At 40.9% G+C, this 72,089-nt stretch overlaps 1 protein-coding gene across 2 annotated transcripts; it reads left to right on the plus strand.

Moving 5' to 3' along the window:
* The first annotated feature begins 19,168 nt into the window (after positions 1-19,168).
* COL1A2 (collagen type I alpha 2 chain) lies at positions 19,169-55,910 on the plus strand. Of its 2 annotated transcripts, none has more exons than XM_032180715.1 (52): positions 19,169-19,368; positions 21,189-21,199; positions 21,818-21,835; positions 22,490-22,528; positions 24,063-24,146; positions 25,473-25,529; positions 27,665-27,709; positions 27,802-27,855; positions 28,170-28,223; positions 28,596-28,649; positions 29,201-29,254; positions 29,533-29,586; positions 31,193-31,237; positions 31,465-31,518; positions 31,630-31,674; positions 33,840-33,893; positions 35,532-35,630; positions 35,713-35,757; positions 35,874-35,972; positions 36,491-36,544; positions 36,646-36,753; positions 37,597-37,650; positions 37,752-37,850; positions 38,672-38,725; positions 39,118-39,216; positions 39,955-40,008; positions 40,699-40,752; positions 40,882-40,935; positions 41,045-41,098; positions 41,895-41,939; positions 42,908-43,006; positions 43,725-43,832; positions 44,730-44,783; positions 45,331-45,384; positions 45,902-45,955; positions 46,046-46,099; positions 46,196-46,303; positions 47,050-47,103; positions 47,198-47,251; positions 48,127-48,288; positions 49,204-49,311; positions 49,737-49,844; positions 50,489-50,542; positions 50,646-50,753; positions 50,943-50,996; positions 51,347-51,454; positions 52,056-52,109; positions 52,238-52,345; positions 52,767-53,013; positions 53,437-53,627; positions 54,687-54,929; positions 55,490-55,910. In XM_032180715.1, exons 1-52 carry the CDS (start codon positions 19,299-19,301, stop codon positions 55,634-55,636), a joined length of 4,095 nt encoding a protein of 1,364 aa, XP_032036606.1. In that variant the 5' UTR covers positions 19,169-19,298; the 3' UTR covers positions 55,637-55,910. The 2 variants fall into 2 exon arrangements, with proteins under 2 accessions (XP_032036606.1, XP_032036607.1); XM_032180716.1 differs by having other exon boundaries at positions 22,493-22,528.
* Positions 55,911-72,089: the final 16,179 nt, after the last annotated feature.

Here is a 72,089-nt window from a genome sequence, read left to right on the forward strand (position 1 = left end):
CTTAGAAAAATGTAACAGGAGCTGTTTCTGCTAGAATTCTGCATCTTTTTGCAGTGAATTTAAAGTAATGTGTGAAAGGAACATTTTTAAACCAAGTACGGTGGGATTTATCTGAGCAAATGTAGACCTAAAGTAGCTGAACTAACCACTCCCACAGCAACCCCCCATCATGTTCCCTTTAAGGTCAAGAACAAAAATACATACTTTCAGCATGCAGTTCATCACATCCAAAAAATAAGAGTCTAAAATAGGCCAGATTCTATGATTCTATGAGATGAGCTGTATCCTTAGATCCTATGTTTATCTAAATGAATCTCATAGGACTACTGCTAATGCAGATATCTGTAGTGCAGATTTATAAGCTGGCAATCTGAACCTCAGACTTAGTGCTCACCTTGTATCTTCAACAGGATAGATACTTGCATCTATAAAAAGTATAGTTCTATCTGTTAGAGCATGTGATCTGTGATGACGCAGTTCACATAGATACCTTATTGCATGAAGAGTTCAGGGAAGCCTTGAAACAAAATTTGGATTATATTGTAAGAGCACAGAGTTCTATTTAATCAATAGTCTAAAGGCTTTCTAGATCTTTGTTCCTGCATCTCTGCTTAATCTGGCCTCATATAAACCTCATAGTACAATCACTGAATAGTAAGAGGCCGAAGAGTAGGATAGATGTACTACTGAGAAAAAGATAGATGAGGATTCATACCTGCAGTATAATGGGCACTTCACTTGAGCACTGGTGATTTTACTATTTAGCAGCCATGTCATTTTCCAGCACCTAATGGATGAGCCAGCAGCAGCTAATAAACTCAGGGACTGCCTAGCTCCTGAACAGTAGGAACCCAGGCAGAAAAGAGTGTTTTGGCTTCCTTCTGTGCTAGCATTTTTGCATTCAAAGTGAAGCTGAAGGTGCAATAAGTAAAAATCAGAGCTATGGAAACTTGCTTAAGAAACTCTTAGACAAACGGTAACCTGTTTCATTCAAAGTCCACCACAAAATAACGTATGTCATTGGTTAATTTGCTTCCTTGCAACTGGCTGTCTATGTGTATGAGAATTTGAAAGAAAACCAGACTGAAACCTGGTGAACAATGAGCAAGAGAAATTTTCCAATGACCTGGAAAGAATGGATGAGAGATGCCATGTTTGGAGAGAATGAAATGGAAAATTGCTTGATAACTTTTTTTCTTATTACTTTATAGTATAGGTCAGCTGTGGTAAATTTTAATACAACAGAAGTAGCAATGGGATAGAAAGGTGACAAATTCAGTAGCAGATTTGGATATGTGAAATAAAATGGAGAAAGTTTGTAAGGAAGTAGTGGTACTAATAAGAGATCCCAGACTATGGTTTAGTAACTTGTTAGTCCAATTTTTGTAAGTGCAAATTAGGCAATGTGAAAAGGATGCACATTTACATGATGGACTGATTGAAGTTGAGAACTTAGAGCTTGAAAGGGACAGTTTTTCAGTTCAAAGCTTGTCTGACTTCCTTCTGAGTTAATTCAGCTTATTAAACTTCCAGAAAACAAAACAAATTATATACATATATATACACATACAGTGTGTTTCAGCTGGTTTAGTAAACTGGGTTGGTTCACCAAAGACTTAGAGGAGAGCTCAGACTAGGAAAAGTAGGACTATGCAGACAGGACTATGTGGGGATGGAAACGGCTTTTGGGACAGTTGTTGAGATGTCAGACCAGTTCAGTCTGATGTGATGTAACTGTACCATAAGTAGGAAGAGCATTTGTCCTTCAGAGAGTAGCGGATCTTTAAAATTCACAAAACCTGCAATACTTAACGCTGTAAATACAGAGATACGGATACCACCTGGAAAGGAACAGGATCAGATAGAGAGCAGGATATTTAGATATTGAAGAAATGGTAAGGTTCTTGTTTTTCCCCCAAAGATTGATATTTATTTAAACTGGTTTACCTATCCTCATAACAGAGAACCTCCATACTGACTAGCTGACAAAAAGCAGTAATATTCATAACACTTATACAGCTAGCTTAGATGGATACCTACAGTAATAACATGTTCTGCCAATTATTCCTATTGTCATGCATAAATCTAACATATTTTGGAAAAATCATTTTAAAATCCACTTTTTTAGATGAATTGAATAAACTTTAGATCTTAATTGGTTTAAGAACCTAAGATTTTTAATTTGGTCACCTGCAAAGACTTTCTGTAGCCTGTTTTTTATTATCTTAGAATCTTCCGGCTGTGTTTAAGTAGCTAAGTGCAAAGCAAACACATAACCATCAGTCATTAATGAGCTAATGCTAGTGAATGTTTAATTCACTAAATTAAGAGGAATAGAAAAATCTTAGGAAGACAGCTGCTCCACATGTATGTCACTGCTGTATGAAAAATTGTCGTCTGCTTGTTCATGATACAGCTAATTCTGAACATGTTCATTAAAGATTTTTATCAAGCTGTATTACATAGAGAAACAATACATTTTTCACTGCTTTATTGTTTGTGAATAGCTTGTCTTGCATATGCACAGATTAAGGCATGGCCTTGCTTGTAGTCCTGTGACGTGACACAGGATGAAGCACAGGCTGGCCCTTCTCAGACATCACCACAGCCCCAGGAATGAGCAGGAATGGCTGGGGTCAACCTGCATGCCCACCAGCAACTCTTATGTCAGCAAAGGACAAGCCAGCCATTCCCACCCACGGAGACAGCACAGGAGGTTTTCAGGATGTGATTTCTGTCCACAAATCCTCCTACCACATGGAAGAGGAAAAAAAAAATAAAAAAAAAAATAAAAAAAAAAATCATATGAGATTTCCTCCAGCTTTTCCCCTATTAGCCAGCATGGAAATCCCAGAGACTGCTCGTAGGTTAATTTAAAGCAACACTCTCAGCTTCTCAATGGGAAGTGAAGCTACTGCCACATATTATTTCATATTTCATGTTCAGACTACTGGGAGGAGGGCAGAAGGAGGCTTTTCTCTCTCTCTCTCTCTCTTTTTTTTTTTTCTCTTTTTTTTTTTTTTCTGAGAGCTAACTTTCTGAGAGCTGAACCGTCCGTGGAGCCCCAGAGAAGAAACGTAATGATGAAAGAATCCTATTGCAGCAAGAGCAGCGGTGCCACATGGATAGCTGGCTGGAACAGAGCACGCTACTGCTCTCCAGCCCCCTCCTAAAGACACAAGTAAACGTGGCTCAGCAGTAACTTCTCCAAACCAGGCCTCCGGTTCTCCGACAGAGAAATTTCAAGGAAACTTTGCCGCACTCCTTTCAGGATTGGTAGACTTTATCCTAAAACTACTTCCTACTCATTTCTCTCCCCTTTCCTTATACTTCCCTGTCTTTTTTTCTGAGGCACTGCCTGCCAAATCACTTCAAGATCATGCTGATAGAAACCAGAAAAATCTTTTAAAGACTCTGTACCACCAGGTCCATTGGCCATGGACAGGTGTTTCTGACCCTGCTCTTCTTTAGAAATTGATGTCTTAGTGAGTTTTTCAGCCTGTTTTGCAGCAGTTACAATCCACCTGTATTTATTCCAGATTAATAAGAAATGAAAAGGAAAAAGTGTATCCAATATGCAATATAGTGAAAAGAGGAGGCACTGTCAATTCCATTTTCCAAGCAATTTCCAAAAACTCATATCTCAGCAATAAATCCTCAGCTGCATTAAAAGCCAGTCTTCATGAAGTAAAATTATGTCCGGCCCTAGAAAAGTGCTATTTTCCTATTTTTCCATATTTTCCTGAGAATTTCTGTTATTTTCCTGGTATTTTCATATTTCTGATATTTTTGTCAAAAGGATTTCCAGAGAAAGATCATCACTTTTCTGATATTTTGCTAGACAAAGTATATGTTATTTTTTTTTTCACATATACAGGAGGATTGAGGTGGTCAAAAATGGGATATATACCTTTTTTAAATGTGTTTGTAATCAGTTGAGCTCATATGAGCTATGCCTGACTGGCACACAGAGAACTTTCTGAGAACAGCAAGTCAGGGAGGTTAAAAACTTGAAACACAATCTATCTGGGAGTGACCCTACCCCAAGCTATAGGAACAGAACTAATCCGAACTGCCACTGCTTTTCAGTCAGACTGATTGCTGTTACTGCACATGCACAGAGGCACTTTACACTTTCATCATATAATCCAAATTCTAAAAGTGTTTTGTATTTCTCTTTAGCTGTAGGTCCTGGGGTAAGGTGACTAAATGTGGATGTACATGTAAGCTTTACATTTGAACAAAATCATGTTCAGCTCTAATTTATATTCACAAAAAATCAGAGAATGAGTGTAGGGAATGCCAAGTGTGCACCTTGCATTTCACATGCCATGATTTTTAAATCAATCTCATAATGAGGAAGGGATGGAAGACACTGAGCCAAAGGTCACTTGTGTTATCAGAACCGAGATCCTAAACCATCTTTCCACTGTGCAGTCCACAGCATCTCACCCTAAACCAGGAGCCCTGGCAGTCTTTCATTAACACAACCAGTGGGATAGCTTTAAAATATATTCTAAAATATCAGGATTTGGGAGCAGAAAATATATCTGTTGGGGAGCTTTGGGACATATACAGAGAATATAAAATAATTTTTTAAAAGATTGGCTGTCAACAGGAAGTTTCACTTAACTACGAGAAGAGATAATATGGTCCAAGATGTGCAGTGCCCACACTGCGATTGAATTGAATGAATTACCACTGAAGTCTAAAACGAGTTTCACTGGACATTGTGTTTAAATGAGAGAGGGCTGCTAGACTGCTAGATGCCACAGGCAGATAGAAACTATGGTTCAACCAGTCCTTCCCAGCTGCCTTTCATACATATCTCAGTGTCATAGATATATTTAGTTCTTTAATGTGCCTGGTTAAAAAAAAAAAAAAAAAAAAAAATGAGTCATGGATTTCACTGAAAGGTAAATGGTCATTATGCTGACCAAAGGGTGTGCCTTTCTCTGAGCTTTCAATTTTGGGGTCCACGCTTATACACTGCAAGCTAACTGCCTATGAAATGCTGCATGGCGCTGATGAGAAATAGAAAGCAGGAAAACAGAAAGGTTTCATTATCAAAAATGGGTTCTAACAAAGCAGGTAACTCATCACTGTTTTATTTGAAGCCCTTTGCTTTTCAGGTGAACCAAAGCATACTGCTGACCATTTCTGCTGAGACTTCCATCTAAGATTAATGCCCCTTCTCTTCTTCTGATGGGCTGCATGAAAGAGAAAAGTGGCTTAAATATGGTTATTTGTAGTCAACAATGACTGCGCCTTACTTTTGTATAACAGCCAGAGGCTCATAGTGGCTCCTCTCCCCCTCCCTTCCTACTGCACTCCAGAATAAGGAACACAATCAGAATGAACTTGATCTCCCTGAGTACTGAAAGCAGGGAGTTGCAAGCAGTTTTAGTGAAAAGAAGGAGGGGGAAACAGCTGCAGCTATACAGAGCTTTCAGAGGGCTGGAAGGTACTGTACTTCCCAACAGCTGCACTGCATCAAGGCAAACCACAAAATAGTTTTGCAGCAGCTCCCTAGAGCACAGTGGAAACAAAAGCCAGACAAGGCTGCTTTGGGTGGTATTTTTTTAATGGTGGAGGACAGGAGAGAGAAAGTACGGAAGGACAAAACACTGTGGCAATAAACAACTGTGTATAGGCTGCTGTATATATAGGTAGCTGGCAGTAATGCAGATGATCAGATGTTACCTGTTTGCTGTGATTGCAGAGTTTATAGGTTGGAATATGTGAAATAGTCAATCTACTACTACTAATAGCATTAATCTACTAATATAGACATCAGTAAATGCAAAGGTATATATGAAGGTATAAATAATATTGATTACTCATACTAGTGACACTCTGAAAAAAATTGAATTTACTAGTTACTCCAGATTAAAATTAGTGTACATGAGGAAAGCTCTTCTGTTCCCTTTAAGAAAAGTGATGGCAGTCATTTTGTTTGTCTTTATTCTCCTTCTCTTACTCTTCATGAAAATATAGCTTTTCTTGTTGAAGTAAGAAAAAATATGCATAGATTGTCTGTGCCTTTAGCTATTCAGATGCTCAAGTACAAATGAGAGGGTTAAGAAAAATAACTCCTCCCAATAACCCAAAAAACTGCAGCTGAAATTGTAAGAATGTCTGATCTGGTCCCGTCTCCCTCCCAGCCCCCATTCCTCAGACTGTACTTTGCTTAAATAAACTATTTGGGTTGGAAAACATTCCTTAGGTCTATTCTGAGTCATGATTTAGAATCTTTCAAATGCTAGGCAAATTGTCAAAAGTTTTGTTCTACCTAATCTGCTGGAAGAAAAAAAAAACAGGCAGCTCCTCGGGGTCTTGAGCAGAGGGAGCTCAATCCAACAAGACAAAATCACCATGTCGGGTGATGGCTGTTGCATTACACATGAGGAGGGAACATGGGCTCATTCCTAGATTTCCTGATTGCAGCCTCAGAGAGACACAGCTTGACGTGGGACCAACTATGCGGAACTCCCACTTCCCATTCCAGCTTTTTTTTTTCCTTTCATTTTTTTTAACAGATTTTGGAATCAGTCCATGCAAATGTAGCCTTGACCATTTCAGAAAAACAAACAAACAAACAAACAAACAAAAAAAAAACGGACTGGCCATTCTGTATAAATACCAAATGAAAATTTGTGGTGTAACAGAAAAAGTATTGCCTGTACTGATAGTACGGCAAAACCCTAATCTCGTTAGGATTAACATACATTTACTTACCAAACAGTTACGTAAGGAACAGATGTAGGGCCTCCTTATAATGAACACAATGAACCTCCGCAGTTACACGATTTCAGATGGAAGCAGGTATAGACCCATAGGCACAACCAAATTTGTATTTTAAGGTATGGTTGCATATCAACTATTTATGGTATTGTCTACATGCACACACTCAGTTCCTGTAAAAAACAAACTAATACAATTTACCTTATCCCTTAAGGGAAAAGGGACAAAGTAAACTCATTTTCTCTTGTTTGTCACAGATTTCTGAGTCTCGCTCAGAGACACTGCTCAGACAGTGCCAGACCATTTGTTAAAGCACCTATATTAATTAGTTCACTCGTGGTTGTGTTGTATAGAGAGACTTGTGAAAACTGATAGGGTTCCATGTTTCATTTACTAATTAGAGTGACCACAGACTATTTTAGCTAAAGGGCGGTGTGTACTATCAAAGGGCGGTGTGTACTATCAAAGGGCACACAGTGTGGCAAAGAAACTATTCTAATAGATCATAGCAGTGGTGCACAAGAGCTCATAGAAACGAAGGAGAAGAATCTTCTCCACAGGGTGAAATACCTCAAGCCACTTCATATCCAGGACTTGTTAGCTGCATGATCCAGCTGCATGAGCAGCTCGTAAAGGCCAACCCAGAAATCAGGTGGAAAGTGATTTCCATTTCACTGCCACACTTGTATCCATGACCTCCAAAGCCAGCTGCCTGCTAGCACAGCTCCTCTCACGCCTTGCTGCAGTCTTTCCCACACAGCACAGTGCTCCTGCTTCTCTCACAGCTGGCACACAGCTGCAGCTCCTGGCCCATCAGGAGAGAGGCAGATGTTTGGTGCAGGACAAACGGCAGCCATTTCACAAAGCTCTTCACCTTCCCTCTGTCCCCTTTCCATGCTACCTGAGCACTACCTGAGTGAGCCCACACAGCACCCAGCTTAATACACACTCATGAGCAGGGCAGAAAGGATACAAGAAACCAGGTCAGCTAAAAAAGTAAGAATTATGGGACAAATCCTGAAACACCTCTTCATTGTGAGGGAAGCCCAGGAACTCTGAGTGCTGCTAACACACTGCTTTCTTTGAAAGGTGGTAATCTGTAGGACTTAAATTTAAGAACAGCTGATATCATATCTACATATTTGCAGGTATACTTGGAACACTAAAAGGTTGCCTCAAGCCATCTCCTGATCTCAGTCACAACCCCTCTGCATTTTTTCCTGCACTTTGTCTTCTATCCCTGCACTGAAATACAGGATGTGTTTGCATTCTGCCTGCCTAATCAGCTTCTGCAAATCTCTGATCAGCATGATCATATAGCAAAATAGTTGTTAGCTGGCTGTGTGGAACCACACATACTGTTCAAATTAAGGTTTAAGGACACGGCTTCCTGTTTATTTTGGTTCTGTTACAGCTTTATTTGACAGGTAAAGTTTCTGCAAATGACAATATAAATAGTCTATTTCTGGCCAACTCATTAAGCAACATGTGTAAGAAATATATGCATGCATAGCTCCATTGTTGTTATTCAAAGCTAGTGTCTCAGGCTGTCAGAACCACAATCAGCCACAAATTTTCCCCTAAAATTTCTTTAGAATTGACAACTGTAGAGCCGGCCTTCAAGGCAGAGTCTTCCAGTGGGCATTTTAATGGGCAGACACCCTCTGCACACACCTTCCCAGTGTGAAGAACGCTGAAAAGCTGAATTATATCCACAGTTGAATTCAGGCAGTGAGAATGCCATTTCCCAACCATACTCATATTATGCCAACTCATGATAAATAAGACCTAATATTCTGCTTAAAAATAGATTTAAAGATTAGATTCAAGGATCACATGCAGCAATGGTAAGCAGTCCAACAGAAGTGTGCAGGTGATGACTGAAGGATTTTTCTTGTATTAGTTACTTGGTGAGAGGTAATACCCAGGTGTAGTTAGAGCTGAGTGAATAAACTCAACACTAAAGGTTCAGACGAGCATTAGAGCTCAGCCAAAACATTAACATTTCTGTGTCAGTTGAAATTAAGGTAGGGTTGACTAAAGGAAGAATATTTAGCACCATTGTTGAACTTCCTATCTTCAAAGACCTGTGCCAGCATGAAACTCTTAGTATGCATCACACGTCTGTAAGTCATGTAAATGAAGGCTCTTACAAACATTATGCACAGTAAGAAACAAAGACCCAGGAGGTAAATTGCCAGAGGTTTAATAGTAAATTGGTGGCTTCACATGAAGCTAAATGCTTGACTGCTGGTCTTATGGCCAATACCATCATGCTGCCTTTTTATATAACTTGTTTGCAAATACTCCATTTGTTGCATGAAATTAAGAAATTATCTGAAAGCTTAATGGGCCTTTGCAATAACAAGATTATAAATTCTCTTAAATTAGCAAACAGGGGCTGTAGCTAACTAATCTGTTTGAGTCCCTTGGCTACATTAAAGACCTGAAAACTGAATATTGGTGTATGTGACATGTTTATCATGCAAATTGTTAATCACATTTCTGAACAAAATTTGATTAACTGCTAAGATGAGGTGTGGAAAGTGAAACAGCAAAATGAGTTGAAAACTAGAAACGGAAACTAATACGGCAGGAAGTGAATGTAAAGGTGCTCATTGCTTTAATCCGTCTAATTTTGGCAAGGATGTTAACAATGAGAACCAAAGTCCTGTCATTTTAGTAGTGTGGAGCTTGCACCAATGAAACTCTCTGGTGTGCAGTGATAGACTCCCCCAGACATAAATGCGATTGTTATTTAGTTCTGGATCTGTAATAAGTGAGCTTCTTCTCCTGCTCTTACCTTAGCAGCAATTGTTACTTTGGTGAAATAAGAACTGAGTACCTGAACCCTGTACAAATTGATATGCTTTCATATTTAATGAGTAACTTTGCAACTGTCAAATGCCATTCTGTATACAAACCAGTAATTAATGTAGAAGCCCTATATAGATATATATTTACCTAGAGAAAAAAGAATTGAGAAAATCATGTTGTTGGAAGGAGGATTGTGGGTGTAGGAAAAGTGACTGGGGAGGGAAACAATTAAGCTATTAGGAGTAAAGATTATATATAAAAATAATTTCAATCATCAGTCTTAGAAAAAGAAATTAGACTAGGTAGTCAGAGATAGTTATTTATTATAGCATATTCCTGGTTTTCTAACAGATAAGGAAAACTACGTGCTACCTCCTTTCAGTGTCCTGATAGTTTTCATAGGCAAGTTAATGGTTTTCTGGCATCTTCACTGCCAGTCTTGGAAGAAAGGGTTTCCCACCTCACCACCTTTGAGCTACCCCCATCAGTCAATACAGGAACAAAGACAGACAATTGCAGGACAGAATTGGACACTGAATATGTGATATACCTTGAACGGTGCTCCACATTTCGGCAGTTTCTTAACTTCTTAGAGTTTGCTATGAAGTTTTTGATCCATAACTCATTGGAATTCGGAATGTTTGAGGTCTGTCTAAGTATGTTACTCCCCCTATTCTTGAGATACTATTCCTGATAAAATAAGTAAATAAATAAATAGATCTTAGTTAGAAGAGAAAAAGCAAATTTAAATGTTATGGACTTAAGAATAACAGTGAAAGGATGGATTTACAACAGGATTTTTTCTTTACCAAACAAAACATCAATGTCTTAATTCTTCCCAGACATTCCCCCTGTATTTTGGACTAGAATATGAAAGGCTAGCTGCTCACCAAATTATGATGTCAAATCTTTTATGCTAGTTCATGGACAAATTTTCCTTGTAAAAGCCTAAAGCATTGCCCATGACCTCCTCCGATTCCCTTTTCCCCCAACTTCCCTAGTTGTCACTGGAAGAAGTCCACCGAGTGCACGGAGGCTGCAGGCACAGAGGTTCACAAGGGAAGGAAGACTCAAACTCATCTTTTGTAATTCTCATGAATGTACCAACAGATCAGACCTGGATCAGTATAGCTCAGTGTCCTTATCCAAAGTCAGTTTACTGGGGAGAAGTCTATAATCTAATCCCATGAATCTGGCCATGTGGTCTCTATCCCATAATACTAAACAAGAATGGCTTACATTTTCACTCTGTATGCTTACAAGTTAATACATTACCTGATACATGATGGATTTGTTAGTTATGTATTACATAAAGTTTATCCCTAATTCAGCGTATCTCCTATAGTAGACAAGAAATATTGTTGTTCTTGATACCATCAGCAAACGTCAATCAAAACCTCCTCCTAGAATAAATAAGCATACTATTTTTAACTAACCAAATATTTTTTTGTTTCTCTGTGTGTGTTTTATATCTAATAGTGAGTTGTCTTATGTTTCTGTATAACTCTTTCCTGCTGTGTTTCCTCAAATAGGAACGAGAGGAAACATTACACTGTTCTTTAAATCATCCCATTTTTAAGTCAAACTTGTGAACCATGATAATTTCTCATGAGCAAAATTAAACCATGAGCAAATTAACCCTTGCTAATCAAGCAGAAAGGTTTGGTTTCCACAAAGTTTTGCTGTGGAGTTAAAATAGAAGCAAGCTTACTTCTTTCCTATTTCTGATTAAGGAAATCCTGAGATACTATGAGTTCTGTGACAAAACTCACAGTCTTCACAGCTGATAATGCATAAACATCAAGGCTATGAGACTTTTCTGGGTACAAAAAATTTAAGAGAACATTCTTGTTTTCGGTTTGGATAATCTCTGATGTGATTGCAGCCTGTAGTCCCAGTCCTGTGACCAGCTGCAGGAGAGGTTGCGCAGCTGCTGAATCACACCTCTTGAGGCTATCCAGGCTACTCAGTTTGCAATCCCAAATTATTCCAGGAAACATGCAGGGGCTGCTTAGGGAAACCATGCAGCTCATGCCCTTGAGCCTCGCACCATAGCATTCCCAACACATGCTCTTCTGTATGTTAGCTGTGGCCACCTCAGAGCAGGGCAGACTGCTCACTGGTGATTTATCCCCACTCGTCACCACCTGTCCTACAGAGCAGCATGGCATCAAGTCCACCATGCCAGTTTTTCAACACCATGCCTATGACAAAACCTGTTGGCTTCCTGAGGTGAATACACTGAGATTTCCCAGTGTTTTAGGACTGCCAGTTTGCCCTTTTAAGAGATTCAGTAAGTCTGGTGATCTATTGCTTAACGTGTCAAATATCTTATTAAAATTTCATACATGAAGGTATCACCCTGTGAAAAGAGTTGAGTACACTGTTACAACAAGGGTGCCTATATCTCACAAGGTTATGTATGACTATAACAACCCAAGGATTAACAACCATTTCAAGCAGGAGAAAGCCATATAGGAGAGAGAATGGAGAGTTACCACTCTTTCCCCATTAGCACTATTTAGTAGGAAGGACAGGTAATACTAAGAAGGTGTTATGTGCTGAATAGTGTCAGAAACATTGGAACAGATACTAAAATTCTGCAAGTTTCATGAAACTGGTGGTAGGTTCATGGAATCGCCTGATTGTTTTGTGTTCTTTTTTGTTCTTTTTTTTTTCATTGCTATTACAATGAATGATGCCATTAATGCATTATATAAGCTTTTAACAAAGTACAAGCAGCTTTAAAAAGTCTTGTAGGGTGAGATGCCGTGCTGTATGCCACTCATTGATTCTACCACTTAAAAAAGGGAACACTGTGGTATACAAGAAAGATGGGATGTAGCAAGATACTGTGCTCAGATGAGGCTCACATGAGTGATTGCGTCTGCAGAGGTTTTATATTTGCCACTGTGACATGAGCATATGCCATCAGCCCTTGTATTCAGATGGTCTAAGATTTCTTCCTAGTCTGCAGCAAGAAATCTTGTTTGTGTTTTTTCATTGAATGGGGACTAGAAAGCTGTGGGAAGAACATCCGAAAGTGATCAGCACACCGATGATTTCCCCTGAATCTCTACTCTGGAATGAGTGTTTCTAACCCCACAAAAAGCAGAACTGACATCAGCCCATAGCTTTTGTAGGGTATGAAAGCATTTCAGGCCTCTGCAGGATTAAAATAAAAATAATTTATTTATTTATTTATTTTTTCTGTGGGATGACAAGGAGTAAAATGTTTTAAAGTCAAGAAAAAGCCTGGACTGACGGGGCAATTTTGTTTCTGAGTCTTACTAATATCTGGATGCTTCCTCATCTTTCAAAGTGGGATTTAACTGTCTTTGAAAACTACACCCACTGCCTGTGGGAATTTAGCTGCTTCAGAAGCTAGCTTTAGTGATGCGCGCTGTCTGAAGCAAGCCTTCACTTGCACTGTTGCTTATGTTAGACTGTCAGCACGCATACCAAATGGTATCCATATAATGAAGGATCAGTTTGGAAGTGCTTCCTTCAGAGACATATTTCTTTCCTTTAAATCATCAGTTATGTATGCTTTCTTGTAGTGAGAATTTATTGCCTGCTACGGAAAACTAACATCTATTCATGTTCATTGAAACTCAGAATCTGAAAACAACAAAAAGACTGATTATTTTTTGACCAGCTATAAACAGTTCTGGTTGTATTTTTATTATTATTTATTTCCTTAACTGTGCAGTGAACTTTTTCAGTAGTTAATTTCAAGGCAAAGTACCATTATATGGCAGTCTCCTGTAATGTTGCATGTGTGATTTTGATTGCTGTAAAAAGCACATCAAGTAATAACTAGAGCTTTATATGATATTATCCAGAACTTTTTATGCAAATACATTTTCATAAAACCAAATACAGCCCATGATCATGTTTGCTTATGCTCAGTCACTCCACAGATACCTCTCTCTTACATTTACCAGTGCTCATTTTATTTGTGTACTTCTGTGTCCTTGACCGTATCACTTCCAAGCCTGTCAAGTATTTGAAGTCTCACACACATCTGCTACAAGCGATTTATTGCATTTTCTTTTTCTTTTCTCTGTCTATAATGAAAGTGAAATTCTGAAAGTCCCCACAAGTTGAGGTCTTTGTAGCTGTCACTACAGGGCTATGCCTCAAAGATGCAATAGAACTTTTACATTCTCTTATTTGATCTCCATTTCAACAATGTGCTGATTAACAGTGGTATAAGCTTTATTTTAGCATTATTTTAGGTTGCTTTTACTAGAATTCACTGAGGCCAATGACCACTTTGAACGGACCACCTGCCTCGATTTTATTTTGCCTTCTGTTTTTGATAAGAATTGTTCATGCCTTACGCCAAAATTCCAATGCTGGCAAATGGAATGGGCCAACAAAAGATAGTTAAAGCAAACAAAAAATGCCAAAATATTTATGATATGGCTTAGATGCTTGTGAGATTTTCCAAGCTTGTGAGGTTTGCAACTGTAGTGAATAGTGGCCTGGCTCTGCTAGTACTGAAATCAATGGGAATTTCCCTTCTGTGTGTCTTCCTATCAGTGTGTAGGGCTCATTATAATACCTGTGCAGACTTATACTTTATTAAATGGAATGGAGGTGAAAACCAAACGGTCCTAAAAAAAATAGTTTTAAATTTAACTTTCAGATGCAAATTAATCTATTATTTTATTATTGTGTTACTTTTTTGGATGATCTTCAGTGTCATAGAGCAATAGATCAAGTTGATAATGATTTTAAAAGTAGTCTGTGTGTCCTGAATTTGTTTAAGCCTGATTTAAGCCCGATAAATAAGTTTGGCTATGGTAAAGACCAACTATCAATTTGTGGACTAAGCCTTTTTTTTTTTTTTTTTTACCTCTTCAATTACTAAATATGTAACCTTTGAGGAGCAACAAACAAAAAGACATATATATTTATATACATATATATATTCTACATAAGTAGACAGTATTCAGAGAGTGCAGTGACTGTGACTGCAGTTTATCTCATCTGAGAAGGATACCTAGACATCTCAGTTTCAGTGAAACAGACTTGAGTAATCCTCTTTTTTTGTCTTAAGTATAACTGAGGAAATTTTTCCATTATATTTTCCTACTGACCCCTTTAACAGCACTCCCACATGGAATGCAGAGCTGCAACTCTCTTCCCCATGCCTACCAGCAGCTTCTTCTTGAGAATCCATGACCATTGCTCCCACTAACAGCAATGAATGATGATTTATTTCAAGTGTCCACAGCCCCCAGGGAACAGGAACTAAAGGCAGCAGCTGCTATATCTGTTAATGTAGAACCTATTTGTTTCTCATTAAAAGTCAGTTTTCTGGACTATTCTCAAAAGACATTTTAGATGATTCTGAAAGAACTGTCTCAGAATACCTGGGAAGTATCAAGAGTCAATGGCTATGACTCTTCCATACCTTTCAGTGGCACTGTACAGACTCCTAAATGCTGGTCCATGGACCAGTACAGACTCTTTTTATGTACCTGTGCCATGCTCTTAGACTTCTGTATATCTCTAGTCCTACAAGGGAGTGGTGTCCTGACCACAGAGGCTTTGTGTACCTGGCCCTTCAACGCAGTATGCAGACAGTTGGTGGAAGTTCCTTGCACTCTCTCATCTCTCCTCTGGCTGTTCCTATAAAGATTTAGCACAACTGTTTTACTTTGTTCTTGTTATTGTTGTTGTTGTTGTTTTTAACTAAGCAGTGAGGAATAAAAAAGCAACATGAAACAACAAATTGCAGGGAGGGGGATGTGCTGTACCATTTCTGTGTTTTCTCCACCGACAGAGATTCTTTTCTCCTTGCTATTCAGAGCAAGATACTGTCTGCACCTTGCTAAGATGTGAAGTACAGAGTCATAAGCACCTTCACTCGAGCTAGATCTAATTAAGCTAATATGTCTATAAAGCAGACACCAATTAGAATCTATCCAGGGATCAGCTTTGTGTTGCATTAATTTGTATAGGCACTCATATCTCCATGTATCCTACAAAAGAAAGACCAGAGCACTGCACTAGAGCCAGATGGTGTCACTTAACCATCCCCACCACTAAAAGGAGTCCCACTGGGAAACTACTTCCCCTGTGTATCTTTCTTGCTATATAGTTGGGCATGTATCCATTATCTGAATGTGTGAAGCCTTGCATTGAAATAGATGCAGAGAAATCAATAATTATTTGCACCAATTACAAATACTTTGGCTGTCCCATTCATATCAGCCTGAGGAGAACTGGGTTCTGAGAGCATGCTAAACCCAGCTATCCACCTTGGGCTATGAGGTTTGCCTAGAGCCTAAAAAGATGTAGATTCTTTCTCTGAGCTCTAGCATTGCTCCATGCATTCTTGTACTATGGTACTGGCCAAAGACTATTGAACTCTTTGGATGGATGGATGGATGGATGGATGGATGGATGGATGGATGGATGGATGGATGGATGATAAGTTTCAAAGGAGTAAGCAAGGCAAATGCTTCCCAGTGTATTAGAAACAGTTACAGCTTTTGGATTTTTATGTCTGCATTCTAATGAATTGTTCGAAATTACAAGAAATAAATCTGCTTTGACATCACCTGGAGAGTCATCTCTTTCAAAGCTTGACTTAACAGCAAATTTTCCAAAGGTTATTTTTTTTATTATCATTGGTTTCAGTTTAAATCGTGCCGTAGGCATTACTGGCTTCTGTGTGAAATATTTCCTTTAAATGAATACGATGCAAAGAGAAAATGAGTTCTCAGATGTGTCCTTGTTAAAATTGGCTGATCAAATCATTTCAGTTATGCTAATGGCTCCAAAAGCTGTCACGTTACTTCTGTTAATTTAGAGTTCTTGTACTAGTAAAGATACCTGCATGACAGCAAATATTTGCAGTAATTGCAGTTTGAGGAAAGATATTCTCCAAGTTCACACTATAGATCCAAATGCAGTGAGCACACTTTTATATATATATATAAAATATATAAAATATATATATATATGAAGTATATATATACTTTGATTTTTTCTCAGGTTTTGTAAGAAGACTTTTGCTTGCTTAGACAGAGTAGGTGAGCAATGCAACCTACCTTTACAATGGAAGCTGTGACAGTATATTTATGATAAAAATACCCAACTTAATAGGCCCTTGTCACTTACCCTGAACTCATTTAGTGTTGTTTGAATCAGTGCTGATGGTAGAGACAAAAAGATTATTATTTCTTCAAAAATATGGAAAAAGACAATGGATGTGTACTAGTGAACAAAGTGACCAAGGGCTCCACAGGTTCTGAAGGTCAAGTATGCATCCAGGAAAGTTATGTCAAAGCTGCCAGTCCTAAACAATTTCAGTTATGGGTGTTTCAGCATGGTGGGGTTTTGACAGAAACCTTTTGTCATGGGAAAAGTGCCATACCAATGAATTATTATTCTTTATAGGGGCTGGGAGCTTGTCTTTCCTGTGTAAAATTTGAGGGGAAGGAGGGAGGGAAATGATGGTTTAGTTCAGTTCGGTCAGGATATGTATCCACAGTGTTGCACCTCCAAGAGAAATCCTTTGGTAGAGAAGGGCTATCAATTCTTGAAAGCATGCAGTTAAGTAGGCAAGCAATAGTTGCCTGACATTGTGTATATGCAATTAGAACAGATTTCATCACAAAATACTCTAAATATTATTTTAAGCAGATGATGAATGTTCTGTTGGTGCAACAGAGACTAAATTAATCTGAAGATGAAATGAAGAAAAACTCCTATAGAGTCGAATGATTGATTTCAAGGGACAAGTCTTAAAAACCCTGCTATTCACCGGAAGCAGAGGTGTCAGGAAACATTCATTCTTGGACTCCAGCCTCAGCGCTTTGGGTCTAATTTCAATAATTATTTCAACTTGTTGGAAGCTCGGTGGGCTATTGTAGATTTGTGTCGGTACAAACTTTGAGGCAGTTAACTTTGCTGCCCAGCTCAGTTTCAAAACCTATTTAAATTGATGCCATGGATATGATACGATCTGAAAGAATATGTATGTGCTGTTTATGGGGTATAATTTTATTACAGCGTTGGTACTGTCACCTGTAGGGTGACATACGTTTTATGGGCAGACATACTTTGCTGGACCACCTTTTGCCGATGCCGTTTTTTAGCCCGAGACCAGGTTTAATTCCACGTTTGCCACCCATTTCACCAGCACTCGTGGCAGCTTTCACCCAGGTCCCCAGAGGCAGCCTCAGCCCGGCCGGGGCCCCGTGGGCTCATCCCGGCCCCGGGCGGCGCCCCCGGAACACAACCCCAGCGGGGTGCCCGTCAGACGGACGCCCCGAGCGGAGCCCCCCCGCTCTTTGTAACCGAGGCAGCTTGCAGAGGAGGGCCGGGTACGCCCCGGCACCTCCCCGAGGCCAGGCCGAGGGAGAGCGGCCCCCTTCGTCCCGGCAGTGGGACCCGCCTGCTGGGCGAGGGGCCGGGGGAGGGAAGCGGAGCCCGCCCCGACGGAGGGGACCCTCTCCGTCGTCTCACAGCTCCCCATCACCCTCGCCTCGCCCCGGGACTCCCCTCAGCGAGCGGGGCGGGGGCTCGGAGGAGCCCCCCGGGCGGGGAGGCGGGCCGGGGGCGGGCGGGCTGGCTGCGGCTTGGCCCGGCCGGCGGCACCACGTCAGCTCCCCTCAGCCGCGGGGGCCGGCGGGGGGCGACCCCGGGTGACTGCAGCCCCCGGGGAAGGAGGACGGGGCTCCGTCACCCCCAGGGGCAAGGCGGGCGGCTCCTCTCAGCCGCCCCTTCCTCCCCGAGCGCTGTGGGGCGGTCGGGGCAGACCCCCTCCTTTCCCCCTCCCCACACACCCACACCCTCCGACGGCAGCAGCCCGCTGCGGGGCAGACGTGGCAAGCTGCGAGCCCTCCCTCCCTGCCCCGGCCCCGGAGAGCCGCTCTGGGGCTCCGTGCCCCGGCCGTGCCCCGGCTCCACGGCCCCCGAAGCGGGGCAGCCCTGGGGACAGCGGCTGCGGGGCACCCCGGGCTGCTCCCCTCACGGGGACCCCCGCACGGTGCCGGGGCGGCTGCGAAGCCGGGAGGGAGAACCCGGCGGAGACGGGGAAGGGAGGGAGAGCGAGGGGGCGGGGGGGGCTCCGCCGTGGCGCTGCGGGCGAGGGGATGCGGAGGGGGGGGCAAGCAGGGGCACGGCAGGTAGCCCACCCCCAGGGTGCTGGACAGCTCCCGCTTTGAAAGCCCTCGGAGCGCCCCCGGGGGCCGCGCAGCCCAAAAAAAATAATAATGATTAAAAAAAATCAGGGCGAGGGGCGGGGGACGGCATGAAAACTGTATATATATATATAAATAAATAATAAAAAAATCAGACGGCGAGTCAGATTTTCCTTCCGAAAGCCTCAAAGTGTCCACGTCCTCAAAGCATGGAACCAATTTACCGTGGCCGCCTCCCTCCCTCCCTCCCTCCCTCCCTCTTTGCCCTCCCTCCCTGCCTCTATCCCTGCCTGTCCCCCCCCCTCCCCGCCGACCCCTGGGCACGTGACGGCCCTGGGAGCCGCGCGGGGCCCGCGCCCGCCCCGCGCCCATTGGCGGCGCCGGGACCCTCCTGCGGTATAAGTAGGGCGGAGCGGGGCCGGGGTCACTGAGCGTGCCGGGCAGCGGGGGTGTGCACAGGTCGGGGAAGCACTTCTCGGGGTCTGTATGCCTGCGTCCCGCAGGGAATAGCTAGCCACCGACCGGGGGGGACTCTGCGGCACAAGGAGTCTGCATGTCTAGCGTCTAGACATGCTCAGCTTTGTGGATACGCGGATTGTGTTGCTGCTCGCAGTAACTTCGTGCCTAGCGACGAGCCAACGTAAGTTGCTTTTTCGGCGTGTTCGTGGCCGGGGTGGTGGCAGGGGGGCGGCTGGCCGGCCGGCTCTCCGCGCTCTGTGCCCGCCGTGCTCCCCGCCGACGGCAGCCCGCGGGGCTTTCGGCGCCCCGGAGAACAGTGCCACCTCCGTCCCAGGGCAGGGGCTAGGCTGGTTAGGGTGTTTTTTGTTTTTTTTTGTTTTTTCCTTCCAGAGTTAGGAAAGGATGGCAAAAGCACAAGGAGGTAAAATTAGCCCAAGGAGCCCCACCAAAAACAGAACAAAAGAAAAAAAAAAAAAAAAAAGAGAGAAAAAGAGAAAAAAAAAAGAAAAAAGAACGAAAAGGGAAGAAGAAAAAAGGAAAGAAAATGGAAAAAAAAAAAAAAAACGCAACCAAAGGAGAGCAGATGCTTAAAGCCCCGGCGAGACGGGAGCGGGGTCTCGGCTTCCCCCCCCGCGCCCTCCGCGGCTCCCCTCGGGCCGCCGCCGCCGCGCCCCCTGGAGGCGAAGCGGGGAGCGCCCCGAGCCGACGGGGGGCACCGCACGGCCCCCCCGGGGCTCCCCGCAGGCTTTAAGCCGCCCGACGAGGGGGGAAGGCGGCCCGCGGCAGTCGGGGAGGCTCCGTGTTGAGCTGAACGGGGCAGCAGAGCCGAGGGGGGACCCCGGCTGCCCCCTGCTGCCGGCCCCGAGGCTTCCGAAGCCCGAGGCGAGCACGGGGGGCCCCGTCTAAGGCCTGGCCCCCGGCCCGTGCCCTCTCCCCGTGCCGGGCGGCGGCAGCAGCGCCCTCGGCTGGCAGCTGCGGGCCGGCAGCGGGGGCTGAGAGGCTCGGGCGAGGAGCCCGACGTCCCCACAGCATCTGCCCTTTCCCCAAATAACACAGCGCAGCCATCTGTGTCAGCAGCACCCGCAGGCAGCCGCTTTCTGAACTCTTATACTGAATTACCAAGGGTATTCTGCCCTCTGTTCTGGAGCTTGGTGATGTCCCGCACACCGCCTACTGTGTGAACCATCTGAATTCAGAGCCACCAAACACCCCCAAAGGGACACTTTTTTGGGGGGACGGGCACGCCACACCCAACAACCTGCTAGTAAAATGTCAGATTGTTGGCACTGAAGTGTGGTGAAAGACATTTTTTTACCATGGTAAGTTTCAGCCAAAACCAAATCACTCACTGCTTGAACTCTGGAAAACAGATTTTAAAAGTTGAGTTCTGCATCTGATTAACAACAGCATACTTAGAAGGAAGTAACATACAGAAACAGAGTTTCTTGCTATTTGGTGGATAATAGCTTCAATCTATTCTGGTTACACAATGGCATTTTACATCTTGGAAATGGGTCCATTAGAGGAGAACCATTCCCCATAAGAAGTGCGAGGGGCCATCTATATTAAAACCTAAAGTTGTGGCTTCCAATTAGTGACTTGACACGTGTCATCATGCCCGGCTTTATTCATCTATTGCATGCACACATATGAGAAAATACATGTATTTCTTTCCAGGGAGATATTTTTAAGCGCATTTACAACAGGCTTATAGAAAATAACTGTTTTGGTTTTTTTTGTTTGTTTGTTTTTTTATGTATCAGCCAAATTACTTGTTTTATTTTATTAGCAACTCTGTTTTGACTTGGAAAGATATAGTGACCACACTTGTGAGTCCTTACAGTTTAAGATAATCACATTAAGAGAACGAAATTGCATTAAGAAAATGTTTTTTGCTTTTTAAAAATACATTCTTATTTAAAATACTGAAATGTCAACCTTTTAAACCACTGAATCCACAATCTAATTATCTCTTTTTTTTCCTTTCCCTTCTTCCTGCAGATGTGAGTGAGGTCAGTATGATTATTTTTCATCTTATATATAATATTCAACTTCAATTAACAGGCTAGGCTACCCTTTCAGGGCAATATTTACTAACCTTAATTCCCAAGGTGGCCATGGCAAGGTACCAATTAAATCCTGAAGGGACTGCATGGAAATGTACCCACCCCAATTTCTCAAGTGGGCTGGCCTTTTTAAGAGACTGCCTTCATAGGTGTAAAGATCATGAGGAGAAAATAACTGAGCAGTGGTGTTCGGACGTTATACCTGGCAGTTTGGATTGGAGATGACTATACTTTAAGGCCAGTCTTCCAGGCTAAATTGCGTTGCACAGAAGGATTATGAAAGAACTCAGGTGTGACTTCCATTTATGTTATATTTGTAGGCTTTAATAAGTATAAAATTGACAGTCTTCAATAGAATGTTCTTATGTAGGTGCATATATTTTCACTTGATAGTAAACTCTTAGCCTTCCTAGTAATTTAAAAAGCATAGGGTATACTTACATATATTGTACTGGTGTAAATTACAGAGTTGTAAGAAGATGAGCCTAAATTTGTACAGTAGTTTAGTTTAAAATATTGGGATAATTTGTATCTTTTTTTAATTCTCTGCTTTATCTCTTCCAGGCATCTGCAGGGCGAAGGGTAAGCACTTTCATTTTTCTTTTGTGGCAATGTAGATGACATCAAATATTCCCAGGTAGAGTAATATTTTGTGGAATGTTGGATGACAGAATATTGACTAAATCATTACTTCCAGTGTTCACTGAGATGAGTAGGACATAAAGAGGGAACAGTGGGTGCAACAGGTTAACACCATGGAAAATTCAAATTTTGGTTTTAACCTGCTTTATCCAAGAGCAGAACTAAGCATACCAAGAACAAAACTGCCTCAAGGAAGGATTCTTGTTCCACAAGATTTTCTTTAGAAAAGTTTCATGAGTTGAACTGTACACTAATATCTATACTGGTCTAAAAGGCTAAATAGATTCCCTTGTATTTCTAAAAGTCACTATTGCTAAATTAGAGCAAGTTATTCAGACGAGAATAAAACAAACTGTGTAAGTACTTCTGTGGACTGTGCAGTGATGCTTTGACTGACGTAGTGATGATAGTGACTAATCTATTTTCAATAGCGTATTGAAGAAAAACAATATACCATAGAAAATAGGTATAGGACATCTATACGCAGTCTTCTTTCCCTTTTTTCATGTACACTACTTATTTTTAATGTACCTCTTTCTCTGTATTGTCCTGGAAAATTTCCATGGTAACTCATTAAGTTCTCTTTTCTTCCAGCAGGGCCCCAGAGGAGACAAAGGGCCACAGGGAGAAAGGGTAAGGAATTAGATTGACACATTTATTTATGGTCTTTGAACAGTTGTTGGAAAATCAGTATGGAAAAAAAAACAGTGTAGGCATTAATGACAGATCCAATTATTATACATGCAAGCTTCTACAGGTACAATTTTGTTAAAAAAGAAATCAAGTTTTCTATGTACCAACGCTGCCACTGGCAATACCACTCCAACCTACTTATGATCATTGTACCTAATCAGATGTGATTTTGGTTCGGAGAACAGCCTAGCACTCCAGATGATGGTTGCAAACCTTTTTTTTTTTTTTTCTGACTGCTTGTACTGGACACAGTGCATAAAAATGCAAAAGAGAAAGTTGTCACGTAAAGACAGTTTTTGAACAGGATGGTGTAAAGATAAGCTGTCAACATCAAACCCAAATAGACAAAGGTAGCCTAGAGGATCATTCGATACCTGTACCTACAAAGGTGGCTTGAAAAAGCTCTCCTCTTGGCAGCTAGGCATCTGTCATCCACATCTTATCGGTCAAAGTGGACATTGTGTTGTTAAAGGCAATTTTGAATGTAACTGTAGATAGAGGCAGTTGGTATGATAATGTAATTATCATGTTATAATTAAATTGTATTTAATTGTAACGTTCATATTGTTGATATCTGCTTTTTGGTTTGCTTCTGCATCACTGCTGCTTTTTATAGTGTTGTATTCTGAAATTCACATCCTTAGTTGATATTTGCTTTAGGCTGCCAGTATCTACATCTGTTTAAAGCATGTTTAAAAATACATGCTTTATCCTGAAGACAAAAAGCCTAAACCTGTCCCTTTCAGAATCCTTAAGATTTTTTTATTATGAATTTTATTTAGACCAAATGAAATGCCTCACCTCAAATACTGTGATGGCAAACCTCGATCAGCTTTGTGTATTGAGGATGATAGAATGTAAGAGCAAATGTTCTGGACTGAACACATGTCCCTTCAAGCTGTTGGAGTGGTTGTGGCAGTGATAGCAAAGTGGCGGTACCGAAACGAACCAAAAACCTGTGGAAAATACTCTTTCATTGTCATCAAATTTCTGATTATAGCAGCAGATAATCCAGGTTGATTAAAAACTGGCCTTTGACTTTTTCAGGATATGTTAGTTCATAGCAGTAAGACTGACCTGCCAATCCTCAGCTTGTCAGGGAAATTTTTTGGCTCTCACAAACAGAATCTGTTGGGCTGTGTGGGTTTGCATGGGTAACCTGGGGTTCATGTCCAAGCTTTGGTTGCTTGAAATGAAACTTCTCAATCTGGAGGTTGTGCTTTGGTAGCATAGTTCAATATTACCCTAGTAATCTTCCCAAATATGAAACTACAGCGTGTATCTGATTGAGGAGTGGCAAGGCAATGTAAATTCAGGCTATGCTTGTTTTCTGAAGTTGGACATACTTTGCAACTGCATGTACAGCAGTGCTGCAGTATGTGCTGTAGGTTCCCAGTTGTTAATATATTCATCACTTTAGAGATTTTATGAGTTACTTCTAATATTCACATTATAATCCTCCTTTTGCCTGTAGGGTCCACCAGGTCCACCAGGCAGAGATGGTGAAGACGGTCTACCAGGTCCTCCAGGCCCCCCTGGTCCTCCAGGTCTTGGCGGAGTAAGGCATCCAAATTTTATGTTACTGAAACTGATAATCTGAGCTTCATGACATCCAAAGTGGAAAACACTGATATTTTGCTGGAGAGTAGAGGAAGCATACTCTGAAGAGAAGATCATGCCGACCACTAGAGTCTGCATGAAATTTGTGGTCCCAGTTCCCGTGAAGCACTCCTTAGGATTTCCTGAGGAACTTTGGATTCTATATTCAACAGGGACTTATGCAGAGGAGCAAATCAACCCCATTAATTAGCATTAGATTTGTGCTAACATAATATGTGGATTAGGAGTCAACTAAATGAAACCTGTGCAGTTAAGTGGATGGACAAAAGAAACGCAACTTTGCTGTTGTGTTCAAGAGAAAGCAACTGTACTGGAATAAGCTTGAGGAAAACTACCCTTAAGCTAGAAGTCCATAATTAAACGTCAGTACCTCTCTTCCTTTAGAATTTTTCATCTATCCACATTTATGCTGCAGAACACAAGTGGACTGTCACATACACGCTTTCTGCAGAAGTGTCCATCATGTATGCCCTGTCAAATGCTGATTTTAACTCTTTGACTTTAGCTTGGGCTGGGAGCATAAAGAAATTAAACAGTGTTTTTTTGGGTAGTATAGTAAATCCTCTGCCATGGACTCTTGCCCTCAATATGTATAGCAATAATTTATTTTCCTATTAGCAAACAGAAAACTGTTTTTATTAGTTTCTATTATTTTAGTAGACTAAAGAAGCAAGCGAGAAAAGGATTTTTGATTGTGTTGTATAGAACTCTTCCATTTTAGTGAAGAGATAAAATATCTGCCACAAAGCAAGAGGTGTATTTGTCTACAAGACTTTTATATAATAAAAGGTCAGAAATCCAGTGCAGTGTTTTTGAGGCTGCATACTCTGCAGATATTTTTGAAGCTGAAGGGCCCATCTCATCCAACAGTGCGTCGGGGCTGGGCCGTGAATTTTACTTAATGTGGTAAAAAATATGCATAACTTCTGTCATTAAGCAGAATGATTTGAGAGATTCAGGAATGTTTTCAATTTTTAATGGGCATCAAGTCTACATCTTTAATTTTCAGTTCAGGCAATTGCAGTGTGTTTCTTACTACTGTGTACTGTTTACACATTGGAGGCCAATGTGTAAAAGGGTCCTTCTGGAAAGAAGCAAATATGAATGTATTTGTAACAGGGCCATGTTTACTGAGTTTTAAGTATGTTGCTTTAACATATCATGTAACAAGTCAGATGACAGTTACATATAGAATGATAACTATCAATACTTTTTAAAGAAAAAAATGTTCATGCTTTTAATTTCAAATTTTTGTCACCCACAGAATTTCGCTGCTCAATATGATCCATCTAAAGCGGCTGACTTTGGCCCAGGACCTATGGTAAGTATAAGATTTAGCACTTGATAACTTGCATAAACATGTATTTCACATTTTCTTTTGAGTCTAATCCAGCTGCATTAATTCAAAACATAGTTTTAAAATCTGTGTTTTGATCATATATCAAGTCAGACTGTAAACTGATCCTTTAATATAGCACAATGTGAAGTGCTAGAAATAAGTCTTAGGACTGTATCTTCAGCTTGAATATAGCACAAGTAGGTCTTGTGCTTTAATTCTGTCTGTTGATAACATTTTTGTGAATCTGGTAATCCAATATGGAACATCTACTTTGATACAGTATTACTTTACCTGTGTTAAGACAGAAGAAGTTTGTATTGTAGGAATGAGATCAATTGTAGAGATGCTCTCTAAAGCAGACACAGATCTAAAAAGTAACTCAATATCTCAGTCCCAGTCAGTGACCATTTTATCTCCCATGGCTGTACAACCCTTCTGGACAACCCTTTTGGCATCCTTGTATTGTACAGGTTTGGCAGAACACTGGCCACTACATTTGGTTCTGAGCAAGTGAAAGCTAGCACTTGCTGCTACAAAGTTACTCTGAGGAGGAATCTTTCCCAGTATACTATTTTCAAATGGACACTTAAGGAGTTGTCTGCCTCTCTACATGAATTTCTAAATATTCCTAATGTTAGCAGGTATTCTTCAGTACATGTAGATAGCAGATTATGGGTTAAATTCATTGCATGCATTGACATCACGGACAATGCATCTGATAGGTGAGCAGCAGGATGAAGACTGCCAAGGATTATTCTGGGTCGTATTCTGGGTCAAGTACTTTTTTCTGTTCCTGAAAGTAGTATATCATCAGATTAATTTTTGAAAATACATTGGCATCCATTAAAACTGGATTATTTTTAATCAAGTTTGGCCTTCAGTGTCTGACAATAAATTAGAAAATGTAGATGAGGATTTATATAGCATGTCACCATTTCTAAAAGCTCCAATTGTTGACTCAGTGAGGGTCCATTGACAGCAAAAGCAGTAAATTCTATCTCTTCTACGAGGTTCCATAAAGAAAATGCGAAAGATTAGGAAGACAAAAAAGCAGGAAAAAACAGTTATAGAATATAATTTGTGAAAAGATTCACAGGGTTTATGCAGCACATATGATTCAGGCTGTCCAGTAGCAGTTGTTTTTTCCTAGAACTAGTGCATACTGTTACAGCAATATGATTGCATTAGCTTCCATAGGTTAATGCCTATAATGAATATACATTTATTTCCCTTGAGAAAATTTATTCAGTCTCATTGGGATGGTATATAAGCCATTGAAAAACTGTTAGCCCCCTTGCAATGAGAAAAACCTAACAGGGTTCCCAATGAAATTTTAAAAGCAGGTAAAAGTATAATAGCTTCTGTTGAAATGTCTGGTGAAACATCCATTTGGACAATAGAAGATTAAATTAAATTTCAGTTTAAAGTTTTTTGCATGCTTAGTAAAGCTTAAGATAACTGTGAAGGAAGTGCACTAATCTATGGAAAAATCCCCTTTAGGAGTGATTTTTGACCAAATTTTTCAAGTTGTATGTAAATCTCTAAAATCAGCCAATGAGAATATATTAGTGATTTATTTTGGAGGTGAAATGAACTAAGTCAAAAGCAAGCAAATTAAGATAATTAGAGTTAGATCATTATTTGAAATAGATATATGCTCAATATTTGTAAGAGGAAATCGATTTCTTTTCAAAATGACGTATGAACCTCCTAATTCATGGTAACACTTCCATTTGCCCAAAACACAACCTTTCTTAATGTGTTGTTATGACTGTCTTTAAACTCTGAAAGTTCATGCACAGGGAGGAAGTGAGTATATAGAGGAATAAGCCACTGTGTGAAAGTACTTGTTAATGAGGCAGAATAGAATAAGATGCTTAATCAAAAGGTTCTCAGCCATAATGGTACGTTCTTAAGTCATCTCACTGGCTTCAGATTTGTTTGTATTTGGACTGCCTATGCAGATCTCTTAATTTCCTCAACTTTTGTTTGGACATTGCACAATGAAAACTGTTACCTTTACCAGGATTTTAGGAATGCCAGGAACTGGTGTTATAGATGAGTTTATGAAATAGTGATTTTTTTAAACAAATAAAAAAAATGTTTTTCCTCCATAGGGTTTAATGGGACCTAGAGGCCCACCTGGAGCATCTGGACCCCCTGTAAGTACACTCAATGTATTAATCAGTAGTAGGATTTAGACATACCTATAAAATAGCCAGTTCAAACACTAACAATCTCCATTCTCTTCTAGGGTCCTCCTGGTTTTCAAGGTGTTCCCGGTGAGCCTGGTGAACCTGGTCAAACAGTAAGTACAGGTTTCATTACAGACACTTAGCGTTAGAAATAAGATGCAAAGATAGGCCTGTAATGTTTAGGCCTGTTAATCCTATCCATATGCTTGTTTTTGAATTTAGAATCGCTTTATCCTGTTACAGAAACAGGAGCTGAGCATTCAGATTCAGACTCCTGATTGGGAACTCATGAAGTACAAAGGCAATTAGGATGGAAGTACCTTTATTCAGTTCAGGCTCCAGCTATGCCCAAACTCTGTTGAGAAACCAGGGAAGAGGCTTACCTGAAGAAAGGTGCTCGAAGTAATACTCAATCTATTTTTAACAGGGTCCCCAAGGTCCTCGTGGTCCCCCTGGTCCTCCAGGAAAGGCTGGTGAAGATGTAAGTTGTTATTAAAACTTTTTAATCTCTTTGAGGGTTATGATTCAACTCTAACATTAGATTATTGTTAAACTAAACATTCTAATGGCCATCATTTCTATATTGTTCTTTATTATCAGAACAAATAAGCCCCTGAAAATTATTTAATAGTACAAAAGATGCTGTCTGTTGGAAATGTACAGAAAAATAGATAACTCTAAAATCTCTCCAAATACATTATTTAGCTTTCTGAAAATGGGAAAAGGGAAGCTAACAAGCTCTTGTCTACCAAAAAGGAGAAGCTTTGATAATGTCTTTTCTTATTAAAAAAAAATATGATGGTCTTTTATAAAATGAGCTTTCTTCTCAGTGCATTTTTACCGCGTTTTTTAGGGTCACCCTGGCAAACCTGGAAGACCTGGTGAGAGGGGTGTTGCTGGCCCTCAAGTAAGTATTGATCTACTTTCTGTTATAAAACAGTGCTCTTAGCAAAGAAACCTAATGACATTTCTGAATTGCACCCCATAAACAATCCATCAATATTGCATATATGGATTAATCTCAATATCTCTGTTGTAGTTCTTACCTTCACGGCTATCATGTAGTTATGTCTTTCTTTTGTTCCCTGTCCCCCACCTCCTTACCCCCATAGTAAAGCAGAAGTAATAGTAACAGGTAACATAATGAGGAGCTACATAGGTGGTGAGCAGGTACCTTGGCATAGAAACTTAAAATAGCTGTCTATCACAGGTTAATTTGTGTAATTTCTGGGATACAGAACTGGAAAATCAGGTTAATTGTTTTTAGTCTTTGAGCAGGTCTGATCTTGGGAGGTTTGGGAGTGGACTGCGATCCTCATTGAAATGATTGTGGGTCCTCACTTGAATGATCATGACCCCAATCTACTCATTAATTTTAATGAAAGACTGATGCTTTTTGTTTCTTTTTAAATGCAATATAAAACATGAGAGACAATCATGCATGTTCTGTGTTTTTAGGGTGCTCGTGGTTTCCCTGGAACTCCTGGTCTGCCTGGCTTTAAGGGAATTAGGGTGAGTCTACACATACCTTTTACCTGAATAGTTAAAACTGACAACACTTTAACATACTGAGAACACCTGGAAACCTCTTCAAAGTTGAGAGTATATATTCTAAATGCTTTAATATCTTTGAAGTTTTTCTCTTGGCAAAAGAGAATGCTTTAAAAAAATGTAAGATTATATTAGAAAATCATCTTGTATAGAAAGAATTTACCTCTTAAGACTATGAGTTTGTGTGTAGCAGTTACTGAGAAAATACATACTAAATATTTTTTTTCTACTCAACATAGGGACACAATGGTCTGGATGGTCAAAAAGGACAACCTGGTACTCCTGGCACTAAGGTAAAGATGAAATCTGAAAATGTTGTGTGCATTTTTAGCTTTTAACTCTTTCTAGGGAAATATATCTGAAGTCCTCTCCAATTGATCTTCCACGTTGTCATTGAACATTCCTCAGTTGCAATGATACAGAAAGCAACAGATCCATGTAAGACAAATACTTGCATCTCAACGTGAGAAATCATGTTGGGGCCTTATTCTGAAGCCCTTAGTCGAGAGATTACTTTAAATAAGTAAGAGCCACAGAACTGGGCTGCTAATAATTGGCTTTCTCTGCTTTTCTACAGAATGTAGTTGGGGTTTTTCTCTAAAGCACACTGAAATCAGAATATCTCATTTTTCTAGAAAAATCTGATATGTTGCTTTATTTTAAGGCTTTCTGCTAAACCTTTGGATAAATGCAGTGCTCTTCTGAGTTAAGGATGCTTGATCTTCAGTCTCTTTTCCTTTTTACCTTCCTTAGTTTAGTGCATATTTGAATACTCGGATTAAGAAAGTGTTTTTAAACATGGTATAGAAACATGTTTGGCAAACTCTTCTCTCTTAATTTCATCTCTCCTATTCCACTTCAGTATCTAATAGCAGTGTTCTTAAACACTACTGCACAATCGGGTTGTAGAAAAAATTAATGCTGCTGATTTATTCATGGTAGATTTGTATTCAAAAACTTGTAACAGTGAAAAGGTCAAGTAGTAATTCTCATTATTGCTTGTTTCCAAAAGCTTAGAACTACTTGTTTATAGGGTTATTAATTGTATTGTAGCATTCTCCCGTATCAGTGCAACTTGTTAACCTTCAGAAAAAGTTTGGTAATGAGATAGCAAGCACTTCTCTGGTGTTGGAGATTAAAAGCAGATAAAGTAAATAAGTAAATAAAGGAACAGGTATTAGTAAGAGTACTAATCTGACTGGAAAAAAATGAATCAAAGATACTCATAAGATTAAAGCAAAAATTTCAGGAGGTTGCAGCATTTAAGACTAGGTGCATTCAGATATGTTCAGGGTACCAGTGCTCTAGGACAAATCCTGTCATTATAGGCCAGTCTAGACCATCTGTGGGCTTGAGAGCTCAGTCCTAAAGGGAGATAAATCATATTTTAGTGGCTGCCACTTACATCAATAGTACTGGTCTTAAGGATCTACCTCAGATATTTCTGTTGTATTTCCAGATATGTGACAGCACAGGTTAGGAACCTAGTAGCCATAACCAAAGGCAAAAGAAAGTATCTTCTCTAGCTAAATAAAGCTGTCATTTGATTTGAATTATTAGTTCATTATTCAGGCCTTATCTCTTAGATGTGTGCTGCAGAGTAAATATTACAGAATAAAGGAAGGGGGTAAAGAAAGCAGAAGTTGGAAAATGAAACAACTTGCTCTGGACCTCTTCTTCTAAGGTATTTCAACTGGCCCTGTTCCAGTATATAAAGGGACAGTCACTGTCTCTGCATCCTTAGGAGATGATGTGCTGTTATTCTGTATGGTGGTGTGAGTGCTACAAAAGACAAGGACAGTAGAATACAGCAATTGAGTATCTCTTTAGATGGTGTTGTGCTGTCTGTCCAAGGAATCCTATGAGTAATTTAAGCCTGTGAACTTTCTTCTTTCTTAGGGAGAGCCTGGTGCCCCTGGTGAAAATGGTACCCCAGGACAACCTGTAAGTATCTAGTACTGTTTTCAAAAATTTGATAGGTATGGCTCAGCCAGTGTTTTGGCCAGTTACCATCAGTGACACTCAAGCTAGCTAGATGCTGTAATATAATAATCTATGAGTATATGGAATAGAATTGTCTGGCTGCACCCTTCTTCGTATAGTGACTTTGCAGAAGAAAAAAATATATACCTTTAGTGAACAGGTGTAAATGAATTTAATTTTTCTTTCAGGGTGCTCGTGGTCTCCCTGGTGAGAGAGGAAGAGTAGGTGCCCCTGGACCAGCTGTAAGTGGCTTTCTATCCGTCTGTTTGTAGTCATGAACAGCTGCTTATTGTGGCTTTCTTTGATCTTTGAATCTCTTTCCAGTTTTTACTTACCATGTTTTCTGCTGACAGGGTGCTCGTGGAAGTGATGGCAGTGCTGGCCCCACTGGACCTGCTGTAAGTTCCAGTCTTGATCTTTAACAACCTGGTTCCATTAGGCCTTGTGTCCACTATTTCCTCTATATAGGACTTGAGAGGGAAGGCTCCAGAGAAGTTGATTCTGTGGATGTTTTTAACACGGGTCTCTTTCTCTGATGGTCTGATAAGCAACAGTATAAGTCCATTGCAGACAATATCCTCAGGTTTTATATTAAACACATCTTTGTCAAAGGGACAAAATACTCCCATTGACACCAGTGTATAGGGAAACAGCTGATGAACAGAATCCTCAGTTGCACCAGTGTAACAGAGCAATTCTCATCCCAGATCTAAAGAGACTGTGTACTTTTTAACAGGTAGATTCCATGCACATGTTGCAAAGGACTAATATTACATGTGTCCTAAAAGTATTGTTTGCACACTGGGGCACAGCTTTGCACCTGCAATACTATTCCAGTAAGTGCTGATCCAGATACACCCCTTTTAACGGAGTTAGTGTTGCCATAGTGTACCACCAACTTCAGTAAACCTCATTTATTTCAGTGATGTAAATGTAGGGACAAGGGTAGTTTCAAAGCTTTAAAAAAATAAATCAGTAATAGCCCAGAATAGTTTTTCTTTCTTGCATTCAAAATATGGGTCAGTGATGAAGTCATACTTGGTCCTGTCTACTTTGCCAGAAGTTGATTTTAATACTCCTCGTCACAGCAAATATCTTTCATGCTTCAGCAAAATAGAATGTTTGCAGAAGTATGAGTTTCACTTCAATTCCCCCCCACAGTATTTAAAAACATACATCAGTAGGTATTTAAAACAGACAAATAGACAACCTGTAGTAGCAGGGGTTTGCATTGGGTCAATTTGTCTATGCCAGTGAAGTTATTTTACGTATACTTAAGTTACAGTGCTGCAAATACTCTGTAAAGCAATTATTTTTTTAAACTAGACAAAAATACTATGAAATTCTTATTCCTCTAGGAATTTAAAATGTCAAGAGTCACCATAATGGAAATTCAGAAAGTGTATATATTCATGCATATTTACAGGACAATTAGTCTCATTTTCTGTATGCAAAACCAGTGAGAATGCCAGGTACACAGTTTATAATGACTGCAGTAGGTTATAGAATGTCAGAAGCCAGTTCCTATTTGCTATATAGGCTGACCCATTTGAATCTCTTGGAACTGAGGCAGTTTTATAATGGGTATTTATAATTCAAAGATATTAGCTCACAAAAGCAGATGTCAATCTCCAATAGCTATGAATGAGTTGGATATTTCAAATCAAAGAAAAATTATCCCTTTGTATTTTTATACATTAAAGAATAACAGACTATGAATCCATCAGTGTATCTCCTCTTCTGGTGTCTGGCTACTGTATGCTAGGAAACTTGTCGTATCATAATCATAAATTTCGTAACAGTTGCTAGGTTCGGTAGAAGGTCCTTGGCAAGCTGACATGAAAGGGCACTGTGGCTGTGCATACTTGCAGCCTCAAATTATTCTGTTTATGAATCAAGATTGCTAATCTGTTCTCACCTTAGAATCAACTCCTGCCCTCAGCAGCTGTTACGCTTGATCCAAATTCTAGTAAACATTTTTACTGACTTAATTGAAAGTTTGGTCAAGCACTGGCTTGTAAAGTGATGCAGAGATCTCACCAATCTTCTTCCCATGTGTGAAGGACAAATGCTGTCAGCAACAACGAGCTGTTGTGATAGGCCAGAACAGTTACTGCTGTGGAAGTGTACACAGTTGCCCTTGCACAGTAAATGTGTTGGAAACAGCCACCCAAGAACTGCAGTTGCAGGGTGCAGTGCTCTCCTTCATCCATCTTGGGACTGTACAGCAAGATATCTTGCCTCGCTGATGCCTGTTTCAGCCCATCCTCTGTTTTATTCTTTCTCAGGTGTTTGCCCTCAAGGCAAGGTTTTACAAGTCATTGCTTAACTCACACACTTTTAGCTTCACTACAAATGTTTTTCACCATTGACCTTGCTGTCAGCTGTTTGTAGTGAACCAAACCTGTCCATTTGGAGTTGCAAAAGGCAACCAATGTTCTGAAGTGGTAACGTGCAGAAATGTCTACGTAAATGTGCATTTTAAATCTGTTTACTTGAGCAAGCAAGGTATTTGTGCAATCACTGAATGCATTTACTCATATTCTTCCCCTTGGTTTCACAGGGCCCTATTGGTGCTGCTGGTCCTCCAGGCTTCCCAGGTGCTCCTGGTGCTAAGGTATGAATATCTCCTTCTACTGGTACAGTGAATATAAAGTACAGTTACTAGTATTGATAGGCAACAAAAATACACCCTCTCTGAAGTTGGAGTGCTGTCTTATCAAACTGTTACAGATCAGAATGAGCATGAATTCCTACAGTACTTGGAGAACTTGATATATGAAAGTTAATATCAAATACAGCTGTTAATTTCATAGCTGATAGTCACACATACTGAAGTGACTGTATTATCTTGTGTGACAGATGCAGTTCTACATCCAAAATACATGTAGAAAAAAGCTCAGGAGGTCTGTACAGCCAGCAAGTCGTGGCTGAGAGCTGCAGTTGCTAATGAGTTAGGTGGGAGCTGACTCAAAGGACTGATGCTAGGCAGGTTCAGCAAGATGTATAACCAAATTTTTTCACTGCATCCTATGTGATGCTGCTGTTTTAAGCACCTTTGAAAGGTGATATGGATCATGACAAATAAGCAAAGTAGCAGTTCTTGTCACTTAACATAAGTGGAGAGCAAAGAAGCTGTAGTTGAGTTTCAGGCTCTTTCCAACCTGAGTTCTTGAAATTACAATGCAGAAACTGCATTTGAACTTTCCAGGTTTAGGGCAACGCCATTTTTCTCTTGTAGACTACATGATTCAGTTTATTGCTCGGATCTTAGCATTTTTACCTGGGTAAGGCTCATTATTTTGAATTTTACTGGAATTGCTCAGAAGACTTTAGGCAAGTGTCCATGCACTGCGTTTACAAATTTCACTGACTATTTGTCAAGAAGAGCTGCATACACTCATATGTGGTGTGATACTATTTTTCATCCTTAACATGTGTACACAAATTCTATGTTGCAGTAGACAAAATTCTTACCTTGATCTCCTTTTATAGGAAGATAGAGTATTGTTTACTAGACCTCTCTATATTAACTGCATGGAAGATGAGGAAAAATTGTTCTTCTGATGGTTATTCTGAAAAAACAAGATTTCTGGAAATCATGAAATCTGTTCTGATACAGATGTCAATGTGGTTACAGCAAATAATTTCAAGAGAAAACCTCTTACATATCCAGGGCGTGGACTCTGGATACTTACAGAATTTCTCATTATAAGTTGTCATTATGTTCAGTTTAGGCTTTTATAATAGACTTAGTGAAAACAAAGTTCTGAGAGCGGTACCAAGAACCTTTACCCCTATCATTTACACCACTGTGAGCACTGTTCCACAATACTCTGATCAGCCATAATTTTGCACTTTGCATCAGTGCAAATTGAAGCTTAAGGTGCAAGATAATGGTCAGTTAGGTGTCAAACACTGTAAGGCATCTTCGGGCGCTGCTGGTGATAAATGGATGCAGATAAGACTGGAATCTTAATCCTAACTTTCTAGGCCAACCTTGTGTAATTCTTGATAATAACACAGATAAGCTGATAATCTGTTGTTCACATTTTAACTATCAGCTTCAGTGTGGCCTACCTGGGATTCAGTGCCTTCAAAATTCAATGAAGGCTCTCAGTCCCTTGATTCCCTGGTCTCTGAAACAGGAACCTGTGTCTTACTGTTGTCTTAATGTCAGGCAAATAAAGGATTGCTTTGCTATTGCCCTAATGTTGTGCATGCTGATAGAGAGCTTTATCCTTTTCTCAAACAGGGTGAAATTGGACCTGCTGGTAATGTTGGCCCTACTGGTCCTGCTGGTCCAAGAGGAGAGATTGGACTTCCTGGTTCCAGCGGTCCCGTTGGCCCTCCAGTGAGTAGCTTGCTAGTCTTTATTGTTGAATGGTGCACGTGAGACTCTGAATTAACCAGTATCATATTTCCTGTCTTAATAGGGCAACCCTGGTGCTAATGGTCTTCCTGGAGCTAAAGGTGCAGCTGTAAGTAGAGCCATACTTCCACTTGTTTGCTTTAATTTAAAAAGTATAATAAAAATCAGTTAATGCAACAGAAAAGATAATGGGCTCACAATACATTTTCTTCCTCTCTTGGGCAGGGTCTTCCTGGTGTTGCTGGTGCTCCTGGTCTGCCTGGTCCCCGTGGTATTCCTGGTCCTCCTGGCCCCGCTGGTCCAAGTGGTGCTAGAGGACTTGTTGTAAGTGACTTTTTCTCTTGCATGTGTTCATTTGAAAGCTGGACAGTGTCCATCACTGTAAAAGATTTCCTCTAGATATATTTTTGCATTTAATGTAGACACTTGTTGCTTCACTATAATTAGGCATTGTAGCTCATTTCTGTGTTACTGTTACTGAGGCTGAGGAGGTTGACTTTGTACTCCCTTTGAGTGCAAGAACTACTAAGCTCTGTCCATGTTGATGCTATCAAGAGACGTGACAACAGTCTCCCAATCAGGCCCTCAATGGGTATCCTCAGTGGAGGAACCAGCCCTTAATGCTTCATACTTCCATTACTGTCACTTCTAAACATCTTAACATGTTTGTTTTCGTGCCCATTAGGCCAAAAATACTTATATTTATTGACCATCTATCAGAATAGAGGCAGATGTGACACTGGATGATGAAATATATTTTTGATTCATGAAAGCTGTACAGGTAGAAAAGGATTCTTAGAATGGTATGTAATTCTGTAATCTCTTTTTATGTTGGACTCTAGGGTGAACCAGGCCCTGCTGGTGCCAAGGGAGAAAGTGGTAACAAGGGTGAGCCTGTAAGTATGGCAATGTGTGAGTGTTGTTTCAATGAATAAAGCCTCATAGTACCTGCAACACAGCATCTGATTTCTTCTTTTCCTTTGTTTGGTTGAAATAGGGTGCTGCTGGCCCTCCCGGCCCTCCTGGTCCAAGTGGTGAGGAAGGCAAGAGAGGCAGCAATGGTGAACCTGGCTCTGCTGGTCCCCCTGGCCCTGCTGGTCTGAGAGTAAGTTCTCTTTTCATGTTCCAGAAGTAGAAACAAAAAGGAAAGAAGAAACCAAGCTAGACTTTGCTAGACAAAGACAATTTAAATTATTTGAAGTCATTAAATGTGTGTTATTGCAGCTAGGCAAAGCTCATTTGCCATTCTGAGCCTTTTGATTAGCTGGGAACAATCCTGTTTTTGCTTTGCATTAATGCTGTTTACTATCTTATCCCTGAATTAATTACAGGGTGCTTTGTATTATCCATTGTTTAATGTTTAGTGAATCATTATTGATTTCCCTATAAACTTTCATGATGGGATTTAACTGCTTGAAGGAGATAATTGGCTCACAAATAATGCGACAAAGGCTTCAATTCAGTGTCTTCATGGGTGTATAGCACCCTTTTTTCTGGGGGAGGAAACAATGCAGTGACTTTCAGGAGGCATGTGGCCTCATGCAGGAGCAGGAATTCAGTGGAAAAGGCTAGGAAATATAGGCAGTGTTTCCACCAGGTTTGATAGAGATCAGGATTCATTATTGCACTTCATGTAGGTTGTACAGAGTCAGATGAGCTAGCAATGCTCTGCAGAGAAGTGAAGGTGAAACACTACCTGCCAGGTTGTGGAATCCTAGCTGTTGGCCACACCAACTGTTAAATTACACTGAAAATGCTCTCTTAAAGCAGGTTAAAGTGAGAGATTTCTTATGCTGCTCAGTACAAATGTATGTTCTAAATGCTTAAAGCTGCGCTTATGTTATATTCAGCATACCTGCTTGAAGACCTGAAATTTAATAAGCATTATCCACCATACCGGAATAGATTTCTCCTTCCCTTTCTTGATTTGTTTTGTGTTCACTTGCAGGGTGTGCCTGGATCTCGTGGTCTCCCTGGAGCTGATGGCAGAGCTGGTGTCATGGTAAGACTTCTCCCTGAGTCACTATTTCCAAACCATCTTTTTATATACAGACACGATGCTTTTTGCTACCTCTGCCTAATTTTGTGTATTTATTCTGATAGGGACCTGCTGGTAACCGTGGTGCTAGTGGTCCTGTTGGTGCTAAGGGTCCTAATGGTGATGGTGGCCGTCCTGGTGAGCCTGGTCTTATGGGTCCAAGAGTAAGTTTGAACTGTGCAAAAAGAAAATCACTTACTTTTGCGTTTGGGGGATAAAATTATTCAGAACTCCAACTGCAAAAAAAAAGTCTGTGCTAACCACAGTTACGGGATTTCCATCAGTCCATTGAAAAAAATAACTGAGGAAATGATTAATCAGCATCAAAATGTTAATTGAAATTCCTTTCTTTTGTATGTGGTAGCATCTTACTGCCTTGATCATGGAGCAGTATTCGCTTCTACTAGCTACTGCACTGACTTACAAAAGGGGTTCTGCTTATGATTATTTACACAATGTGATCATTAAGATAACAACTGTAGTGTGTGTCCTCTGTAACTAACTAAAAGAAGAGAAAACTCTATTAAAATGATGTAAGATGGCTGATCTCAATTCTTTCAATTTTATTTTGCTCATGATTTCACTGAAAACAGCCATCTACTTCAGTGGTACTAGATCCAGCCGGATTATTTCCATGTCAATGACTTTTGTCCTCTTTAATCTATTCTGTCCCTTTCTATCCCACCTCCCATGAATTGAACACTTTCAATGTATGTGTGAACTATTAAGCATCTTCAAACTCTCTATTAAAGTAGAGCCTAAATGAATTTGGGTGAAACAGGTACTTACCTGTCAGTCATTTTCAGCCACATGGAGGCACACACCACTAAACTGAACTTCAGTTTAGATGCAAACTTAATAGGACATGCAGCCCTGTTTCCACAATGTATATCCAATAACTTGGCATCTGCATGTGTACGTGCGTGTAAAAAAGCTGATTAAATGTTGGATGCCTTCTAAAGACATGAAATCTTTCCTTTCTTAGGGCCTCCCAGGTCAGCCTGGAAGCCCAGGCCCTGCTGGCAAGGAAGGTCCTGTTGTAAGTACTCTGATTTTAGTTCTGTTTTTCCAATGCATGCAAAGCATAAGCATAAACTGAGATGTAAGAAGAAATGGTCTTAACACTGAGGTCTAGTATGACTATGTAAAACCAGTAAGACTTTACTACCACATTACTCAGATCTATAAAAAACTTGCCATTCATTTCTGTGGGTCTTAGATCCAGACTATGTTCTGGAAGAGGAAGAAGTAATTCACAGCTCTATAAAAAAGAGAAAAAGGGAAGAATGCAGGTGCATGTGATGTAATAACAGTGTTTAAAAGCTAAATGGCATTTGCTTCCTGTCAGTACACTTTTATCCTAAAACTGAACTCTCTAAATTACCAACTAAATTACCACCACCATTCAATATGTATTTTTTGTTTTTCTAGGGTTTCCCTGGTGCAGATGGTAGAGTTGGACCAATTGGTCCAGCTGGCAACAGAGGTGAGCCTGGCAACATTGGATTCCCTGGACCAAAAGGTCCCACTGTAAGTACAGTAGAGTCACTTCCTATTTCTATGAAACTATTTCCAGACTAAGCCATAGGTCCCCAGCTCTAACAATCAAATACATCTCTCTGTCCTGTACTGTTTATTGGATGGCATTCACTTACATTCGAGAGTTCCATCTTAAATTGCTTTCCAATTATCTAAAACATGATTAAACAATCAGAAACAATTTTTAGGAATATTTGGACATTAAAGTGATGGTAGCTATATATATGTATTTATCACTTCTGTATATACAATTCCATAAAAGTTCTGTAAAAGCTGGACACAAAGCCTAAACTTCAGTTCCAGGGGATTGTTATTTCAAAGTGTAGTCCAAAGCTCACTCACCTGAGAAGAAAAGCTGTCAGTGATTTCTGTGGGGCTTTTGACATGTCCCACAGATGAAGCAAGTAACAATAGTTACCTCCTGGATTTGTAGTGTTGCTTTACATACACACGTAGGTGTGGTGTCTGAAATAGGAAGTTACATGGAATATCAAGGGCTTGGATTGCTATCTCAAAAAAATTGGAGTTTTGAAAAGATGACACTTATTTGCATAATTATTCTATCTAACTAATTTAAAAGGACAGATGTCAGTTGTTTTTCCATTAGGGTTAAAGAAATGTTACAATAAATCTTCCAGCAATTAGAGTATCAGTTTCTATCCAGTAGTTTAGACTGAACCTAATATGAAGTCCTTGTTAACTTTCAGTGTTTTTTCTTTTCAACTTCAGGGTGAACCTGGCAAACCTGGTGAAAAAGGCAATGTTGGTCTTGCTGGCCCACGGGTATGTGGATATGTTTTTTTATAAAGCTCCATAGAGAGAAACATAGATTTTCAAAGCCTCTTTAGTAAGATAACACTTTCTTGTGCAAACATGAGTAGGTGATGAAACAGAAAAGCGCTTCAGAACTCATTCATATAGCTTCTTGTCAGTGGGGATTATTACTTAAGGATTAATATTAGTCTAAATGAAAATTATCCCTACTGGGTATTGTTTTAGTAATTAATTATGGGATATTAGCTTCCTATTAAGAGAAGAAAATAGCACTTCCTGTGCAAATTTTTGAGGAGAGTGTGTAGTTTCTAATTTATTCTATAAATTTCCAGTACTTTCTTACTGATAGTTGTAATTTAGTAAATTTTCCATGTAAGGATTCCAATAATTGGTTTGTTCTGGGAAAAATATAGTCTCCCAGCCAGGTTCCTGTATCTGTAATTCCAAACGAAGTTTTTATAAGGATGAAGGCACTGCAATAACTAAAACAAATGCAGTGTAAGCATCTCTAGTGCTTTTTGACAGTGAAGCTCTTACAAGCAAATAGATAAGTCAAACCTAAGATGTCAGCTTAAATGTACCAGTGTGAGTTCAAAATATGCAGCCAGAGATCTTCATTTTTGTCACAGAGGCACTTGAGAGAGATATAACTCATAACAAATCAAAACAGATAACAGATTTCTACTTGAACACATTTAGGGTGCTCCTGGTCCTGAGGGAAACAATGGTGCTCAAGGTCCTCCTGGTGTCACTGTAAGTAACAGACTCCACAGAGATCCAATACATGATTTATTTTTCATCAATGGGACTTCCCATTTTCAAATCCATTTTCCTTTATTTCTGCTACCAAGTTAATCCCTTGGTTTCTTTCATTCTATCCAGGGCAACCAAGGTGCAAAGGGTGAACAAGGTCCAGCTGGCCCTCCTGGCTTCCAGGTAAGTAACTACATGCTCTGCCTAACTTTATTTATGTTTTACAAAACATGAAGTGCTTCTGCCTTAACTTTATTTGTATCCTTTTTTTTTTTTTTTTTTTTACACTTAGGGTCTGCCAGGTCCCTCAGGTCCAGCTGGTGAAGCTGGTAAACCCGGTGAAAGGGTGAGTGCCATACACAGTACTGCACAAGTATGGGCAGGTATTGCATAGATGTTACACTTAGAACTGCACATGTGGTGAAGCAAATGCTTGTTGAATGTATTTGCCAAACTGATTTGTGTTATATATAAAGTTTAATAGTCGCTTTTGTTAAAGGTAGCCATAAATGGAGAAGGTCCTTTGTCATTTTCAACATACTCACTTTTTCAAAGTTCTGGTGTGAAAAAACAAAAACAGTGCTTTCTTTTTGGGCCATAAGCAGCATTAATATCCCCCACAAAAGACAAGACAGTACATGAAGCATATTTAATCCAAATTTCTTTTGAAATCTACAAGGTTCAGTCTTAATTGTCATTACTCCAGTTGTATGGCTTTGCACATAACCAACTGCAGTGGTTTTACAATGGCATGCAACTGAGGTAACTCAGTGATTATTCATGCACCAGGTTCTGCACAGTTAATGTGTGGTGGAACCTGCAAATTGTGCACCCTATGCATCATAACCACCCTTAAAGTTGATAGTTACATCATTCCATGTCCCAGTGTAAAAACTTACACTGCATGTGCCTGACATGAGCTTGGAATTTAATAGCTCAAGAGGTACAGCTCTTATCATGTGTGCTCTGAGATTTTGTGCAGTTATGAAAAGCATTTATGTATCTAAAAGATTAATTTTAGTCTGAAGATTTTCGATATACTGCTGCAATTTGAGAAGTATTTCTATTTGCTGCTAAGAAACATTCAATTTAATAAGTTTGCTTTTGAAATAACTTTTATCAATCCATCTCCTCTCTTCTAGGGTCTTCATGGTGAATTTGGTGTCCCCGGTCCTGCTGGCCCAAGAGTGAGTAATTCATTTGAAATCTAGTAGAGACTGTCTTAATAAAGTGTTCAGTAATAATATGAACTATATACTTTTACAAGTGATATGGTTTAGTGGAGGACTTGTTAGTGTTAGGTCAGAGGTTGGACTAGGTGATCTTGGAGGTCTCTTCCAACCTAGATGATTCTGAGATTCTGAAGTTTCTCAAGACAGACAGCTCTTCTTGGGTACAGAACACAGCAGACTGACTACCTGGAAAGAGAATTTTCTCTTCTCTTTCCACTTGTCAGGGTATATGATTACACAATACACACCAGTGTTAGTAAACTCCTAAATAAGCAATACAAATATTATCCAAGTAATGAAGTCCTGATGAGCTGATCTATTTTTTTTTTGCATTAACAAACTTCACAATGGGAGTGTGGATGGCAAGAGACTGGTCCTACAGTGTTACTCTGAGGCCTGGTACATAGGAGAATTTTCATCTCCATTGTCTGTAGGTCGACTTAATCCTGACCAGTTCAGTGATACCATCCCTTGCTAGCCAGCTCCTGCCTCCTATGTAATGTCAGTGTAAACCAGTGGTGGGCAGAATCCAGAGCCTGGAATAGTCATTAGATATTGCCTTCACCTCTCTTCATTCCTGTGCCATTATCTGCCCTAAAATTGATAGCATAAGCTCCATTTGACAACAGTAAGCAAGTCATTATTCGAGAGTAAACACAGTAGCCAAATTCCATGATCAAGAAGTACCTGTAGTTTAATTGTCAGCTGTTATGATGCAAGACTTTGATACTTTGCTATATTTGTGTCAAAAGCTAGAGACAGATCTTCTGACCAATATAGTTAATATGTCCATAATTTTAATATTAATAATGGTTTGTTCAGATGAAAATGCATCATAATGTCACTGCTATCAGTCAGTTCTTTTAAATCTCTAAGCTACAGACCAATTCTAGGACAAACTCCAATCAGACTGTCTCTTGCAGGGTGAGCGTGGTCCTCCTGGTGAAAGTGGTGCTGTTGGTCCTGCTGGTCCCATTGGAAGCCGTGGTCCATCTGGCCCACCAGGCCCTGATGGTAACAAGGTATGTCTCTGTCTCTTCTAGCTGCTATTGCCTCACTTTGAATTGCTGATGAGGGCAGTCAAAAGCCTTCCTTTCTCAGCATAGGTGATTAGTAGGTAATGGGTAACCTACACACTACAGCCACTGGGCCATTAGTTCAAGTAGTAAAGCTCCGTGGTAGTAATAGTAAAGCTCACAGTCTCCACTAACAGATTTTTTGTTTAGCTCTACAGAGTATAGAAGGGGAGCTCCAGTTTGAAGGCAGTTTGAATACAGCTTGTCAGCAGGGAATACTATTACTCTGAGACAGGGTGGAAGACTTTGGCCAAAATTCATACTAAGCTCTGTTTATACCCACCTCGGGCAAGATGTTCTTGAGTTTAGTAAGCAGTATTTTCCCCAAAACATTAGCATGATAATAAGTGATCATCTACCAAGCCAACACTGTCTGAATGCTGAGTGTGGGGCTCAATTTTCAAGATTTACACGTGTACTCTTTCTACTAAAGTTTACTTTAGAGTGTGGGACAGACTAACTCCTCAGGAGTCCACAGAGTCAGAGTTTGTCTGACATCTTCACTAGCTGAAAAAGTAAAATACATACAATAGCTTGAGACCAAATACTACTACTGAGTCTATTTAAAAGTAAGCAGAATGATGGTCTGAGTAGTAATGACGACTTTGTTCCATATTGTATGAATTATTTCACTCTGTCTTACAAGATATCCTGTTGCTGCTAGGGTGAGCCTGGTAATGTTGGTGCTGCTGGTGGTCCTGGCCCTGCTGGCCCTGGTGGAATCCCAGGAGAGAGAGGTGTTGCTGGTGTTCCAGGAGGCAAGGGTGAGAAGGTAAGATTGGTGGTCTAACCTGCTTTGTTATGGCATACACAGGTTTGGGAGATACTTGAATTACCCTCGCTGAAGAAAAAAAAGTTACCCAAATGACTTTTATTTATGGTGAAACTATTTCATAGTGTTTCATTAATACTCCATTAGTACGAGTTTTGTTGGTCCAACAGACTGACAATCTTTTGAGGTACTAAGGCTGTATTTTCATCTTAGCTTAGCATTTTGAATCAGTTTAAGTGGCAGTTGTAACTTCACAGGGTTGGATAACAACCAGCTTATCTTTGCCAAAGTAATATTAAATTTGTGTAGGCTTTACAGCAGGAATAGGCTTACAGATCACAAAGAACTGAATCTTTGATCAAATCCCTAACTGCTTTACTCTAGATGCAGTGCCTATGATATGTAAATCAATTACAAAAAATTGTGATTGTATCAGATATAAATAAAATCAGAAACCATTTTAGCTGGTTTAAGCAGTTAAATAAAGCTGTGAAATCTAGTTGAGTGCAAGTCCTGTTGCAACCTCTGTTTTATTCATGTAATTATCCTTAATTGATTTCTATCTTGTTAGGTACATCTTGTTCTAAATTCTATTCTGTTCATTATTTAAACTCTATACTGAGATTTCTAGAACTTAGATTTTTTTCAGTCAAAACAATAGTCATTTAGTGTAAATGAAGTTGTAAGGAACTTACGATAAAAATGGCTTACACCTTTTTGTAAAATACTATACACTGACATGCAGGTTAATAAGTCCATTCTCACACTAAACCCACCATGATATATATCTCTGTAATGCATGTAGACTCAGCAAACAGCTCAGGGTTTCTTTCTTAGAAACTATTCTGTTCATTGCCAATATAATTGCTTTTTTCCTCTCTGTGTATGATTTTCTAGGGTGCCCCAGGTCTGAGAGGTGATACTGGTGCCACTGGAAGAGATGGTGCTCGTGTAAGTATTTCTTGGTTCTACCTGAGTTTGCCTTGCTGCACTTCAGAACTTAAGTGACTAAAAAGAATATTTGGGGCTTTCATTTTCCAGTGTATTGTATTTCCTCTTACAGCTGTTTGCTTTTGAGGCAAATCAGCATGATTGTGTAGCCCCTAGTCCAGAGATGTTTGAATCTGGGGAGTGATCACTTCTCACGTACACAAGTCAGTGAAATGACATCCGAGATCAATGTATTTCATAGACAGTTTTCAATGTGATATTGGGCTGGGCCTATAAACTTCCAGAGGACAGAGACAATGAAAAGGCAGCCTGTAAAAACACAAAATTATCATTAATTTGACATCTCAGCTGCCTGTCCTAGATTGCATGTTTTGGGAAGAAAACTATAAACTCTTGATAAAATCATGTGTCGTTTATATTAAGTGTTCTTTATATTAAAATATCTGGAAGAAAATCACATTTATCTCCAGGAGAAAAGAGAAAAAAAAAAAGTAGTCATTCTTGCTTACATATTGTTAGAAATGTTGTCCTGTCTCTTGACCTCTAGGGTCTCCCTGGTGCTATTGGTGCTCCTGGCCCTGCTGGTGGTGCTGGTGACCGGGTAAGTCTACTCTCTGAATGAAAAATCATCTTGCTTGTTTATATAGTTTACCCACAGCAGGAGTATTGATGAAGTGTCTAGTCTAATAAAAAACAATTCCAACTTGTTGAAGTGTAAGTTTTTAAGTTTTTCACATCTGGAAGGTAAGGCTGATTGTGATTTTGCCGTAGCACCCATGCCTCTTCTTAAAAGGACAGGAAAGGGATAAACATCTATATGGCAGTGTTTTTTACTGAGAGAAAAATTTGATTTGGGCCTTATTGGAATTCTTTCCAGTTGAGGTTAATTGCCGCGATCCTGCTCATGCAGTGGGAAGACATTCTGATAATGGTGCCGAAGAACCACGCATTAGCTCATAATGATTCTTTATCCTGTCCAGTTATCATTAGAAATTATTAAAGAAGTGCAGGTCAAAACAGACAAGTGGAGACTTACTTATGCATCTGTACCACAAGGTCTACTGTGTTCTGACTACTGTGGTGTTCCCCCACATCATGTCTTCTGCTATCTGTTTCAGGGTGAAGGAGGTCCTGCTGGTCCTGCCGGTCCTGCTGGTGCCCGTGGTATTCCTGTAAGTAAAATTCCTTCCACTAGTCCAGTGTCAAAGACATGATGTTCAGAAAAATGCCTTCTTAAAGCCAATTCATTGTCCTCTCTTTAGGGTGAACGTGGTGAGCCTGGTCCCGTAGGTCCTAGTGGATTTGCTGGACCTCCTGTGAGTATTGTTGACCTCTTATGGATTCACACCATTCCTTTACTTTCTTTTTATGCTTTTCCAACTCCTTATTGTGTGTTTCTTTTCGGCCCATAGGGTGCAGCTGGTCAGCCTGGTGCTAAAGGAGAACGTGGACCTAAAGGACCTAAGGGTGAAACAGGACCCACAGGTGCTATTGGGCCAATTGGTGCTTCTGGACCACCAGTAAGTGAACTGTCTTTGTAAAACACGTGGTTCCTAACTGTGCTAAGCAAGAAATATGCTAGCCTGAAGGCCTTGAATTTTAAAAAGGTAATTAAAAAAAGAAACTAGGCTGTGAGGAAAGTCAGCATTCTGATTTTCACACACTATATCAACTTTGTCAATCTATTTATGTGGGCTCAGATCGTGAGTCTGGAACTGAAAGGAAGAGAAATAAGTAAATAATTTTCAACTTGCCCTGAAGATCAGCAAAATCAGCCTATCTTGGACCATTCAGGGGGTGTCTGTGGGTAAGTTCCTGAGCTGAGGACCCTGATACCTTCCTCTCAAAGACAGAATATGCTGTTGCAAATAAGTTTCAGTCCCAGTCATGCAGAAGCATATGTGCAAATTTGTCTCTGCACCCACTTGCAAAAAGGCTTTTTATGTGCTTACACCTTTATAGCCCAAAGGTACACACTACTTCACCTGCATGTGGCCCATTACTGGGGAGTTGGTGTAAATAATGCAGAAAATCAGGCCTCAGTCTCTGAAATACTGTAAAGTGTTGCAAGATAACATGGCTCAGGGATCTTACCATATGCTTTAGGGCAATACCAGGCCTTGGAACTAAATTAACTTCTAACTTAACTTAACTTGGAACTAGCTTAACTTTTGTAAGAGTGAAACTGACCCCTTGACATCCACTTTTTGTGAATATAAGCAGTCTTTGCTTGAATCATCTGTCTCTTTCAATCCTTTGCACATAGGGTCCTGCTGGTGCTGCTGGTCCTGCTGGTCCTCGTGGTGATGCTGGTCCTCCTGTAAGTCTTCAGGCTTTTAACATTAGTGTTGTTGCTTTCCATAAAGTCATTGTTTCCTTTGAACCAAATTTTTGTTTTTTACTTTTATTTTTAGGGCATGACAGGTTTCCCTGGTGCTGCTGGAAGAGTTGGTCCTCCAGGCCCTGCTGTAAGTAACTAATGGAAAAGTTTTAATGGGAGACAAGTCCAAAGTTGGATTGATTAGGAATAATCCTCATCTTTGTTACATGGACTCAAATTCTGACTGTACTGGAATTACTTCAGGTCTTTACCTGGATGAGAGTCACTTAACTGCTTAAATTCCCAGAGTGGGAGTTAGGCATTTAGTTTATTTTTTTTACAAGCCATCAAGCATCTGTCTGCATCTTAAAGTACCTAGCCATTTGTAAAAATTTGGGGTTCTTTTGTTTTTATTCATTGAGAGTAACTACATTACCACTGATTTCGAGTAGAATAAGAAGGTTGTGACCTTCCTCAAAAAGTATGGAGAGATTATTTTTTGTCCACACTTTCTAAAGTATCTGCAGTTCCATCCCCTGTCTGAAACAGGGCAACCTCTCCTTTTGTTTAAGAAGGGATTCACTGCTGCTTTATTTCTCAGCCAAAAATTCTTATTTTGTATTGACTTTTGTAAAACTTCCTTTTCACAAGGGTGTTCCAACCATTTGGAAAAGGTATTTCTTTCCTATAGTTAAATATACTTTAAATCCAAGTATCCAAAGCAAAACAATCCTGTTGAAATGTTTTCTTGTAGACTTTATAGTTGCAATTAATGTCTCCAGAGCCAATCAATATTTTCATATAAATTCTGCCACATTCACTATGTATAGTGAATATATATTCAATAATTCTATGAATTCCAGCTATCCACAGCTAACAGAAGAGTAGCAGTTGCTTCTCTGGAACAGCTGATAACTTGTTTATTGCAAAGTACCATTTTCGTACATGGATGTAAAACAAAACCTGTTATCCCCAGTTAATTGGTCTATATTGTAATGATGTCATGTTCATACTCAATCCTAGGGCATCACTGGTCCCCCTGGTCCTCCTGGCCCAGCTGGCAAAGATGGTGCTAGAGGTCTGCGTGGTGATGTTGGTCCAGTTGGCCGTACTGGTGAACAAGGTATTGCTGGCCCACCTGGTTTTGCTGGTGAGAAAGGTCCATCTGGAGAGGCTGGTGCTCCTGTAAGTTATTAAGTATCACATCTCATTAAAACTATCTCTCTTCAAGTAAATGTTACAGCTTCTAAGAGTGTTTTGGTACCTCTGAGGGGCTTTTCTCCTTTACCCTTAAATTTGGCAAAGCTTTTAAGCAGAAGCTCCACTGAGACTCAAGAAATAGTTTATAAAGATGTAGCTAAGAGGAAAGTCTTTGGTGCACTTGTCAGACATGAATTAAAATTTTGTAGGTGACAGTTGAAAACTTGCTCTATGTCTAGTATCAAGCAAAGAATGTTCTAGTTTTATGTTGTAATAAAAACATAGTTGACATAGAGGGCCTGACTAATTAAGGATAATAAATAGGGTGATCAGTCAGGATGATTACTTAGGCCAAGTTTAGTAGCACGTGCTCAAATTTAAGGAAACTGAAAAATCTCTTAACTAAACAACCTTTGCCTTTCAACGGGTCAGTGAAGAGCAGTAAGGCTTGTCTGAAGATATTAGGAACTGCCTAGGTATTTTTCTAAGGCTATCTTAGAATTAGATGATCAATTTCTTCACTGTGGAATCCCCTCACACAGTTCCCCTCGCACAGTCATCTTCCCTATACTGAATGCCCCAGTTTTCTTGTACCACCTGCTGTTAGTGAATGGGAAGGACTCAATGGATCTTGCCTAGTTTTCTAGAAAGGAGAAGTGTATGACAGTTTTTCAGAAAGAGCATTTTAACTGTTGTTTAAACAGCTGGGGAGGGGAGGTGTATAACCAGCATTACCTCCTCACAGACCCTTACCTTTGGTTACAAATTCTTCCATATTGGAACTGGCACTGATACACATTGAGATCTTTGGAAAGTAGTTACAGAGCAGAACAAATGAGAAGTGTGAAGGGCCTTTAAAACCATTTTTCATCTGTTAATATAAATGTCTTCATGTCATAGGGTCCTCCTGGTACCCCAGGTCCTCAGGGTATTCTTGGTGCTCCTGGTATCCTTGGTCTGCCTGGCTCTCGGGGAGAACGTGGTCTTCCAGGCATCTCTGGAGCAACAGTGAGTATATGTCTATTAACTGCTTTAAACAGACCAGTGTAAAGAAAAATTAGATCTCCTCTTAAGGAACACTATGGGACAGATCTAGATTCTGCTGATGCAAACAGATGATATTTATATGGAGCCTACAGACTTAGAGCAGCAGGAGACATTATTGCTTGCCACAGACAAGATTTGTGTCTGCAGGTGAGCATATTTTTGAAGGGCATCAGGGGTTTCTGTTCTTAGCAAGGCATAGAAGAGGCAGAAAATTTAGGATGAAGGTGACATTTGCTATAGTTAGATATGTTTCTCCTTGTCTTCTTGTTCTGTTTCACTTCAGAATCGATTAGAGAAATGTTTCTCTTAGATACAGGCTGAAAGTTCTGTAAGACTGTTTTTGTTGTATTATATGTCACATTTTGTTACCACTGTTCCTGTATTAGGGTGAACCTGGTCCCCTGGGTGTTTCTGGTCCTCCTGGTGCTCGTGGTCCCTCTGGTCCCGTGGGTTCTCCTGGTCCAAATGGTGCTCCTGGTGAAGCTGGTCGTGATGTAAGCTGTCTTATTTCCTCTTCAAGATTGCTTTTGTTTTGAGCCAAAGACAAATACACAGAAAATCTGGATACAACCAGTGGTTGTTCTGCTAGTGAACTTATACCTTCCAATTCTCGGTGGCCTTGCTACCAGCTCTTCAGAGCAGTGAATAAATTTATCTATCTAACTTAGCCATCCAGGTTAGTAGTTCACCTTTAAGAAGGGTATCCATACAATGGCTAGACATAACTTACATTATAAGAATAGTTAAAATATAATATGTACAAATTATCTTTTATCCTGTACAGTTAACTATTGTAAAGCTTTCTGTGGGCTTTATCAGGGAAGCTTATTTGATAATTGAAGTACTCCAGTACTAACTTTTCATTTAGAGAAATAGAAGAAAAACAACAAAAAAGCTGTATTCTATATTGATCATGTAAAACCAAAAATATTTGAAGACTGTCTTAGTTTTCTGAGAACACTAATGTATTTAAGGGACTCAAGAGTGGCATCTATAATGAAAGGCTTGGTATCTTCAAGATTTTAGCTATCCCACCTTAATGTCTTCTCAATCTCATTGGGAGCAATTAGGCTGACACACAGTTCTGTATGATATGAATGTTGATGGAATGTAATATTTTTAATTGGTATTTTAACAGGGCAATCCTGGAAATGATGGTCCTCCAGGCCGTGATGGTGCTCCTGGTTTCAAGGTAATTTGTTCTTTCCTTCTATTCTATGCTCACAAAAGAAGTATTCCAATATGTGTAAGTCAGTAGTAACACAGTCTCTCCTCTTGTGTTCCCTTGCTTTCAGGGTGAGCGTGGTGCTCCTGGTAGCCCTGGTCCCAGTGGTGCCTTGGGTGCTCCTGGTCCTCATGGTCAAGTTGGTCCTGCTGGAAAGCCTGGAAACCGTGGTGATCCTGTAAGTTGATGAGATCTTGCATTTTTTGATTGATATGGGACTAACATTTGTCCATCACACATGCATACATTATACATCAAAACCTTGCAATATGTGGATAATTATTTAATAAAAGTTCCATGCTTTATATATCTCTGCAGAAAACGAAGTATGATATACAACAGTGACATGCATTTTCTTTTGTTTCAGGGTCCTGCTGGTCACGTCGGTCCTGCTGGTGCTTTTGGTCCAAGAGGTCTTGCTGTAAGTCTGGTTTCTAAATACATTACTACATTGTTGCAAGAAGAGAAAACATGCTTTATTATTAAGGGCTCAAAACTGTGCTCAAGCCCAAAAAGTAATGCTTAAAGAGCTGTAAATATTTATAGACATAGAATCTTGATCAGACATCTCTCCCCTGGGACCAATCCTGAGGCTTTTGGAATTGACACTCTTCCTGGGTGTCAGGAAGAGTGTCAACACAGGATGCATATAAATATATCAGGGGTAACCTATGGCATAACGTAGAATGCTTGTTCTTAATTTTTGCTTTGACAGTAATAACTACTTGAAGCTTTGTGTTTTGTTCCTCTGACATCTGTATCCCTTCCTAGGGCCCACAAGGTCCACGTGGTGAGAAAGGTGAACCTGGTGACAAGGGTCATAGAGGTCTGCCTGGCCTGAAGGGACACAACGGATTGCAGGGTCTTCCTGGTCTTGCTGTAAGTAAACGATTTTCAGTATGTTGACTTACTCCAGTCTGCATCATCTTTCAAAGGCCTCTTTAACATTCAATGCTCTCCACATAAAATGGCAAGTTTTCATAATGCCATTGATAGATGATCTTAGAACTGCGAATACTGTGAGCCCTGAAACTCAAGTGCATTTGACTAGTGCAGAATTTTAAAAGCTCTGCTTTTGTTTTAGTATTATTTCCCTTTTTTTCCTCAGAAGTTCGAAAGCTTTTGTATCACAGAGAAGCAGAATTCATTTGTAGATTGTCTTCCCTTTAAATTCTGGTATCCTCTTCAGGAATCTTATTTTTTAGGCTCTTATTTTTAAATGCTTCTCAGAAAATCTGAAGAAACAATGTAGAGACTTTTATATAGGTTATCCATGTAAATATGTCCTTTCGCTCTCTCTCCTCCCTCCGTAAAACAGGCATTTTATATCCCAGCTCCACTAATAAATGCCAGTAGCCCTAGATTTCCATTCTCTGAACCCAAATACACCTGCTGATTATAGTTCCCTCTTGAATCATGCTAATACAATGTGTGGTACTGCATTTTTTTTAAATGACTATGAATTTGTCTTTCCCAATAGGGCCAACATGGTGATCAAGGTCCTCCTGGTAACAACGGTCCTGCTGGCCCAAGGGTATGTAAATATAAGAGCATATGCAAATAATTCTCCCATTGTTTTATGCAATAAATTTTTACACTCCTGTTTATGAATCCCTTTTTCTAGTGTTCTCTACTGTCATTAAACTGTTCGTTTCCTTTCAGGGTCCTCCTGGTCCTTCTGGTCCTCCTGGTAAAGATGGTCGCAATGGTCTCCCTGGACCTATTGGCCCTGCTGGTGCACGTGGCTCTCATGGTAGCCAAGGCCCTGCTGTGAGTATAACTTTATTTTGTTGATTTAATGCATTGAGGTCACAGTTGCAAGAAAATAACTTCAAAAGCTTAATAGTTTAAATAGATGTGTTTTCATTTGAGGAAAAAAGAAAATCCAAAAGTTGTTTAATATCCAACGTTTCCCGAATAGGGAACATCTCAATGGTTCCCTAATAAACCTGAAGTCCTTGTTCATTTCTTACAGCCAGCTGGTATATGCACAAAGATGTGGCAGTCCTACACAGTCAATCTTCTACTACTTTAGTCCATAGTAGTTACCATATAATGTGTCCATAAATCCTTCCTCAGATTAGAGCTGAGTGCTAGGACTTCAATAGGACAATGCATGTGTGGAAGCAGTCAACTGAAAACCATATTTGTAATAGAATGCTTCTTGTCTTTCCCTTTTGAAAAACTTTAGGGTCCCCCTGGTCCTCCTGGCCCACCTGGTCCCCCTGGTCCCAATGGTGGTGGATATGAAGTTGGCTACGATGCAGAATACTACCGGGCTGATCAGCCTTCTCTCAGACCCAAGGATTACGAAGTTGATGCCACTCTGAAAACATTGAACAACCAAATTGAGACCCTGCTGACCCCAGAAGGCTCCAAAAAGAACCCAGCTCGCACCTGCCGTGACCTGAGACTTAGCCACCCAGAATGGAGCAGCGGTATGTTGGTGCCAGATACTTGCCCCTTCTGTCTCAGGGAGTACTTCCAGCTTATTGGCTTTCTTTGATGAATGGTATCCCTGGCTAACAGGTGAAAATACTAAATAACAGGTGAAGGAGTTCTGTCTGCCTTCCCTGAAAATGCCTATCTATGAAGTCATTCTGACAAGTTTTTCTTATCTGTTGTTGTGCAATTATTGCAATAATTTTTCAAAATAATACAAAAATATTTAAGCCTAGTTTTTGAATACAAATCCCTATATATTGATGATCTAAAATACATATTTCTCCCAAATGTCACCCTAATATTTTATTTAGCTGTGATATTCATGACCCCTCTCTTGAGTTCCTGTATTAAAACTATTGAATATAAACTGGATGCAAATGTTAGCCTGTCATTCATATTTCTTTCCTCAATTACAGGTTTCTACTGGATTGATCCTAACCAAGGCTGCTCTGCAGATGCCATTAGAGCATACTGTGACTTTGCCACTGGTGAGACTTGCATCCATGCTAACCCTGAGAATATTCCCACTAAGAACTGGTATGTCAACAAGAACCCCAAGGACAAGAAGCACGTATGGTTTGGTGAAACCATCAATGGTGGCAGTCAGGTAAGTGATATACTGGAGAATGATTGTTTCTGACAGTGCTGTCTGAAGAATTCCCCATCTAATGTGTCTCAGTGAGCAAAACTTGACTTAAGCTCTTGGAGGAAAAATAGGAAAAGGGGGAAAAACCACCTTTTAACCTTTTCTCTCAAGGGAACACAGTTCCATTTCTGAGTTGAATCACAACTCACTAAAATTATTTCTTAGTATTGTTCTAACTCTTCTTGGTGCCTGCAAATGTTCAGTTCAGTATAAGTGGCTATTTCTAAGGGAATCCTGGGCTGGAATATGCTATTATATTTATATATTAGTATAAAGACAGTCCAGAAACTGTCTGAAAAAGTAGAAAAACATCTTTGCTTATCCTTTTAATTGGGATTTATTTTTAACAATTGCACTGTTCCTAGATAGGATCTATTATGTGTAATAAAAATATCTAAGTGTATGCTACAGTGACACTCAGAATTGTTGGTCTAAGAAAAACCAAGACAACAGCCTGCTGAAAATCTCTTATGTATAGTTAAGGAGATCTAATTATGTAACTCCTAAATGAAATTGAATTAGTCTGAAATCAGTGTCCCAAGTTCTTTAGTATAAGAACATAAAATTCATCACTGTGTCAGAACAAGGGTAGTCTAGAGTCCTGTTTCTCATACTGGCTAAAATCAGATGCTGTAAAAGGATATAAGAAGGAAACAAACATCCTTAACATCCACAGACGCTATTTTATTAAACTAAAAAAAAAATCAGGATTTTCTTGATCCAGGAGTTGTTTCTGTGTATTTATGGAAACAATAGATTTCTCATCTTCAAACATCTGATCTCATCTTAAAATCCACATGAACTGCCAACAGTGATATTTTGGAGCAGAGTTCCACAGCTTAACTGCATGCCCTCATGCCTGGTTTTTAGCCTATTTCCTGCTAGTTTCATTTGGTGTTCTCTAGCTCTGCAGTTGCAGTAGGCAGACTTCTGTGATTTTTTTTTAATGTTCCTAGAACTACTCAAACATCCACCTTTCCCTAGCAATACAATTGACTGTTTTCCTTTCTGTTTTTTCAGTTTGAATACAACGATGAAGGCGTGACTTCAAAGGATATGGCCACCCAGCTTGCCTTCATGCGTCTGCTGGCCAACCATGCCTCCCAGAACATCACCTACCACTGCAAGAACAGCATTGCCTACATGGATGAGGAGACTGGAAATCTTAAAAAGGCTGTCATACTGCAGGGCTCCAATGATGTTGAACTACGAGCTGAAGGCAACAGCAGATTCACTTTCAGTGTTCTCGAGGATGGCTGCTCTGTAAGTAACACAAAGGGTGTGCACATTGATTGCGATAATGACAGCTTTGTGCTTTCATTCAGAATTAGGTTATCAGTGAGATCAGCAGAATTTTACCCACTGAAGATAAGTAGCCTATAGAACTAACTATGCCAATCTTTAACAAGTGGCAAAGACTGGGGTACAAACAAATAATCCCTGTACTGTGCAGCGTGGCATGAAAGCAAAAGCTTTTAAGAGGGATGAGGCCCAAATTCTGTGTAAACTGAAGACTCTTTAGAAAGTAGTTCAGAAACTGCAGGAGGGGCAGGATCAAGTCCTCAATAGCTCAGGCGAGGCTCTCTGAGGATTTAACATTAGTGTGAATAATATGGTGATGTAGAGCATCACACATGTTACTTCTGAAGATTAAAGTAAATGTTTCCTCTTTATCAGAGATATGAATAGTTTGATGTGGGTATCTTACTTGCAAACAATGGCAGCAGAATTAACATGAACTTCCTTCAGAAATTATCGAATCAGGTAGAACAATTCTCAGTACTATGAACAATGTAATAACTCTAATGAATCATCTCTTGCAGAAAAAGAACAATCAATGGGGCAAAACGATCATTGAATACAGAACAAATAAGCCATCTCGCTTGCCCATCCTCGACATTGCACCTTTGGATATTGGCGGCGCTGACCAAGAATTCGGTTTGGACATTGGCCCAGTCTGTTTCAAATAAATGAACTAAAATTAACTTAAAGCCCCCCCCCAAATTATTCTCTTTGTCATTTCTCTTTATAATGAAAGCTGACTCCTTCCATTCCTTCTGTTCATCTACTTGCTTAAAGTCTGGGCGAAAGAGAAGGAGAAGAATTGATTGGAGCATTGTGCAATGAAATTTTAATACAGCCCCAAAAGGACTTGGAAGTGTTTCAAGATTAACACCTTGCTTTGGGAAATGTCAATCTTTGTAAAGAAAAAAAAAATGAAATAAAAAAAATCATGAAAGTTTGCACCACTTGTGGCCTTTGAATATCTTCCACAGAGGAAGTTTAAAACCATGACTTCCAAAGGTTTAAACTACCTCATACACTAAACTAATTGTGATCCACATCCTTTGTAGGCACTTTTCCATATCATATGAGTTATTTTCAGTTCCACTCAGAATACAGTGGTGCTAATTTCAGTATTACACAGTATCTTTCCAATACTTGAACTTTGATGGTGCTAACAGAATTTAAAATATTTCTTCTGTTTCTTTGACGTCTGTCTCAAAGCTTAGAATGTCCTGTCTCACCCCCAGCTTAAGCATGTGGATCGTTTTTCCTCATCTTTGTCCTCCAAAATCAGGTGTGCCTGCTTTCAAATCTCATTTTCATCTTCTACGATGGGTAAAAAAGAATCATCACTTCTCAAAAAAGAAAATGTATTTTGTATATGTGAGATGTTTAAATAAATTGTGAAAAAAAATAAATAAAGCATGTCCAGTGTTCCAAAAGAAACTACTGAATGAGTAAAGTTACTTGCTTAGATGCATCAGCAGATATTTATAGCCAGAATTTAAAGTACATTTCCATTACTGTAAGTATCTTTCTTAGCCCATTGCTGTAAAACACTTGCTTGGAGCATTTAAAAACTGCTTGCAGCTGTATTCAGGGTGTGGTTTTCTACTTGACTCTTCATTTCAACATCACCTTTTGAAAAGTCCCCAAGAAAATTAATAACATCATGCCTCGTTGTACAAGAACTTCAAAGCCATAAATAATTCTTTGTGTTTTTGTTTTTTTTTTTTTTTCCAAATTCTAAGCAAGATTAACATCCAAAAGAAGGATCATTTTCTTGTTAAAGGGTAGCAAGAAAATGAAGATTCTGTCTTGTCGAAAGCTGCTTGGTGTTGAGAGAGTAGTGCTGGCTGACATTCTGCTGCAATCAGCAGGACTGTTTTTTGAAATGATGTGCAAAAGTCAGAGCAAGGCATCTCTAAATTCAGTCCATCTAGTCAGGAAGATCAGGCTTTTTGTTAGGCCCTTATAGTTCGTACAGTTGTGCATGAGATGCAAATCTACCCACTGTTAACTTCAGTAATTTAAAATCACGAGAAACACCCTAAGAACCAAAGACTGCTCTTTTCTGAGACCTTTTAAAATACTACTATCATACAGTGCTTTTCTGAAAGCCCTAAATGAATTGTAGTTTAAACAGCAATGGGTCTGGAATCAGGAAGAATTTGAGAGGTGCTGGAGAGAAACCTCAAAATACAAGGAGGACAACGGCAAGAGCAGGTAAGGGGAGAGCTGAGACAGGCTTAATCAGCAGGATCCTCTAAAGGGAAACCTGAAGAAAATATCCAGCAGAAAGCCCCTGTAAGCCTGAAGCCAGCCCCTGAAGGTTAGTGGCTAAGAATGCAAAGGCAGTTCCAAACAGTGCAAGGAGGAATAAGCACAAAAATTGTTTCTGAAGGAAGCTTTTCGTTCTTGCTCACAGCTGATTAAGGAAAAAAGGGCAAATATCAACATATGGCTCTAGGTGCAGCTGCTGTGTGCCTACAGATATGTGCCAAATTAATAGAAGGAGAATTGCCATAATAAAGTATAGCCCTTCTTTCTCTTAAGTGAATAAAACATAGTTTCATGTAAATAACTACTGTTATTCATTGGACCACGATGATTATTTGAGTGTTAGTATTTCAATCATTGTCTTGGTATTTAAAAATCTTTGTTGTTGCTGCTGTAAAGAAAAATTAAATTATTAAAATGTTAAGAGTTTGTTTTCTCACCTGGATTGTCTAGAAGCCAGGAATTTTCTACAAGGACTGAAAAGATACTTCCCTGAGTCCATGTAATTCACTAGGAAGTATGCGAGGGTTACTGCTAGGACTGGGACGTGGACTACTGCTGCCTGTACTTTGGGGGTGGCGGGGAGAGAAAAAAAATGAGATTTTGAAAGGAAACTCCAAGAAGAAAATGCTATCTCTTGTGGCATCTTCTGATTTCTCCTGTTCTCTCTCTCATCTTTTCCACGGTGCTTCCTGACAGCCTCCTGCTAACATCCAAGTTCTTCTGTGTTGTTGTACCCTTGCTAACAAAGTGGGCTCATCTGGAAATCAAACTGGAAGAAAAAAAAAAAACATAGCACCCACCTCACACCCTGTATTAGCACCTAGAAGATGCTCAGGTTTGGCTCAGGTTTTGAGCTCATTAGAAATTACCACACAATCAAGTATTTTGCTTATGCTACGTACAATGTTGAAGATACTCCTTTCTCTCCAAGGATCACAGTTGAAAATAAATGAAATGAACTACAGGTGGCACAGGGAGTCTTCATACTCTCCTTTCAGGAATATACAATGTTGAATAAACTTTCGGTAAAGTTCAGTCAGTCGTCTTTGGGGGCAGTCTGCCTCTCTATAAGGAATATCTCTGGGTAATTTAATCATAAGCAGGTATGCATCAGCAGAGACACAACTAGACCATTAGCGTAAATTGGCTAAAACAATAGGGTTAAAACAGATTAAAGCTGACATTCAGAACACAGAAACCTGTGAGCAAAGTAAAATTACTGCAGTAACCAAGCTAAAGATTAGGTTTGCAGCACCCCTGGCTGTACTGCACAGGACCAGAATTGCTGGAGAATCTGGGTAAGACTGGGTAAGGAGACCATGGAGCTACCCACATACCCAGTGCTCGGCTGTGATATGCCTGTAAATGCTGGTACCAATGCTTTCAGGCCAATTTTCCTCCCTGCAACACTGTGGGACTGGTCACACATTTGTGTGTCCCCTTTTTTCTTGCTCCTCAAGTGCAGCTCTCGGGGCCCACCGCCAGGCTGGCATTTATTGCTGCCATCCCTGCAGGCCCCGCTGGCAGCAAGCCGGGCTCTCTGCAGCACTGCTTCTGCATGAACGTGGCATAAGTAGGTGAAAAATGGAGGTGGTGAGAACATCTAAAATTCAGCCAATGCAGAGAGAAAATAAACTTCAAAACCTTGGAAAGTGGTTGTAGAAGGGAAAGATATAAGTAACCTGGCTGCTTCGCTGGGCGGAAAATCATGAGCCCCTGACAATTACCTTAAAGATCTGTGTTAAGCAGTTTAAAATATGAATACTGTACTGAAGATTATGAATAGTCAAATTTCCTTTAACACAAGTAAGAGACAAAATAGCAGTCCTGTTAACAGATCTCTGTTTCCACATTGCCACTTTTGGCATGGTTAGCTTTGCTGCAGTGCTTAGTGGTTTGAGGCAGGGTCTCCTCAAAGCTGTTTTTCTAACAGCCACCTGATCCCGTGTTTTACAGTACCAGAATCACACAGATGGATTTCAAGCAATGAGATGACAGCAAGTTCAAATAAAGCAATTCTCAGACATACTATCAGAAGTAATCTATAATTCATCTCCCTTTACACAAGCTTCATTATCATCACATTAAAAAAGCATTAATTTTCTGCATTGCTCCCATATAAATCTCAGGTGCAATCCAAATGCAATCTACAGCGCAATGACCTTCCACAGAAATGGCTGTATTTCTGCATTCCTAGGCTGGAATAAATCAGTCCTTTCCTGGAAAATAGGTGGTTGAATGCAGGTATTGCATGAGAAAAATTCCCTAAACATGGTTCCAGGTTGAAGTATATCCTGAGCAGGAAGCAATGGCTCTCATCAACCCAAAGATAAGCTTCCAAATAAATGCGACAGATGAATGCCCTTTTGAAAACAAGCAATTTAAATATATCGAATTCAATATAATAATTATTTCATTGTCAACACCATTTAGAAACACGTATATATTTCGTTTTCTCTTATTACAGAAATCGTTTCTTTGTGTGAAATGAAACAAGTTTTCCTAAATGCCAATTTTAAGACCCTTAGTAAACAACAGCAAGTGATCCTTCACCATTTCCACAAGGGCAGTGCACCACCTATTGGCTTAGACGGTAATCACCGACCTTTGAAGGGCATTTTTGTTGGTACTTGAATTCAGTGAGGGATCTTTCACTGCCGTGGTTACTCTTGAAATCTCCTGAGCCCTGCGTGACCAAGAACATCCCAAGGGCTATTTCTGCAAAATATCAGTGCCACAACTCTTTCTGAAAATGAACTGCCTTATCAGAAATACGCCCATCCACACCAGGAAAGCTCCCAGCAGCAAAGTGCAGTCTCACTCAGGGTAGAAAGGAATCCAGATGAGAATAATTTTGTCTTTTAGTTGCTGATTTATATGAATCCAAAACAGGAGAAGCAAATTCATCCAATTGATAGTTTCCTGATGAATTAAATGCTTGTGAAGATATTTTCTGTAACTTACCTGTCGGTTTCCTGCACCCATCTCTGTGCAATGATATTGCTGTTTAAGCAGACTCTGCCATTTCAGGCATGCAGTCTGTTCAGTAGTGATCTGGAACAGGTAAGAGCAAAGAGAATTTAAGAGGACTTACAGAGGAATTGCAGAACTGGGCTCCTGTTCGTCCAGACCCCCAATACATCTGTGAGGTTCATAAGGACACGGGGAAGGGAAAGGAACAAAATCCAAGATGAAACCTCACAGGCATCTCTTTCTTCTTTTCCATCTTCCTGGCAAGTTGCTAGGTGCTTACCCAACTCCCATGGTCAGGGCCCTGGTCTTTGAGTGTAGCTTGTGTTTTCAAAAGAGAAAATCAGTTGGAGAGAGGGGGATTTTCCTCTCCATTTTGAAGCTGTTTTGCACTCTTCTGCAACTTTGAGGACATAAAGCAAACTTGTGAAAAACAGGAGGTGTTTTTAAATCTTGTGCCTTGCTTGTAGAGTGGAAGCACGCTGTCAAAGGCAACAGACCAGACCAAAGACCTCTGCTGGTTTTATTAGCTGCTCTTTTGCACCTAGGTCAAGGCCAGCATTTTTTCTTAGCTATGGGTACACCTCTCCACCAGCTAAATGTCTGCCTTCAAGCTGACAGTATTCTAAACTTCCTGCCTTCTGCTTTGAAAACACTCCCTGATATCCCTCAACCTCTCGACCTCCTCCTTGAGTTCTGCCACGAGGCGGACCAGGTCATCCACCTGCTCGCGCCACTCCCTTCTGACGCGCCGCACCCTGTTTGCCCGTCCTGGTCACCACGCTCCCTAGGGGCAGCTAGGGAGCCGGGTGACCAGGAGGCCGGGGAGGGGGCACTGCTGGATCTGCCTACGCCTCCTTCTCGCCTTGTTCACCTCCCTGGTGGCTCCCTCAAGTGGGCTCTGTTACAGAAAAATTAGCCCTGCCTGTCCAATCCCCCCCTCCGCTGCAGAACGTGTCTGCCCCGGAGCCGATTGCAAGAAAGGAAGGCGTCTCAGAAAGATTAAATTCTTGCACATACCATGAAAATACACAGATGAGCAGAGAGAGAGCCTTATCAGTTTTCTCTGTGAGAAAGGTCTGACAATTATAAACTGGAAATGGGAAAGAGTGGATTCAACACGTAAGAATTTGTTCTGTTCCTAGGCCTTAGGGAAATGATTTTGTTAGTGAAGTATCTCAATACAAGTGGTTTTAAAGCATAAACAAGGACATTGAAAGAAAGAATTAGATCCATCTGCCTCTCATTAGAGCAATTTTTAAAGTGTGTCCTGCCCAGGACATTCAAAGCTGGAAGCAGACAATTACAGCTGCCTGATGGAGTCCAACTCACTAGGCTTTCACACACATCTTACGGGAATGGCATAACTACTCGGCTGCCTGTTAACTCCTAAATGAAAGAAATCTTTGCTAAGCCTGAGGTGCATAGGAGCCTGTGCTGATATTTAGTGTGTATACTTCCATTTTAACGTCACAAAACCTCTTAGACTTGTGGGAGCTCACAGCAACCCAACAGAGCACCATATAGACAGATATGGCGGAATAGTGTGAACCCTAAGGGCTACTCTGTGGTATTTTGCTTAAATTGCATTATTTCAATGCAATTCCATCTTTAAATAATGACTCGTGGAAATATTCTAGTTTGTTAATCCATTGCTGACACTTGAGAAAACTAGAGTTTTAATGAGCCCAAGGTTAATATAGAGATACGTTTTCCAGTGTTAGAATTATAATCCTAATAATTTTTAAAAAATCATCCTAAAATAAAATTACTTTCCTAAAAACACTGACTCCAAGATCAAGATACCCTGAAGTAAGTCCTAGTAAACTATAGACTAAACTATGGACTATTTCAAGCTGCTGAAACTGCCTTAACAATACAATATTTCCTTGCAGTAGATTATTTCTTATAATATCATGGTCATTTCACGTTTAAATGCAAAAGCTACTCAAAAGCACACTGCAAATTCTAATGAGAAATTAAATTGCAAAAGAAATAAGATCATTCTTAGTGGAGAAATAAGACTGGCTGGCAGGTTCTCACTATTAGTAGTGGGAAAAGAGCCCTGCTCCAAAGGCCTGATCTTTCACTACCAAAATCAGTTGATGTTGTGTATATATTTCTACCCAACCTCAGGCAAACACGTCCAGTTCCATCAAATTTCACTCATTTAAAGAAACTGGGGAAAGTAGCCATAACTCTAAAGATCCAGAGTTACATCATGTTCAGGGGAAATGCCTTTCTGGAGATAGCTTTTTAAAACTGATTTCTCCCATTTCTAAATGGGAGAAAATCACAAAATCAAGTGAATACATGTTAATTTTTCAGAAAAAGCAGACCTGACAAGATACAGAATAATTTCCAAGAAGCGTATTTTTTCATTGGTGTTCATAACAGTCAATTATAATTTTTCATCTACGGCAAAGCTTGGAGTTTTCCATTTCAGCTTTTGTCCTATAAAATAATCAGACCTTCTCATCTGTACATTTGCTTATAAATTATAAATTCCATAGCTCATTCATGAAATACATGCCAGTTTGACAGTCACCCAGCTCCACTGCCTGAAATACTGCCAGATAACAAGCACAGAGGGCAGACTGTTGAATGAGGACAGCTTAAAAGTTGCTCCGTGGACCTGAGATGTTCTCCATGGCCAGCCAAAGGAATGCTCTGCTGCCTCTCTCCAGCAATATTTAATAACCTGGTCAAGTATTTGCCAAGCAACATAGGTATAGGTCATATTCTGGTTTCTGTTTAGGCAAGGTTCTGAAACACCGAACTGCACAAAAGTAGTGGCAATTATACATGAGTGAAACCTCTTGGCCAGCTCTGGGGTCTGAACTTTTTTCCAAATTCTCAAAGGCAGTAGATGTTGCTTCATTTATCATTAATACTTAGATTGTCCTTGATTTTCTTTAACCAAACCTCTTTTATAACATTGAAGTTTGCGTCTGTCCATTTTCAGGGACCACAGTATTTATTTTCCTTGGCTACCCTGGTGTCTCAGGACTTAATGCAAGCAGTAACATTTACTGTGCTTCTTGTCTTCTTTCCTAAAAGAAAAGCTTTGCCTTCTTGTTCTGTTGAGGGATTTTTGAAACAGCAAAGATCCCATGGCTTGCTGCAGCTGAGCAAACCAAGCTACCAGGGCAACTATGAGAAGTTCCCGTGACAGTGTTCCCACATCGCCCAATTGAGGAATTTAGAAAAATATTGTTACCAACAGCTGGCTTCAAGGACAAGGTCTACGTGACTGCTAATCACAAGGGGGTTGCTTTCTTGCAGGTGGGGTTGTTTTCTTGTAGTTGTTTGTCTGAGTGCTTTTGACCAATAATCTTGTGTGAGACACTATCCGCCCCTGTTAAGTTCAGTATAAAAGTTAGGCTATTCGGGCAATAAAATGGAGCATGATCTGACCATACTAGTGTCTGTCATGCTTTCGGCCGTTCTTCCTGCAACATATGGCACCCGAACAGGATGAGAGACCTGAGAGACGCTGAGAGATCTGACCGATGCTGAGAGAAACAGAGAGACTTCGGAGACACGGAGAGCCCTGAGAGCCCTGAGAGACGCTGAGAGAAGCTGACACCTGAGAGACACTGAGAGACCCGACAGACGCTGAGAGACCTGAGACACACGGAGAGACTTCAGAGGCGCGGAGAGCCCTGAGAGACGCTTCAGAGACACGGACAGCCCTGAGAGCCACGGAGAGCCCTGACAAAAAGCCTGAGGGACACTGAGAAACTCCAAGCACCGACCCGGACAAAGGAATTGTGGTGAGACAAATTGCAGGAACAAAGAAGTCGCGGGCGGGACACGGGGGGTAAAATCGCGGCTACACGCGGGGTGACAGGAGTGGCGGTGGGACGCGGGGCATCCCAGATCGAGTTGCTGCGGGAGACCAGAGGCGTCCGGGGACAGTGAACGTCAGGCGGCCGCCACCGTGTGGCGAGTTGTCCCAGCAGCAGGGCGGGGATCGCGACCCTGCAGCCCGTCTGACGTGACCATGGAGGCGGAGGCGGCTGTGCAGCTTCTCTCTGGCATTCTCGCTGTGAGAGGCGTATCTTGCAGCGCGAAAAAGATCAAATCATTGGTGCAATGGGCCCAGAAGGAGGGTTTTCTAAAGGAAATCCCTCTAAGCTTTAGCCCAGATGAGTGGAAGCACGTAGGAGATCATTTACGGCAGACAACCACCACGAGTGGAAAGTTCAATAAAGATTTATGTATGACCTGGAGTGCAGTGATCGATGCGCTGTGCGGTCTGAAGGCCGAACGCCAGGTGGTAACGGCAGCGACGCAAGCTCTGTCACTACCATCCGGGGCCGACAAAACGTCAACTACAAAATCCGACAACTCAGGACCACACCTGTCACTATTGTTTCCATCGGTTCCTGCACCCATCCCGGTTCGGGGTATGACCTCTTCAATAAAGGAATCAGCGGCAGCCATAATTAAGGGACTACCCGAGCACGGTGCAGATGTGGCCTGCGAATTGCCCTCTTCACCTCCCGCTCCAGAAAATCTTGACACAGTGCCCCCAGCATCCATGCCGCTGCCAGGAACCAATAAATCCACCCAAGATGCTTCTCCTTCATTATCCACCACCCCAACTCCACCGGCGCCGATACCAAATAGGTGGTCTGGAGTCATACGTGATGCCATTATAGAGGGAGATTGGCGTGCCGCATCTTTGGCCTGCCCGGATGTTAGCGACCCTGTGCAAGGCACCGGGTCATGGCAACCGCACGATTGGAAGATTTTACGACAAGCTAGAAAAATAGTTATGGACTACGGCTTACAGTCCCAGGTGGCGCAACAGATAGTTCAATGGATTTTCCAGGCAGACTTAATGTGTCCACTTGACTGTCAAAACTTGGCGCGTTTGTTGTTAACTCCTTCCCAACTGTTGCTCTTTGAAAGGGAATGGCTACGGTTGGCACAGGCGGAAGCGAATCGACCGCGTCAACCAGGGGACCCTCTGTATGGCATTACTGCTGAAATGTTAACAGGGACGGGTCCATACTTCAATCCCCAAATTCAGCTGCAGTTCCCTGCGATTTTTCACCAAACAGCTGCACAGCTCGCACTACAGGCTCTTCTTGCCCTTCCAGAGGAAAAGAAAGCACCTCCCTTTACATCAGTTCAACAGGCCCAAGGCGAACCTTATGCAAAATTTATAGATCGGTTGTGGGCAGCAATCATAGATCATCCGGACTTAACATCGGAGTCGAGAAAGAGCATGTTTAAAATGCTTGCTTTCGACAACGCGAACGCAAAAACCCAAAACATCCTAGCCACGCTACCGAGAACCGCACCTGTAGAAGAAATGTTGGAGAGAGTCGAACAAGTCAATCAGTCCAAGCAAGCAGCTGTGATGGCACAGGCTGTTGCAACAGCCATTGGTGATCCCTCAAGTGCTATAGCGACACAAACCAATAGCAGCCCTCCAAGACGTACCCCCCAGAATCAGCTGCGATGTTATCGATGCGGGAGGCCTGGCCATACAAAAAGGCACTGCATGGCTACTGTCTGGTGTGATAATTGCCGATCTAACACACACGCTACAGTGATGTGCAGGTCCAAGGGAAACTCCAAGAGGAGCGCGATCGGCCACGTGACGACAACAGTAGCCGCAGTGCGGACGGACAGGGCGGATTTCTCAACAACAATGCCCCAGCCACCAGAGGAAGCCTTGGAGTGGATTTGGCAACATCCTTAAGCGTAACACTCCCCGATAAGTCTGTGATGGTGATTCCTATGGGAATCCAAGGCCCACTATCAAATACACCATTAGGCTGCTTGCTATTAGGTAGATCCTCTGTGGGATTTAAGGGATTAATTGTTATTCCAGGGATTATTGACATTGATCACGTAGGGGAAATCAGAGTCATGGCATACACGCTCAACCTGCTCTTGTTTATCCCAAAAGGTACCAAAATAGCCCAATTTTTTGCACTCCAGAATTATCAACCATGTGCAGGGGCACTGGTAAACTGAGAGGGCGGTTTTGGCTCCACGGACCACGTTGTCTATTTTACCAGATCCTTGGCCTCCCGACCTATGATGAATGTGGTATTATCTATAGGATCCCAACAAATTACTGTCATCGGTATGATTGATTCCGGTGCAGATGTTACTATCTGTAGCTCCACGGTATGGCCGAAACATTGGCCTCTAACATCTCCAGCCACTGGAAATACCGGCGTCGGTGGCAGCTCAGCAACATATCTCAGTGCACAAGTTGTGACATTGAAATTCCAAGAAAAAACGGTCTCTACTAGGCTGTATGTGATGCCACTGCCTGCAAACCTTCAAATGCTAATCGGGAGGGATATTCTTTCTCAGCTCAGGGCAGTGATTACTACTGACAACACGGATTTTCCCTAGTGGCCACTGCTGAGCAACCGCCCACCCTGGCCTTAACATGGCATTCTGATCGGCCTATCTGGGTGGAGTAGTGGCCATTGACAACGGACAGGTTGCAACAAGCAGAGAACTTAGTTCAAGAACAGCTCCGGGCAGGACACATACGCCCATCCACAAGTCCTTGGAACACGCCGATTTTTGTAATTCGCAAAAAATCAGAAAAGTGGTGACTCCTGCAAGATCTAAGGAAAGTAAATGACCAAATGCGAGCTATGGGAGCCTTGCAACCTGGTTTACCATCCCCAACCATGCTGTCTGAACATTGGTCCCTATTGATCATAGATTTAAAAGACTGCTTTTTTACAATTCCCCTAGCAGACAAGGACTGCCAAAGATTCGCTTTTACGGTGCCCGCCATTAACAAACAGGCCCTGGCAAAACACTATGAATGGCTAGTGCTTCCTCAGGGTATGAAGAATTCCCCTACATTATGTCAACTATATGTAGCCTGGGCCTTGGAACCAATTTGAACGGCGTGGTGTGATGTCATTATTTACCATTACACGGATGACATTCTGTTTGTAGGCCAGAATGTTTCGAGGATTCCGATCTCCAGTTTATTCAGAATACTCTGGAAGCAAAAGGGCTGAAGATAGCTCCAGAGAAAGTTCAAAGGAAACAGCCATGGCTATACTTAGGATGGAAAATATCAGACTCTACCATCTGGCCACAGAAAGTCGATATATCTGCCGTGTTACATAATTTAACAGATGTCCAAACATTTCTGGGTAATATCCAGTGGGTTAGGCGTGTTGTGGGGATTACTAATGACAACTTGGCTCTATTGTTACCTTTATTGTGGGGCAGGAGTGCAGAGCAAGACATTACACTGACGAATGAGCAACAGCAGGCCTTTTCACGCATAGCTTCTAAGGTTGCAGCTGGTCGCTATAGCACTTGACCAATAATCTTGTGTGAGACACTATCTGCCCCTGTTAAGTTCACTATAAAAGTTAGGCAATAAAATGGAGCATGATCTGACCACACTGGTGTCTGTCGTGCTTTCAGCCGTTCTTCCTGCAACATTGTTCCACCTTTTCACCCACTTTCAGGTCTCAAAATGTCATTCCTTCCTTACACCACTTTTATGTTTGTGAGCACAGCTTTGCCAGGAAATCCAGCCATCCTCATTACCTGAGCCTCTTCATGATGTTCCTTTGATCATTTTCTAGGCTTTGTCTGTTTTCTTGTCAATCATACCCTTTTCTTTGGTATGTTTTGCCCTATATTGATTGCTGACCCCATTACAGACTCCAGGCTTTTAAAACTGAAGTAATTCTTCAAAAAACAAGGGAATTAGGAGAACTGCTTTACAGAGCTGCTTTACCTTCAACCCGCATTTATATCAACTGCAGGCTGATATCGCTCTTCCATTTTTTCCTCAGCTTGTGCTGTTTCCCTCAATTTCATGCAATCTTTTATTACATGATTGTTATATTTTATTATATCATTTTATTTCATTTGCTATATTTCTTAATTAAAACATTCAGTAAAGTTCTTCCTAGAATTCTCTTGCCTCTCGGCTTCATGTCAGGGTAATCAATAAAAGCAAATCCCCTCTTGCTTGCACAGGTACTGAGCCTTTTCCCAGAGTTCAGCGATCTAACATCTGTGCCAACAGCAGCCATTTTAGCAGGATATGTTGTGGCTGCACACCAAGCATAAGCTGCCTGAGACAGTGATGTAGGACTTTTTGAACTCAAGGCTAAGTATTTTTTAATGGACCAGTATCAAACAGACTACTAATGCACTGCACAGAATGTTAATGATGATTAGAGTTAATGATTTTTATTAGAGATTACAGTGATAGAGCTGGAAATGATACTCTCTCTCTCTGTTTTAAAGAGAACACAGTAATTACAGGATGACATCTGTACTGCTAGCAGCCAGAAGAAAATGTTCTAATGCTCCCCAAACATGACACAGCTTGGGCAGTAGCTGTGTAGGCTTCCAAAGACTGCCCCATAATTGTACAAAATTCTGAATTTTAAAGAGACACATCTGGGAGCACAAGGGGGAACCAGGAAGAATAACAAGATGAAACTGAAACATTAATGAAAAAAGACCAATTCAGCTTGACAATGAGCTACGTGACTGCCATTTTCTCTGAAATAAAACTCAAAAAAAAAGAAAAGGAGAAAATAGAAGAGTAAAATAGTACCTCCTACCAAGAAACTCATATAAATTGAAAATTCGGAACCCATTATAGTGATGAATATAAGAATACATTCTTAAGGATAAGAATCTATGCATCTGAAATTAAAATTGATTTGCATTAACGAGCCATGCAGAGTTCCCATCTGATCTCAAGCCTGCATAGCTTGGTGATGACCACATCCCATGGTGCAGAAGGGCGCATCCTCTTGACTGTCCTTAATGGAAGAGTGTTGGGAATTGGCACAAAGGACGTGGACATGAGTCCGTGGAACAGTTGTTCGATCGGAGCTTGTTCTAAATAATCAGGAGTAGGCCTCAGTTAGCATAACTGAGGAATTTAAAAATATCAAGAGAAGTGGAAAAGTACCAAACAACAAGGACAGAGTGTCCTTGAGACAAAAGGGAACTATGTACAAGGGAGTAGCTAGGGAACTATGAGAAAGCTGTGACCGCAAGATAACTGCAAATAGGAGGGATATGTAAAAATGTAACCTTTAGGCTTAGCAAATCAGCAAGTGACTAGTAGGCATAATTATAATCATCTGTATAAATATGTGCTATCCGGACAATAAAGTGAACTATGCTTTATCACTCATATTGAGTTGGTTGCATTGTTCCTTCAGCCGCAAACCGACAAGTGGTGTCTGAGCAGGGACCTTGTCAAAGGGCGGCTGAAGCAGAGGGGCACCGGAACGCAGTGACCGGAGGGTCAAGAGCAACTGAACACTGCTACAACAGCTGGTGTGTCATCTCCAAAGACCTGAACTAAACAGTTCGCCATCTACGTGGGCTACAGGGCAAAGGCTGCAGGCTGATTACAGGGTAAGGCGCACATTCCTTTTGATATTGCCATAGTGCAGGATATTGCCATAGTGCAGGAATATATTGCCATAGTGCAGGAATAACAGGGAAATGGAGGACTCAGTAGCCCTAGATTTATTACAGCGCTTTTTGGAAAAGCGGGGAGTAGACTGCAGACAACTAGTGGGACTAGTTGCGATCGGTCAAGCAAAATCATGTTTCACAAACACGGAGTAGCCGTTTGAAGTAGCCGCTTGGAGGAATTTAGGGGATGTACTCTGGGATTTGGTAATAGACGATGACAAAGTAGAAAAGAAATTGATGAAACCGTGGAGAGAAGTGATAAATACGATAAAACGGTATCGGGTAGAAAGGAACTTGGCAGCGGTGGCATCTGACAGGTTGAGTGGAGGAAAGGGTGAGTCAGGTTCCGAAGGTGGGGCGTCGGCAGCAGGCGCTGGGGAAGACAGCACTTTGCTTTTTAGCAGTAGTAAGGTTCCCGGTCCTCCATGCTGGGGCTCCGTAGCAGTTACACGAGGGAAAGAGGCTGTTTCGTCGGAGGGAGATCGAGCTACGGAAGAATTAAGCGAAGGGCAGGAAGAACGTGTCAGTGGGCAAGAACATAGTAGGACTAGGGATAGAGAAGATGAAAGAAGGGAGAGAAGGACAGTGGGGAGAGTTAATTGGTGGAGGATCATGGGCGAAGCTTTGGAGGAAAAACAATTAGGAGCATTTACGGACATATGTCAGGATCCTATGGCGTTCCCGGTGGTATGCGAAGGGGACAACCAGGGAAACATGCAAGGGAGTCATAGTATGCTTAATTGGATGCTGTTGTCGCAATTACGTAGTACAGTCAATGAGTCAGGGTTGCATAGTGAACCTGCGAAGCAAATGTTGAATTATATGTGGGGAGGGACACTACTATGCCCCGAAGATATTAAGGTGATAATGAGAATGATAATGACCCAGTCACAGTTGTTGTTATGGCAAGCCCATTGGCAGAGGCATTGTGAAATCTCAGTGCAGCGACCGAGGGACCCTAACGATCCGTTACGCGGAGTTACTGTAGAACAGCTTATGGGGACGGGCAAGTTTGTTACTATTAACGCTCAGCTCAAGTTATGTCCAGAATGTTGCCTTGAGTCCATGAGAACAGCTCGAGCGGCAGTGGCGAATGTTAAAACCACTCCAACGGCCCCCTCTTACATGGCCCTGAAGCAAGGCAGGGACGAGCCCTTTGCAGGGTTTATTGATTGGATAACTGCTGCCATAGATCAAGCAGATGTCCCGGAGTGGATGAAGGCTGCCTTGTTGCGACAGTGTGTTATGGAGAATATGAATCCAGCTACAAAGGCTATTATATTAACACTGCCGGGGGATGCCACTATTGAACAAATGCTAGAAAGAATGAGCAGGATTCCCTTAGGGCCCCAAGCCATGTTAGCAGAGGCGGTACGCAAATTAGGGAAAGATATCATACAAGCACAGCAGCAAGCCTTTGCAGCTCTAGCCCTGCTGCGAACAGAAGATAGGTGACCTCGAGCTCCATCTCGATGAGGGAATCAATGCTTCCGGTGTGGAAAGGAGGGACACCATCGCCATGACTGTCGAGCAGGGCAAGAGTGGTGTGAAAAAACTGCAAGTGGTGTGAAAACCGCACGCACTACGACAACAGTAGCGGCTCCAGCCCAAGTGGAGGGGAATGCTTTGGCTCCGACGGAACAACTGCCAACAGCAGCGTCCCGCAACAACCCGGTTCAGACAGTGTCCTGCAGCCAGCCACAAGAGGGAGCCTCGGATTGGACTTGGCAACAGCAATAGATGTTATCATAATAGATCAGAAGCCCATGAAAATTCCATCTACTGCGATAGGGCCCTTAATAATTAATAATAAATCCCACGGTGCTTTGTTAATAGGACGTTCATCAAGTGGGAAGTAATATTCACATCCTTTTTTACTCCCCGTGTTGGTGTCGCCCGGGTGCACAGAAATTTAGAGACATTATCCTGCTGGGTAGTAAAACAGGCCAATGCGACTAGTAGAGTACTCTCTGAAACGGCTGAAGAACTGAGTGAGACACAACATGCCGTATTACAAAATCGAATGGCTATTGATTTTCTGCTCTTGGCACATGGCCACGGGTGTGAGGACTTTGAAGGCATGTGCTGCATGGATCTGGAAGATCGCTCTAGGTCCATCCATAAGGAGATTAAACAATTTATTGACCACTCACAAAAAATTAAGGAAGATGTGGGATTTTTTGGCCTGGAAAGTCTCACAAATTGGTTTCAAGTGGGAGGGTGGATTAAGGGTCTATTGCAAAGTGTTTTCATGCTCTTGATTATAGTAGTTGTGGTGTTATTATGCTTAAGCTGTGTCATGTCATGTGTTCGACGTCTGATGGAAAAAACCTTTGGGCAAGTACTGCTCATACAAAAAGAAAAAGGGGGAATTGTTGGGAATTGGCACAAAGGATGTGGACATGAGTCTGCAGA

This window comes from Aythya fuligula, chromosome 2 (genome assembly GCF_009819795.1).
Source record: "Aythya fuligula isolate bAytFul2 chromosome 2, bAytFul2.pri, whole genome shotgun sequence".
NCBI lineage: Eukaryota > Metazoa > Chordata > Aves > Anseriformes > Anatidae > Aythya > Aythya fuligula.

Excerpts from the sequence above, each read along its gene's own strand:
- COL1A2 (XM_032180715.1), top strand. The coding sequence starts at position 19,299 with ATGCTCAGCTTTGTGGATACGCGGATTGTGTTGCTGCTCGCAGTAACT. Across the intron at positions 48,289-49,203 it reads CTGGAGAGGCTGGTGCTCCT|GGTCCTCCTGGTACCCCAGG; the intron begins GTAAGTTATTAA and ends TTCATGTCATAG. Across the intron at positions 52,346-52,766 it reads ATGGTAGCCAAGGCCCTGCT|GGTCCCCCTGGTCCTCCTGG; the intron begins GTGAGTATAACT and ends GAAAAACTTTAG.